We start from the raw sequence: 72089 nt of genomic DNA, 5'->3' as shown, positions 1-72089 counted from the left end.
TAAAAAGCCCCATACCTCCTGTGGCGGAACGGGTGACGGTTACAGGCATTGTACCCAAATACAGGTTAAGCCTGCCGCAAACCGTCGCACTCCCGCCATCCGTGTGCCATAGCTTAGATGGCGCCCGGTGCTAGATGGGGATATGTCCCCTCAAACTGCATTACGTTATGTTTGATAACCAGTTGATTATATTGTATTGTATTCAGTGCTGCTTCACTGTCCTCCCCTCTAGGGTTAATCTTACACTGAAGGAGAATGAGTCACAGGCTGCAAGCGGGAACTTGTCTAAAGGTAAATAAGAAAAAGTAGGGGGCAAGAGCAGAATGCACATGGCCTGATTTCCTGAGGGAGGGGTGAGTGAGGAATATAGAGGTGCTGTGTGAGCTCTCAGTCAGTTCCTGTCCAGGAGAAGATGAGATAGCAGTGTGAGCTGCAGGCAGGGGCTATCTACCTCAGAGATGGTACCTGACCTAGGGACAGTAATGGAGGACAAGTGCTGGAGTCCCATCTAACTAAGGAGGATCTGGAGACACCCCAAAGGATGAAAGGTACAGTGGAGAGACCCCATAGTGAGGTAGCCTGTCCCATCCAGCCCAGAGGGGAGAAGCAGCGATGCATTGGTTCTGTGTGTGTCTGTCCCTGTTAATAAACGCGCCTCTGTGGCTTGTCCCCTGTTAATCTGTGTCGCCTGAATCTATCGCCCACATTCGCTTGGCGTAAACCGACCCCCACTGACCCGGTTTCGCCACACCTCCTCAGAGTGGTGACGATAGGCAGACTGAATTTAACATTATGGCTTTAATACAAAACCCAATATATTAAGGTAAGTTGAAAAAACTGTTGTAGACAGATTTCTGTAGTAAATATTGAATAAAAAATGTTCCAAGCACATTTCCCATATTTATAGAGCATCAAGTCATGCATTATGTTAAAGTATGAAAAAATATAAGCAGAAAAAGATAGTAGTAGTAGTGGTAATAGAGGAAGTTGTAGTAGTATTAGAAAAAGTAGCAGTAGTAGTAGTAGTAGTAGTAGTAGTAGTAGTAGGAGAAGTTGTAGTAGTAGTAGCAGCAGTAGTAGTAGTTGTAGTAGTAGTAGTAGTAGTAGTAGTAGTAGTAGTAATAGGAGAAGTTGTAGTAGTAGCAGCAGTAGTAGTAGTTGTAGTAGTAGTAGCAGTAGTAGTAGTAGTAGTAGTAGTAGTAGTAGTAATAGTAGTAGTAGTAGTAGTTGTAGTAGTAGTAGCAGTAGTAGTAGTAGTAGTAGTAGTAGTAGTAGAAGTTGTAGCAGTAGTAGTAGTAGTATTAGTAGTAGTTGTAGTAATAGGAGAAGTTGTAGTAGTAGTAGGAGTAGTAATAGGAGAAGTTGTAGCAGTAGTAGTAGTAGTAGTAGTAGTAGTAGCAGTAGCAGTAGTTGTAGTAATAATAGGAGAAGATGTAGTAGTAGCAGTAGTAGCAGTAGTAGTAGTAGTAGTAGTAGTAGTAGTAGTAGTAGTAGTAGTAGTAGTTGTAGTAATATGAGAAGTTGTAGTAGTAGAAGTAGTAGTAGTAGTAGTAGTAGTAGTAGTAGGAGTAGTAGTAGTAGTAGTAGTAGTAGTAGTAGTAGTATTAGTAGTAGTAGTTGTAGTAATAGGAGAAGTTGTAGTAGTAGAAGTAGTAGTAGTAGTATCTTCTGTGTCGACGCCCGTGATTAATCAGTCTGCATCTGCTCCTAGGTCTGTTAGAGTGACTCGATCTGCTACCACTCAGGCGGGTAGGCTGAGCAGTGGAAGAACCTATCACAGCCTGGCCAGAGGGTTCTAGCTCCTGCCCTCAGTATATTTATACCTTCATTTTCTGCTTGTCTTTGCCTGTGATTCTCTCTTGTTTCCTGGCTCTGCTGTTCCTGCTATTACTATTGACCTCTGCTTCATATCGACCCTGGCTTTACTGACTACGCTCCTGCTCTGCGTTTGGTACCTCGTACACTCCTGGTTTGGCTCGGCTCGTTCACTACTCTTGTTGCTCACGGTGTTGCTGTGGGCAACTGCCCCATTTCCCTTAGCTTCTGTGTACGCTTGTCTGTTTGTCTGTCGTGCACTTATTGAGTGTAGGGACCGTCGCCCAGTTGTACCCCGTCGCCTAGGACGGGTCGTTGCAAGTAGTCAGGGACTGAGTGGCGGGTAGATTAGGGCTCACATGTCTGTCTCCCTACCCCGACATTACATAATCACAGGCCCATATACCTTTTCTACCCTGGTTCCTACACTACTATGGACCCCCTTGAGACCCTGGCTCAGCAAATGCAGGGTCTCTGCCTACAGGTCCAAGCCCTGGCTCAAAGGTGCGACCAGCATGAAGCTAACCAGGTAGTGCCCTCCACCTCACCTCTTGAACCCCACCTCAAGTTGCCTGACCGCTTCTCAGGGGACCGGAATACTTTTTTCTACTTTCGGGAGAGTTGTAGGCTCTATTTCCGTCTAAGGCCCCACTCCTCAGGTTCTGAGAGCCAGTGAGTGGGTATAATTATGTCCCGGCTCCAGGACGGCCCCCAAGAATTGGCCTTCTCCTTGGCTTCTGACGCCCCTGAACTTTCCTCTGTTGACTTTTTTTTTTCTGCTCTCGGGCTCATCTATGACGAGACTGACAAGACTGCCTTTGCCGAGAGTCAGCTGGTGACCATACGTCAGGGTAAGAGACTCGTTGAGGAGTACTGCTCTGACTTTAGGAAGTGGTGTGTAGCTTCTCAGTGGAATGACCCTGCCTTGAGGTGCCAGTTTAGATTGGGTCTGTCGAACGCCCTGAAAGACCTATTAGTTAGCTATCCCTCTTCTGACTCTCTAGATCAGGTTATGGCTTTAGTGGTACGTCTTGACCGACGTCTCAGTGAACGTTGACTTGAACGTTTTTGTGCCATCTCCTCTGGCTCCCCTTGATGGCTCCCGAGGTTCCGTTGCTTCGTTCTTACACGGAAAACTCGGATGAACCTATGAAACTCGGGGCCTCCGTGTCTCCCCAACAACGTAGAGAGCTCCACAGGAAGAATGGTCTCTGCTTCTACTGTGGGGATGACAAGCATCAAGTGAACAACTGTCCTAGGCGTAAGAATAAGCAGCAAGAAAACTTCCGCGCCTAAATGACCACGGGGGAGGTCGCTTGGGCGTACAGGTATTTCCCGTAAATATGAAACCTAATAAGATCTTGCTTCCCTTTCAGGTCTCATTTGAGGGTAGGTCTGCCACCGTCAGTGCCTTCGTGGATTCAGGGTTTTCTGCTAATATTATGTCTGTGGAATTTGCTATGTCTCTAGCTATGCCATTGATTGATTTGCTTAAACTTGTCCCGGTAGTGGGTATCGACTCCACTCCTCTTGCTAATGGTTATTTTACCTGTTTTTGAACTCATTGTTGGCTCCATTCATTTGGAGCTGTGCTTTGTACTGGTGATGCAGGCATTATCGTCCGATTTGGTATTAGGCCTTCCCTGGTTTCAGATGCATAATCCCACGTTTAACTGAAATACTGGGGATCTTACTAAATGGGGTAATGAATGCATGACGTCCTGTTTTTCTGTTAATTTTATTTCTCACCCTGAGGAGGTGAACACTCTACCTGAGTTTATTCAGGACTTCTCTGATGTTTTTTTCTAAAAAGGCCTCCGAAGTGTTACCTCCTCATAGAGAATACGATTGTGCAATTGATTTGGTACCAGGAGCTAAGCTCCCTAAGGGTAGGATATTTAATCTCTCTTGTCCCGAACGTGAGGCCATGAGAGAATATATCCAGGAAAGCCTGGCCAAGGCTTACATTTGCCCCTCTACTTTTCCAGTAGGTGATGTCTTCTTCTTCGTATGGAAGTAGGATGGTTGTTTTAGGCCGTGCATCGATTACCGAAACTTGAATAAGGTCACTGTAAGGAACCAGTATCCCCTTCCTTTGATTCCTGATCTCTTCAATCAGGTTCAGGGGGCCCAATGGTTCTCTAAGTTTGATCTTCGGGGGGCTTGTAACCTTATCCGAGTCAGAGAAGCGGATGAGTGGAAGACTGCGTTTAACACGCCCGAAGGTCATTTCGAATACCTCGTCATGCCCTTTGGGTTGTGTAATGCTCCTGCGGTCTTCCAGAATTTCATAAATGAGATTTTAAGAGACTACCTGGAGGTATTTCTTGTAGTGTACCTTGATGACATACTTGTGTTTTCCAAGGACTGGTTCTCCCACATTGAGCATGTCAGGAAGGTGCTCCAGGCCCTTAGGGAAAACAAACTCTTTGCTAAATCTGAAAAATGTGTGTTTGGGGTGCAGGAGATACCATTTTTGGGTCAAATCCTCAGTCCTAATGAAATCTGCATGGACCCTGCCAAGGTTCAGGCTGTGGATGAATGGGTCCAACCTGCCTTTCCTGAAGGCGTTACAATGCTTCCTGGGGTTTGCTAATTATTACAGGAGATTTATTGCTAACTTCTCGGTCATCGCTAGGCCTCTTACGGACCTTACTCGCAAAGCTGCTGATCTCCACCACTGGCCTCCGGAGGCGGTCCAAGCTTTTGAGATCCTTAAGAAGTGCTTTATCTCTGCCCCAGTGCTGATTCAGCTTAAGCAAATGGAGCCATTGATCGTGGAGGTTGACGCCTCCGAGGTGGGAGTGGGTGCTGTCTTGTCCCAGGGTACCAGGTCCCTCACCCATCTCCGTCCCTGTGCCTACTTCTCCAGGAAGTTCTCTCCCACTGAGAGTAACTATGACGTGGGCAACCGCAAACTCTTAGCCATTAAATGGGCATTTGAAGAGTGGCGCCTCTCCTTGGAGGGGGCTAGGCACCAGGTAACGGTCCTTACCGACCACAAGTATCTGGTTTTCCTAGAATCTGCCCGGAGGCTAAACCCGAGACAAGCTCGATGGGCGTTGTTTTTTACTAGATTCAACTTTGTGGTCAACTATAGAGCTGGGTCTAAAAATATTAAAGGTGATTCACTGTCGCATAGCTTCATGGCAAGCCCTCCTTCGGAGGAAGATCCTGCTTGTGTTTTGCCCCCAGGTATAATAATATCCTCTGTTGATTCTGACTTAGTCTCCGAAATTGCGGCTGATCATGGTTCAGCTCCCGGGGACCTTCCTAAGAACAAGCAGTTTGTTCCTCTGCAATTCCTGCTGAGGGTACTCAGGGAAAATCATGACTCTGCACTATCTAGCCATCCAGGTATCCTGGGTACCAAGCACCTCATTGCTAGAAACTATTGGTGACCTGGGTTGCCTAAAGACGTTAAGGCTTACGTCGCCGCTTGTGAGGTTTGTGCTAGGTCCAAGACTCCCAGGTCCCGACCAGCGGGCTTACTACGTTCTTTGCCCATTCCCCAGAGACCTTGGACCCATATCTCCATGGATTTTATCACCGATCTGCCTCCATCTCAAGGCAAGTCGGTGGTGTGGGTTGTGGTAGACCGCTTTAGTAAGATGTGCCACTTTGTGCCCCTCAAGAAACTACCCAATGCCAAGACGTTAGCTTCCTTGTTTGTCAAACACATCCCGCGTCTCCATGGGGTTCCTGTCAATATTGTTTCTGACAGAGGGGTACAATTTGTTTCATTGTTTTGGAGAGATTTCTGTAAACAGTTGGAGATTGATCTGTCCTTCTCCTCGGCCTTCCATCCTGAAACTAATGACCAAACTGAGAGGACTAATCAGTCTCTAGAACAATATTTAAGGTGTTTTATCTCTGACTGTCAATATGATTGGGTTTCCTTCATTCCTCTTGCCGAATTACTATTATTACTATGGATGATATTATATTATTACTATGAATGGAATTATATTATCACTATGGATGTATTATATTATCACTATGGATTGACATAGTAAACCTATGTCAATGGTGTACATGTCTTATTAATATTATCATATACAATGACTGTGTTTATATAGCATTTTGCTGCACTTATATTGGGTCATTACATTCTCTTTACGCCCTCTTCTGGGCTGCACTTGCACTTTTTTGAAGGTCTGCTATGAGTGCAAATTTTGTACTCTGTATTCATTCAGTAGTTACACATTCTTTTGTCCCGTTTTTAATTGTGGTTTATGGATTCCTCATTTTAATCTATTGTCTATTGTTCCTTATTATGTATTTCAATAAAGTATTTTTCTATTTTCATTATCCTTTGAGTGTTGCGAGCATCTATTCCTTTTAGGTTATATATAGTCAGTTTTGATGCTTTTGGGTATACACCCTTGAATCAGCCCATATAGATTATAATACTTCTACTTTTCATACCTTACATGTTTGGGCCATATTGATTCATGCTGCTTTTTCAGTTAGGTTATAAGCTCTATGCAAAGTTGGAGAAATGTGTCTTTGAGAAATCCTCCCTTTCCTTTCTAGGTTATATGGTCTCTGATCAGAGGTTGAAGATAGATACCGACAAAGTGTCTGCCGTGTTGAACTGGCCTCGTCCTCAGGGTCTCCATGCAAATCAATGCTTTCTGCAATTTGCTAATTTCAACAGGCAGTTCCCCACTTCTCTGCATTATGGGCTATTATCAGCCCTTATAAAGAATGGAGTAAATGTCAAGAACTGGAACTCGCAGGCTGAATCGGCTTTTCTTCAACTCAAAGAGTCCTTTTCTGCCACCCCTACATTGCAGCATCTGGATGTGTCCAAGCAATTCTTCTTTGAGGTGGATGCCTCTTCTGATGGTGCTGGTGTAGTACTGATGTAAAAAGGTCCAACTGGTAAGACTGTAACCTGTGGCTTGTTCTCCAAGTTTTTTTCTCCTGCTAAGAGAAATTACTCTATAGGAGATCGGGAGCTTCTAGACATTAAATTGGCATTGGAAGAGTAGAGACATCTGCTAAAAGGGCCATGCATCCTGTAATTATCTTCACAGACCACAAACATTTGGTCTATCTGCAGACGGCTCAGAGGTTGAACCCACGCCAGGCCAGGTGGGTGCTTTTCTTTGTCCAATTTGATTTTCTATTGCACTTCCATCCTGCCGAGAAGAATGCTAAGGCTGACGCTCTGTGTTGGTCATTTGTTGTTACTAATCAACTTAAAGTTACGCAAAATATTATCGATCCTTCACGCATTGTTCTGGTTGCTCTGGTAATACTGAAGGATTGCCCTCCTGGTAAAACCTTGGTTCCCTCGGCCAGAAGAAGAGTGCTTTCCTGGGGACATAACTCTAAACTGGCCAGTCACGCCGGAGTGTGTAAAACTCAAGAGATTTTTTCTCATCAGTTCTGGTGGCCATCTATGGTCAAGGATGTTAAGGACTATGTCGCCTCATGTTCCTTCTGTGCCCGGAACAAGACCTCCAATTCCAGACCCCCTGCCATGCAATACCATCTGGGTGGTGGTAGATTGCTTCTCCAAAATGGCACACTTTGTTCCTCTATCTGGTCTGGCTTCTGTTCCTCGTTTTCCGGTCTTTTTATACAGCATATATCTTGTCTGCATGGCTTGCCCCGTCATATTGTCTCAGACCGCGGTGTACAGTTCACCTCAGGATTTTGGAGAGCTTTGTGTTGACTACTAAAGGTCAAGCTAAACTTTTCTGCTGCCTACCATCCACAGTCCAATGGCCAAGTGGAGAGGGTCAACTAGATCCTAGAAAATCTTTCTTTACCATTTTGTTTCTGCCCAATGTGACAATTGGGTTTATATTCTCCCCTGGGCCGAATTCACATACAACAACCACTACGGAGAATCCACAAACTCCTCTCCATTTCTCATCATGTATAGACAGCATCCTCGGATCTGGCAACAAACAAATCTGCCATCATTAATGCTGTTTCTTGCATGAAGAAATGTGCAGATAAGAAGGAGAATACCACCTCCACAGTATACCCCTGGAGATAAGGTATGACTGTCATCTAAAAACATCCGACTGAAGGTACGCTCGTACAAATTTGCTACTCGCTACCTGTGTCCATTTGAAGTCCTAATGAGAATCAACCCGGTGAGTTACAAACTCCATCTGTTTCCTTCCCTTTGGATTCCTAACTATTTTCATGTATCACTGCTCAAACCCATGGTGCTAAATAAGTATTCTAGAACGTTGTCTAACACGTTCTTGCTCCTGTCGTACTGGATCTGAATTTTGAAATTAAGGACATTCTTGACTATAAAATAATTTGGAAGAAGACATTTTATCTTGCAGAATGGAAGGAATTTGGTCCTGAGGAAAGATCTTGGGAGCCTTCAGAGAACATCCAATGCCTCAGTGCACCTCAGGAAGTTCCATTCTGGTGCTGGACCCAAGAAGAGGGGTCTGCTATTATTATCCACTACCAGCCTGTATCCAGTAATAGGCTACCAGCCTGTATCCATTAATCCGCTACCAGCCTCTACCCAGTTAACTTCTGGCCACCAGTGACCAGCCTACCTGCTACCTGCCTGTGTTCAGCAGCTGGTTATCTATCACCTGTGATCTGCAGTCTGTTATCCATCTGTCACATGTTATCCACAGTCAAGCCTCCATCCGTCAAGGTACCATCTACCTGTGCTTGTCTTGCATCTGTCTGACCAACAGCTACTCCACCGGGACCACCGCAAGACCTGGTAGCCTACAAACAAACTGGATCCTGTCTTCTGTTGCTATCCACTACCAGACTTCATCCAGTAATCCGCTACAGCCTGCAACCAGTAGTCTGTTATCAGCCTCTACCCAGTTAACTTCTGGCCACCAGTGACCAGCCTACCTGCTACCTGCCTGTGTCCAGCAGCTGGTTATCTATCACCTGTGATCTGCAGTCTGTTATCCATCTGTCACCTGTTATCCACAGTCAAGCCTCCATCCGTCAAGGTACCATCTACCTGTGCTTGTCTTGCATCTGTCTGACCAACAGCTACTCCACCGGGACCACCGCAAGACCTGGTAGCCTACCCGCAGCAAAGATCAGATCCCTTCATAGTGGTTGAAGGGTGAAGACTGGAGAGTCTGCTTAGACAACTCTCTTAGGGGTGGTCATAAGCCAAACCTGATGGTTGCTACAAAGACTTATGTCCGGAGACACAGAATAATTATTTATTATTTTCCACATTTAATAGCAATATGAGACAAAATATTATCAAAGGAAAGGAGGAGATTAAAGACCTCTGGCAGAAACACAACTTTTCAACACTGCTCCCACCATCCTGATAATTTATCAAGTTTTGGACTTCTCTTATATATACTGTACTCACTTCCCTGCAGTCCGGTCTCCTGCCTACTTCTGTTCGGACGCAATGTTGAATTTTAGATTTCACACTTCTTTTTCTGCCTTTGTGCTATGCTACCAATTCCATTATGCCTCAGCATCACATGAGCAGCTAGAGTCAGTACCATATCTGCGTGCTGGGGAGGAGAGTGGGATTATCCTTCCCTCAGTATTCTCCTATATAAGATAAGATTTTATAAGAATAGATCCAGAGAGATTGTGCTGTGATATTCTCCATTATAACTGTCAGGAACCTTGCTAATCTTCAGAAATGGCTGTGATAGGGGCTCCTGCTCTCCCCTGTTAAGAGCCTGTGTGGAACATTTCATGTAATGACATCATACAGGGACTTCTGGTGCCTGTAGGAGTGACACTTAGATCCCCATAGAGTCAGGTAGAAGAAGCGTGTTAACAAATTGTGATTCAGACTGGTGCTATGCATAGACAACAATGTGATACACAGTGATAAAAGGAGCAAGAAAAGTAAAAGGTCAGAAACTGACACATGGAATTCCTTAATGGAACACATGGCAAAATGTAGTTTTCATCAGGATTTCCTTTTAATGGCGAAATTGCTGGGATCTTTTATTTTTTTGTGTATATTTTATGTTTAGTGTTCCTTTAATAGCTAATGAATGAGTAGTAAATACAGATACCAGGTATGGTATCTGGCAGACACGAGGTAAGGGCGCTCTGCCCGAAATAAATACAAAATCTGGTTCACTTACTTTTCATAAACAAGTAAAGACAATAAGGCTTATATTCTAGATAATGAAAGAAGGAAGGAGATACCTTCTCCACGGTGCGGAGCCTTGGCAGTAGATACAGATGAAGTCTATGCTTGTGTGTAAGATCCTTCCTGGTAATTGTATTACAGAATAACAGCGCCATTCCATCATAAGGGAAGAGTTTTATTATTTCCTCTTTTAAACGGCTTAAGGGGTATAAAATAACCCCGATACTGGAGAAGGTGGGATTTTCCAGCACAACGTACATTGCTTCTACTCTTGACGGTGTTTCCAAAGTCATGTTATCATCCTTGTAGTGGAAACATCTAATCAATGATTTGTCGTCTTTAAAACCTACAGAAATTATATGGAAATAAAATTAATTGAGGCTTTTTTTTTTTTTAGTAAAAATTAGTAAATAAGTTAAAATTAAATATTTTGTATCCTTAATTTTAATTGGTTTATTGGTTTCATCACATATCTGCATTGCCAGCGAGGTCATATAACTTCATATTACACATAATCAATATTATTATACCTCAGGTCTACAGGTAATGGAAAGTGATGTCATTCCTTACCCTCTAGACATAGACAATGAGGGAGGTAGACTGCGGACACCACGTTGGGCTCTGCACTGGACTTTATGCTGAAGACTGGACCAATAATCTCATATCCACCATGAAGATTCTGTAGGATCTCGGTGTAGTTACTCCATGAATCCACCTCATATTCTATGGTCACAGGCTGGGTAACCTGGAACTGAATTCCAGACTCTGAGCAGCGGAACAGTCCGGGAGAGTTCATTGATAGACTGAAAAACAGACGTATGGACTGTCAGTTATGTGTGAATGAACCCTAAAGAGGAGCAAAAATTATCTGAAATGTTTCACATGGAACCCAACCACAAACAACAAATTCTTGTCTTATGGAGTCTCCACCTAAACAGAGAACTTATCAAATACTGTTTGAAGACTATTGTAGGAATGGCTCCAGGTTGAACTTCCATGTACATGTTATATATCACATTTAGATATCTCTCTCTCTCTTTCTCTCTCTTTCTCTCTCTCTTTCTCTCTCTCTCTCTGTAAAATGTCTTAATTTTCTACTTTATATGCATTAGATCAAAGAAAAAAAATGGTTAGCAATTGTAGGTAGAATTTAAGTATTTTAATCTCTGCAGTTATGTTACAGCCTCAGTGTCGGCTTTATTCCACAATAAGAAAAATGGGAGTATAATCCTACTGATAAACTGAATGGTGTCATATATTCTATAAAAACGTGTTAGGGCATGTTCAGACGTGGCAGAATTTTTCCGCTGCAAATGTTGGTGCAGATTCAGGACAATTACGCAATGAATGTGCAGCAACATTTGCATATTTGACAGGTAATTCAGACGTTGCAGATATCACAGCGGACTTGCCACAGATTTTAGATTTTGCATTGCAAAATCTGAAATCCGCAGTGAAATTCCGCTTCTTCTCCGCAATGGAATTAGCATGGTGCGGAGGGGAAATTCTGCACCGCAGCCTAAATTCCGCACAGTTATTTTCTGCAACGTCTGAACTAACTTTCCAAAAAGTGTATATTTTTTACTGTACTTCCTAAAAATGTATAGAAAGACATGTAAAAAACGACTGCTGCAGAATTCCACTGCGGACTGTCCGCAGCGGAATTCAACAGCAATTCCGCCACGTCTGAATGTGCCCTTAGGGTCCTATCACACGGCCTGTCGAGATCCATGTAAACAAGTGGCGATCAATGAGACAGCTTGTTGATCAGCACTTGTTTGCTCCTTTCACAAAGAGCTATGTATCGGCTTGAGCGCTCGTTACTCCGTTTGCCCGTCCCCACATATTTCTATCATGTTGGCAGCACGTCAAGTTGTTTACAGAGCGATGTGGTGCTGATAAGATAATATTTTTTGCTGCATAAATGATACAATCACCCGATGAATGAGTGTTTGCTCGTCCATCAGCTGATTGTTGTCCTGCTTATTCAGGGCAATGATTGGGAACGAGCTTTCTTTAAATGCTCGTTTGCCCGATAATTGGACAGTGTAAAAGGGCTTCTACTTGGGAGGCTGAAAACAGTCCAGCAATGTTCAATCACTTAATTTGTATGATATTGAAATTTGGTCTCTGAGATTAACACCTTCCCGACCGCCCACTGTCTTTTGACGTCAGGCGGTGCGGGTGCTTAGTCTACAGAGACGTCTTTTGGCGTCGCTGCAGATCAGGCTGATGAGCGCTCGTGAGAGCATTCATCCTCTAAGCAGGAGCTGTTACTAACAGCTCCTGATCTTAGAGCAGCCTCCTGAACACAGCTGGGGTTGGCAAACATTCCAACCCCAGCTGTTTAACTCTTTGATTACCGCGGTCCGTGACGGCGGCATGATCAAAGGGAATTCCCCTCTTTGATCGCATCACCGGGATTCCAGTGATGCGATCAAACACCGGGGAATCCCTCTGCAGTCAGCCCTAGGGAACTACAAAAGACCCCAGGGCTGTCTGTTCCATGTGCCTGCTGTTCGGGCACACTATGTGCTGCCCGATCAGCAGCCTGTGTCATAGTGACACAGTGTAATGCATTAGCATACAGGAGTATGCTAATACATTACAAGTTAAAAAAAAAGTTACAAATAAAGTTATCCCTTGATGGGATTAAAAAAAAAAAAGTAACAAAACAAATAAATAAATAAAAAAAGTCCAAAAAAGAGTCTTTATTTTGCATAAAATACATTTTATTGCCCCTACACTAAATAAAAACAAAAAACCTACATATATTAGGTATCTACACGACCGTAATAACCTGAAGAATTAATCTAATGGGTTATTTAGCGTGAAACGTGAACGGGATAAAAAATAAACCAAAAAACTATTCCGAGAATCGCTTTTTCCTATATTCACGGCGTAAATTTTTTTTACCACCAAACTGGGAAAAAAAAAATACCATTTCTCTCGCATAAAACAAGGCCTCATACAGCCACGTCAATGAAAAAATAAAAAAGTTATGGCTGCTGAAGCGCAGAGAGGCAAAAACAGAAAAATTGAGCTGGTCATTAACGTCTTTTCAGGCCCGGTCATTAAGGGGTTAAATCTTGGGGATCACAGACATGTCGTGTTTGTTTCCCCACACTTTTATGGACACCAGCTTAGTCCAACTTTACTCCAGAAACGGGTGAAATGAGAACTAGGTTGTGATCCGTGCAATAATTACTATATTACTTGTGCCTTTTGCAACCGATTATTAACCGCTTAAGGACTGAGGCAGTTTTTACCTTAAAGGGGTTGTCCGAGATACCAACATTTTTTCAAAAACTCTGTCATACATTACCCCTTATACAGACAACCTAAATAAAGCATTATTTTAAAAAAAAATTCTACTTCCCACATTTCTGCTTTGAGTTTAGCACAGCCTGTTTACATGCAGTTCAGCTCTGGTTTGTTGATCTTTCCTTGTGATGAAACTTTTTTCCCGTGCACGCTCATTGCAGGCTGCAATGAGCGTGCACGTACCTTCCAAGAGTTCACGTGAGCTGTCCTTGCTCCTCCCCGCTGACATCCTTCACTGCACTTGTCTCCTTGCTGACATTCTTGAAGGCTGGTGAGCAAATGTTCTCCCCCCATTATGTTTTTCACATTTATGTTTTCTTTCTCTTTTCAGGTCTATAAACCTCTTCGTGTCTCCCCTCACCCTCGTCCACCCTCACCCTCGTCCACCCTCACCCTCGTCCACCCTCTTCTATCTCATGTCTCTCTCCACTAAGGCCATGTTCACACAGAGTTTTTTTGCAAGAGGAATATCTGCCTCAAAATTCCGTCTTGAAGTTTGCGGCAGATTTACCTCTCCCTGCACGTTGATTTTTGCGTAGTTTTTCCCGGTGTTTTTTGTGCGCTGTTTGCGGCTTTGTTTGCCTCTTTGTTCGGGGCGTTTTTCGCTTTGTTTATCTTGGCGTTTTTTGCTTGTTTGTTTGCGTCTTTTTTTGCGATGTTTTTTGCTGTGTTTTCCATTGCGTTTATCGTAGCCTTTTTCACGTCGTTTATCATTTCTTTTTTTGCGTCGTTGTTTGCGCCTATTTTTGCTGCGTTTTTCGTTGCGTCTTTCGTGGCGTTTTCCCAGTTGATTTTCGCTGCGTTCTTTGCCTGTTTGCGGCGTTTCTCGCGTCTTTTTCCGCAATGTTTTTCGCAGCTTTTTCCGTGGCGTTTATCGTAGCCTTTTTTGCGTCCTTTTTTTCCGTTTTTTTTTTCTGCGTTTTTCATTGTGTCTTTCGTGTCGTTTTCCCTGTCGTTTTTCGTGGCGTTCTTTGCCTCTTTGTTTGGGGCTTTTTTCGCGGCTTTATTTGTGATGTTTTTCGCTGCATTTATCGTAGCCTTTTCGGCGTTTTTTTTTGCGTCTGTTTTTTGCGGCATTGTTTGTGCCTTTTTTTGCTGCGGTTTTTGCATCGTTTTCCGTGGCGTTTTTCGCCCGCGGCAATTGAGCGCCGCAGGCATAAAACAACGCGAAATACGCTTTCTCTGCCTTCCATTGAAGTCAATGGGAGGTCAGAGGCGTAAACGCCCGAAGATGGAGCATGTTGCTTCTTTTTCCCGCAAGGCAGTTTTAATGCTCGATTTTAATGCTTGTTACAACAAATTGCAGCATAAATCACGCACCAAACACGCTTGTTTGGTGCATGGTTTTCACGCATGCATCTACTTGAGTGTAGGTGCATGATAACGCACCAATAGAGGACATGCAGTATGTTTCACGCAGCGGACTCTCGCTGAGTGAAAACGGCCCCATTGAAATAAATGGGTCGCGTGTGCTGTGCGTGGTTTCGACGTGGTGTGAATGGGGCCTTAGGCACGATTTACACTAGCGTGAATCAAGTCTGTGTGCTGTGCTTTGAAAAAACGCACAACACACGCAACCCATTTATTTCAATGGGGCCGTTGACACATGTGACTTTTCACGCAGCGAGAGTCCGCTGCGTGAAACATACTGCATGTCCTCTATTGGTGCGTTATCATGCACCTACTCTCACATTGAAGTCAATGCATGCGTGAAAACCACAAACAGCACACACGTGTTTGGTGCGTGATTTACACAGCAATTTGTTGTAAAAAAGAAGAAAAAAATGGGCTGGCTTTGTGAGTGCGTGAATAACACATGACAATCGAAAAGCACACTGATGCATAAGGGCGGATTTAAACGAGCGTGTGCGTTTTGCGCACACAAATACGGTGGCGTTTTGCATGCGCAAAATGCACTTGACAGCTCCGTGTCATGTTCATACGGATGCGTGGCTGCGTGATTTTCGCGCAGCCGCCATCATTATGACACTCTGGATGTTTGTAGCACGTGGTGCTTTTCTGTTTACATTCATTCTTTTACTGCTGTTGCGCGAATCACGCTCGTCCCACGGAAGTGCTTCCATGGGATGCGCCTGATTTTCACGCACCTATTGACTTCAATGGGTGCTTGATGCTCGAAAAACGCAGAAATATAGAACATGTCGCAAGTTTACGCAGCGGACTCACGCTGCGTAAAACTCACGGACTGTCTGCACTGCCCCATAGACTTGCATAGGTCTGTGCGACCCGCGTGAATACCACGCGGGTTGCACGGACGTATAGAACGTTCGTGTTAATCCGCCCTAACGCAAACACACGGATGGGATTGACGCAAGTTTTTCACGCGCGGAAAATACACACGCTAGTGTGCATGAAGCCTTACTAATGGACGCTGTTAGACAGTGGCCATTAATAATGAACTAATAATACATTTTTAAATAAATGAGAAGGACATAGAAAAAATATTGTAATAAAATAACACACACAACACTGGTTAACGATTTTATTAAAAATAAAAAAGGTGTCATTGAAGTAGTCCTTGAACTTGATGTAGTACCAAGGACCCAACCTGTAAAAAACACATAATAACTAAGAAAAAAAAAAGAGGGATGCTTAGATACACTGCTCATGTGTGATACTGTTAGACCATGTATCTAAGCCTACCACAAGGTAGCCTTAGTAACATTACCCAAGCAGACAGTGTCACACATGGGCCATGTATCTAAGAATACCACATGTTAGGCTTAGATACAGGGCCCCTAAACACTAATCTTAGGGTATGTTCACACGGCAGCGTCCGTAACGGCCGAAATTACGGGGCTGTTTTCAGGAGAAAACAGCCCTGTCGTTTCAGCCGTAACGGCATGTGCAGGCGCTTGAACGCCGCGCCCATTACGGACGTAACTGTAGCTGGTTTTCCATGTAGTCCATGGAAAACGGCTCCATTTACGTCTGAAGAAGTGACATGACACTTCTTTGGCGCGGGCGTCTATTTACGCGCCGTCTTTTGACAGCGACGCGTAAATATACGCCTCGTGTGAACAGACAAACGTCTGCCCATTGCTTTCAATGGGCAGATGTTTGCCAACGATTTCAAGCCGTAATTTCGGACGTAATTCGGGGGTTAATACGCCCGAATTACGTCCGTAAATAGGCCGTGTGAACATACCCTTATACAGGAATAAAAAGAATGTCATCAAGCCTACATTGTGTTAGGCTTAGATACAGGCTCCATGTGTGACACTGTTTGTTAGACCCTGTATCTAAGCCTAACAATGTAGGCTTAGATACAGGACCCCAGAAGATCTTATCTAGTTCAGGACGGGGCACCGTTTAGCCATTTTTAGCACGTTAGTTAAATGGCTATAATTTTTTTATTTGTTGGGCTAACGATGTTATTTTTGCGAAGTTTTTTCCGTAGACAATGCAGGTTTATTTTTTTAGCGTTTTTATACACACCTTTTTTGCCATTTTAGAATTTTCATTCATAAAGTTTGAAAATAGTAAAAAAATAAGCTTTTTTACGTTTCAGCTATTTTTTTTGGGTAATAACATAGTTTTACCCTAAAATAGACCTTTTATTTGTGATCGTCATTGTCTACCGTAAATTTCTATATATTATATGTCTATATTAGGGTAATTGGGTCAGCGCCAGCGTTACAACAATGATTGACAGGGGGAACGGTATTTTTTGGGGTGGGTATTTTATGTGTATTTATTATTTAATTTTTTTTTGTACTTTACTATTTTTTTATTATTATTGTCTGTCCCTCAAAGGTCAAAAAAGACCTTTGGGGAACATTATATATTTTTTTTTTTGGTTTTTACACCATCTTTTCCACTGTAACTGGAGCTGCACAGCAGGGAAATCAGCCCTCTCATAGTGACGATTGTCACTAATAGGGCTGTGCTGGGTCTGATTAGACCCAGCAGCAGCCTGCCACTAACGGTACCCGGTGATCATGTGACCAGTCACATGATCACCGGGAGGAATAGAGACAGCGCCGCTGCTGCTGTCTCTATTCCTATACACAGCGTTCATTGAACGCTCTGTAAGAAGACATCGGAGAAGACAGAAGCAGCTAAAGCTGCTTCTATCCTCTCCTCAGGGTCCCCGGCAGTCACTGACAGCCGGAGACCCGACATTCCCGCAGGTGCCGTCCCTCTTCACTTTTTTCACTGTGAACACGCATAGGCGCGCTCACAGTGAAAAAAAGCTGCATAGGCTGGGCGGGCACCCGCGGAAACGACACGTCTCCAGTGACGTGTCGTGTCCCATCCGAGTTCTCGCTGGGGCGAGACCATGTGATCGGGACACGACACGACAGTGGAGGAGGAAGAAAACGTGACGTCAGAAGACAGGTGATCGGAAGAAAAGAGCTGCCAGAACGGAGAACAGAAGCAAGATTGCACAGGTAAGTATATTAGGGAATATTTAATGTGTGTATTGTGTGTTTAACTTTTAAATAAAAATTTATCTCGGACAACCCCTTTAAGGACCAGGTTTTTGCTTCATAGAATTTTATCAGTCATTTATTTTTTATTTTTTTATCTACATTTTTTTTGTGGGACAAATTGTAGATTTTTTATAAATCATAAATACAAGTTGTTTAATTTATATATATTTTTTATAAAGGCATTCCGCCAATGTTTTTTTTATGCCGTTTACTGCTTACCATAATTAATAAAAATAACTTTATTGTACATGTTTGTTTTAACAATGATTATTATTTTAGTGTCTCTTGCGATGTTGTCAGCTGAAAAAACAAACTAAACATCAAAAGGCCAAAAGTGCTATAAAAGGGGATGACACTTCATGTATTGAAGCTGCATTTAATGCCATTACAGGTACAAGAGCAATGCAGACAAGGTGTATAGACTCTGGAGTAATAAGTCATATGGGGAATGACAAAAGCTTCTGCTATAACCTTGTCCAGAGCAAATTAGAAATTGTTATCTTAGTTCAGGGCCGAGCTGGGACTTAAAATCATCCCTGGCATTTTTAAGCACACAGGCCCACCGCAGGCTATATACGCAGTCGCCAGTTTTGGGCTGAAGTTCAGGGGACCACCTTTCAGCTATACAAGACATGGGGAGATTAATTAAAACAGGTGTAAATGAAAGAGGAATAGTACTGATAGCTCCAACTCCAATGAATACACTGTTTTTCCACGAGAATAACGAACATGCTCATTATTCTAGAGGATTTTTTTGGGCAGGGCGGAGACAAATTCAAGCAGACTTCTTTCCGCTGCATGTGAATGGGGTATAAAATAGCCCATTCACTTGTAATGGATGCAGAATGTTAGTGGATTTGAAAGGGATTTAGGTCTGGAATCAGGGACTTAGTCCTAATCAATCCTGATTGCGTGATCATGGCCTAATACAGTCGTATAAAGATTGCAAATTATACCAGTATACAATGCTAAAATATCACCATACTGGAACTAAATAGTAATTTCTTGATCCCGCAGCACTCCGTGTTTCAAGGGTGCGTGAGTAGGCTTCCACGCCAACGTATAAAAAATAGGAACTCCGCACTCCAAGGTATTATGCATAAGTGATATTTTATTTCACATATAGCAAAAAATAGTAATCCAAAAATAGGTTTAACGTTTCTGTCTATGTATCCAACCTTCTTCAGACACTACAAAATTAATATACACAGAAATCAAAAAAAGTAAGATCAAATCCACAAATATATACATTCAATATTAACCATTTCCCGACATTTGATGTATGGGTACGCCATGGAAAGCTAGTGCTTCCCGCATTTTGCCGTATCCATATGCCAAATGCTTGGCACCATCATCGCCGGATCTCAGCGGTATCTTACAGCTGACATTCGGCTGCAATGGCGGGGACCGAAATTAGCTTCGATCCCCACCATTAACCCCTTAAATGCAGCTCACAAACGCGATCACTTCATTTAAGCTGTTTGCAGCTCATCGGAACCCCAGCAATGAAATTGCAATGGCAACCGGAGGCCTAATACTGGCCTCCCGGTGTGCCTAGCATGGAAGCTGGTCAAGACCTGCCCGGCGGTGGAGCCTGTTCGGCTTCCGTAGCCTCCGGCAAGATGGCGCTGGCTCAGGAGCTGACATCCACCTGTAATGGCAGGAACTGGAGCCAGCTCCGATCTCTGCCATTAACCCCTTTAAAGCAGCGATCGAATACGATTGCTGCATCTTAGGAATTGCTAGCAGATCGCCAGCCCTGACAGGCAATCAGGACTGGCGACTGCTGCTATGGCAACAGGAGACACAATGGCCTCCTGCCCTATCATTACGAAAGCCGATTACGCCCCGCTGGGAGGCGAAGCCTAATCGGCTTGCTGTCAGTGACTAATTGACAGATCTAATACATTGCACTACGTAGGTAGTGCAATGTATTAGAAAAAAAATAATCAGACAGTTGGACCTTCAAGTCTCCTAGTGGGACTTGAAAAAAAGTGTAAAAAAAAAGTGAAAGAAATAAAAGTTTGAAAACATAATAAAAGTTTCAAGTAATAAAATAAAACACCATTGCCCTGTTCCATTATCAAGTCCCTTATTATTGAAAAAAAAAAAAAAAAACATATGTATTTGGTATCGCCACAACCGTAACGACCTAAGGTATAAAAATATTATATCATTTATTGCACGCGGTGAACAGAGTAAAAAAAAAACCCGTAAAAAACTATACCAGAGTTTCTGTTTTTGGTCACTTTGCCCTACAAATATTGGAATAAGAAGTGATCAAAAAGTCGCACATATCCAAAAATGGTACCTATATAAACTATAGCTCGTCTCGCAAAAAACAAGCCCTCATACAGCTCCGTCGACAAAAAAGTTAAATAGTTACAGTTCAAAGAACTTGGCGACAGAAAAAATACATTCTTTTTACAAAAGTAATTTTATTGTGCAAAACGTTGTAAAACATAAAAAAGTGCCATAAATTAGGCATCACCGGAATCGGACTAACTCGGAGAATAAAGGTAACATGTAATTTATAAGGCTTGGTGAACGCTGTATAAAAAAAACTAAAGAAACTATGCCAGAATTGCGTTTTTTTGGTTACCTGGCCTCCCAAAAAATAGGATAAAAGGTGAACAAGTCGCATTTACTCCAAAATGGTACCAATAAAAACTACAGCTCGTCCCGCAAAAAAACAGCCCTCATACCACTACGTCTATGAAAAAATAAAATTAGTTAAGGCTCCAATAAGTCAGGAAATAAAAAATATGCAGTTGTGCAGCCCGAGGGGAACATTTCTTCTGTTTCAAGAGGCGATTTATCAAGGAATGGGAGGGCCCAAACATCTGCTGGAAGCGAGGGTGCCAGTATAATACCAGGACAACACTTCCCAGCAAAATTCCCCAAACTGCAAAGGTGCGGAGTGTGGACCAAATGGGGCAAAAGAAAGGACACCATATATCAGTGTGACACTGGCCTGTGCAGAAAGGATTGCTTCACAGCGTAACACACATCTATGGATCATTTTATTGTTTTTTTACCCCATTATTATACCACCGGACTATGCCCGTGATGTACTCTGCCCAGCTTACATGTACCCCCACATTATAAATGGAAACACCAGCTATACTCAAACAAATCTACTACCAAGCAAAATCCGCACTGCAAAAGCCAAATGGCGCTCCCTCCCCTCTGAACCCTACAGTGTGCCCAAACAGCAGTTTCCTTCCACATATATGGCATTGCCATACCCGGGAGAACCCTTTTAACAATTTTTGGGGTGTGTGTCTCCAGTGGGCATGACATATAAGCTGGACATGACATATTGCCACTGAAATGGCATATGTAGGGAAAAATATACATTTTTAATTTGCACCATCCGCAGCACATTCATTTATGGAAAAGACCTGTGGAGTGAAAAGGCTCACTACACCCCTTAATAAATGCCTTGAGGGGTGTAGTTTCCAAATGGGGTCACTTTCTTTTGATTATTTCACATCTGAGCCTCTGCAATTGTGAACCAATACTTTGTAAATCGCCAAATTAGGCCTCAATTTTACATGGTACTCTTTCATTCCTGAGCCTGGTCAAATGTCCAGGCAAAAGATTAGGGCCACATGTAGGGTGTTTCTTAAACCGGGAAGCACTGCATAATAATTAGAGAGCTCTCTTGTTATGGTGGCACAAGATGGGCACCACATATTGGCATATCTATGGAAGAAATCCCATTTTCACTCTGCAACATCGAATGCACACTAATTTCTACAAAACACCTGCAGGGTTAACATGCTTACTACACCCCTAGGTGAATGCATTGAGGGGTGTAGATTCCAAAATGGGGTCACTTCTGGGGGGTTTCCACTGTTTTGGTCCCACAGGCGCCCAAAAACCAATCCAGCAAAATCTGCACTCCAAATGGCGCTCCTTCCCTTCTGAACCCTGCCGTGTGCCCAAACAGCAGTTTATGACCACATATGGGGTATTGCCGTACTTGGGAAATTATTTTTACAAATGTTGGGTTCTTTTTTTCCTTTGTTTGTTGAGAAAATGAAAAATTTTGCGCTAAAGCTACATCTTATTGAAGAGAAAGGATTGATTTTATTTTCACTGCCCAATTCTAATGAATTATATGAAACATGTGTGGGGTAAAAATGCTTACTACACTCCTAGATGAATTTCTCAAGGGGTGTAGTTTCCTAAATCGAGTAATTTTTTTGGCGTTTTCATTGTTTTGTCCCCTCAGGGGCTTTGCAAATGTGACATGGTCTCCGCAAACCATTCCTGCTAAATGTGATCTCCAAAAGCCAAATAGTGGTCTTTCCCTTCTAAGCTCTGCCGTGTGTCCAAACAGCCGTTTATTACCACATGTGGGGTATTGTTTTACTCAGGAGAAATTGCTTTACAAACGTTGTGGTGTGTTTCTCCATCAGTCCTTGTGGAAATGAGAAAAAATTAGCTAAACCTACATTTTCTTTGAAAAAAATGTAGATTTTTATTTTCAGGGCCTACGTCCAATAATTTCTGCAAAAAACCTGTGGGGTCAAAACGCTCACTATACACCTAGATAATTTCCTCAATGGGTGTTGTTTCCAAAATGATGTCATTTGTAGGGGGTTTCCACTGTGTTGTCCCCTCAGGAACTTTGTAAATGTGACATGGCCACCGCAGATTGTCATTTTCAGGGCCTACTTCCAATAATTTCTGCAAAAAACCTGTGGGGTCAAAACGCTCACTATACCCTTAGATAATTTCCTCAGTGGGTGTATTTTCCCAAATGGGGTCACTTTTTGTGGATTTCCACTGTTTTCGCACCACAAGAACTCTTCAAACCTGTCATGGTTAGTAAAATATATTCTACTAAAAATAAGGCCCCAAAATCCTCTAGGTGTACCTTTACTTCTGAGGCCGGTGCTTCAGTCCAGCAGCACGCTAGAGCCACATGTGGGATATTTCCTAAAACTTCAGAACCTGAGCAATAAATATTGAGTAGCATTTATCTGATAAAACTTTGTGTTATAAAAAAATCGGATTAAAAATCAATTTTCCTCAAATAAAATCTGAAATTTGTACATTTCACCTCTACTTTGCTTTAATTCCTGTGAAACGTCTAAAGGGTTAAGACATTTTCTAAATGCTGTTTTGAATACTTTGAGGGGTGGGTGACGTTTTTAAAAAGGGGTGGCTTTTTGGGGTTTCTAATATATAAGGCCCTCAAAGCCACTTCACAACTGAACTGGCCACTGTAAAAATAGCCTTTTGACATTTTCTTGAAAATGTGAGAAATTGCTGCTAAAGTTCAAAGCCTTGTAACGTCCTAGAAAAATAAACGGAAGTTCAAAAAATGATGCCAATCTAAAGTAGACATATGGGGGATGTTAGTTAGCAACAATTTTGTGCGGTATAATTGCCTGTCTTACAAGCAGATACATTTAAATTGAGAAAAATGAAAATGGTAATGGTGTGGGTGCATAAGTAAGGGCCCAACCCTAACACAGCGCCACACACAGCGGTTACCCGCCAATCTTACAGCGCCAGCCACGCAGGACCAGCATTGACTTAAGTGCCTGAGGAAGGTCAAGGTGTTGACCGAAACGTCGCACTGTCACTGGCTACAAATAAATAAATTATTTGTTTGGATAAATAACTCCATATTGGTGTGCATAGTACTTATTTTCTCTACTGGATCGGGTTGGGCCCTTACTTATGCACCCACACCATTACCTAGTCATTACCTAGTGCTATCCGAACCTTGCAACTAATGTCATATCACAGTTACTCTCTCCGTGTCTTCCTCTCCCATAATTGCATTTTGTACTGTGTATTCTTCAAAATGATCCATACATTGTAAAACAGATCTAGATATAGATAAACTTCTGTATACTAGTATGTGAACTTCGATTTATCTCCACTGTGATATGACATTAGTACAGAGCACACATATTTCAAAGCTAGTAACAAAGCCATGAGATCTAATTAAAACAGGGAACTGTATATCCTACAATATGGTGTCAGTATTTACTATGTGACTCTTCAGGATAGCGTGCACCAGTTTAAAAGTTGATATTAAAGATTTTTCTGCATCTGAAAACAACATACAGGGGATTTTTCGAAATATTGCCAAGTCATGTATTACCGCATGGTGGCAGTTTAAGGGGTTAAAATCACCTGACAGGTTCCCGTTAAATATACAATGAATTGAAAACAATTCCATCTCCCCTATAATTTTGTCATTATAAATATATTCTATATAATTACATCAGAACCAAGTTCTGACATTTACGGCTCCAGAACCAAGCTCATACATATATACAGCACATATATGTAACACCAGAACCAAGCTGAGTACATAATACAGCACCAGAACCAAGCTCATTACATAAATACAACACCAGAACAAAGCTCAGTACATATATGCAATACCAGAACAAAGTTCAGTACAAATATACAGCTCCAGAACCAAGCTCAGTACATAAATACAGCATCAGAACCGAACTTAGTACATATATACAACATCAGAACCAAGCTCAGTACATATATACAGCTCCAGAACCAAGCTCAGTACAAATATACACAACACCAGAACCAAGCTCAGTACATATACAGCAGCAGAACCAAGCTCAGTACATATATACAGCTCCATAACCAAGCTCAATATATATATACAACACCAAAACCTAGCTCAGTAGAAATATACAGCTCCAGAACCAAGCTCAGTACATATATACACAACACCAGAACCAAGCTCAGTACATAAATACAGCACCAACACCAAGCTCAGTACATAAATACAGCACCAGCACAAATACAGCTCAATTTAGTGCAACCCCTGCCGTATAGGTTTGTACGGTGTAAAACTACAGCTTGGACCAAACAATGGTAAGGATATGCTGGGAGTTGCTGTTTCCCAAAAAAAAATATCATACAACCCATCATCTCGCTGCAGATCATACAGTGACTACAGTGCTGATTAGAGGCAGAATAAACATTTACATTAAGTCACTCACCAGTGACTATCTCAGATTCTAGTTGTTCTTTTTCTCTTTTCTTCTCCATCTGGTCCAGACCTCTATGACGACTTCTACCGGCCGCAGCCCATTTCTGCAGTTTGCCGCTCAGATATCTTCAGCTTCTCACTATTCAAACATTTCTGCACCTATAAATGAAGATAAAATTCTCATGGTGACACACAATATAAATGTAACACACACCCCTAAATATAGTAGTTCCAAACTCTGCACCTCTAATTATAATAGCACCATACACTGTGTCCCCAATTATAATAGCACCATACACTGTGTCCCACACACACACACACACACACACACACACACACACGCACATTGCTCCCCGTAGAAAGTGCCCCCATAGAGCCTCCTCTATAGATGGTGTCACACATATAGCCTCTCATGTAGATAGTGCCCCACATATAGCCTCCCCTGTAGATAGTGTCCCACATTTTTCCCCCTGGTATATGGTGTCCCACATATAGCCCACCGGTATATGGTGTCCCACATATAGCCCACCGGTATATGGTGTCCCACATATAGCCCCAGTAATATGGTGTCCCACATATAGCCCCCTGTGTAGATAGTGACCCACATATAGCCTCCCCTATATAATTTGTCCCATATATAGCTCCCCCTGTATATAGTGCCCCACATATAGCCCCCGCTTAGTGTCCCACATATAGGCTCCCCTGTAGACTGTGCCCCACATATTGCCTTCCCTGTAGATAGTGTCCCACATATAGCCTCCACTGTAGATAGTGTCCCACATACAGCCTCCCCTTAGTGTCCCACATATAGCCTCCACTGTAGACTGTGCCCCACATATAGCCTCCCCTGTAGACTGTGCCCCACATATAGCCTCCCATATAGAATGTGTCCTACATATAGCTCCCCCTGTATATAATTCCCCACATATAGCCTCCCCTTAGTGTCCCACATATAGCCTCCACTGTAGACTCTGCCTCAGACATAGCCTCCACTGTAGTGTCGCACATATAGAACCCCTTACTGCCACTGCCACTTTTAACTGGGAAAATAACAAAACTTTACATACCCACCTTCATTCCGTTCCCACGCCGCCCTGTGTCAATGCAGGCCTGCTCTCTTCTCAGCAGGTCTGTTGCGGCTGAACAACGGTGCTGATTGGCAGGGCAGAATAACTTTCCCCGCCAATCAGCGCCTTTCAACAATGGAAGCGGTGCTATGACGTCATCACACCGCTACCATCCTTGAAAGGTGCTGATTGGCGAGGCAAGTCACATTGCCAATCAGCGTCATTGAAAGGCAGGTACAATTAGTGCAGGAGGGGGTGGTGTCTGGTTTCAGTGGCACTGCCGCCCCATCAGAGAGGCAGCGGGCCGCCAGGAACTAATTGTTTGTTCGGCCAGCAGGTGGCCCACTTTTCACTGGCCCATCATACATTTGCCAGAACTGCCAGATGGCCAGTCCGGCCCTGTTTTAGCTAATGGTCAGTATATGAAAGAATAGGAGACAGTTACCTCCAATGCCAAGTCTCCAAGTATCCAGACTAAAGGATGTGCTCTATGTAACTAGTCTTAATGCAACTTGTTATAAGTAAAGAAACTCACAAAACAGGGGAATGTAGTTATGTTTTAGGATGACAATTTTATTAATCACAAAAGAGGGTGACACTCTTGCCAAAGGAAAAATCAAAGAGGAACTATACCGGCTGAAATGCAAAGAAACTGTTTTTACGGCTTCAAAGGAACAACACAGGAATTATTTCCATATGTGGCACAGGCGTCTTGGACATAGAGACCCAGAAGCAATAAGGAAGCTCATTCAAGAACAGATTGTTAACACAATTGATCAGAGGCATAGCAAGGTTCTCCAGCACCCGGGGCAAAGATTCAGTCCCCCATCCGATTCTCTTTGCCAACATCTCCTTCCCTCTTGCCATGTTTGTTTTCTTTACCAATCAATGAGGTGTCATTTTTTTCACATTTATTTTTATGTAAATTGAAAATAAAACCATTTGCACATTTTACAAACAATATAGTTCTATATGTAACACCAGAACCAAGCTCAGTACATATATACAGCACCAGAACAAATCTCAGTACATATATACAGCACCATAACAAAGCTCAGTACATATACAAGCACCACAACCAAGTTCAGTGTATATATACAGCATCAGAACCAAAATAAGTGCATAAATACAGTACCAGAACAAAGCTCAGTACATATATACACAACAATAGAACCAACCTGAGTACAGATATATATATATATATATATATATATATATATATATATATATATACAGTTTCAGAACCAGGCTCAGTACATATATACAGTACTAGAACCAAGCTCAGTACATAAATACAAAACAAGAACCAAGCTCAGTACATATATATAGCACCATAACCAAGCTCAGTGCATATATACAGCATCAGAACCCAAATGAATGCATAAATACAGCGCCAGAACCAAGCTCAATCCATATATACAACACCAGAACAAAGCTCAGTACATATATACAGTACCAGAACAAAGCTCAATACAAATATACAGTACTAGAACCTAGCTCAGTACATAAAGACAACACCAGAACCAAGCTCAGTTCATAAATACAATACCAGAACAAAGCTCAGTACATATATACAATGCCACTACCAAGCTCAGTACACATGTACAGTGCCAGAAATGAGGTAAGTACATATACGCAGTGCCAGAACCAAGATCAGTACATATATACAGAACCAGAAAAAAGCTAAATACATATATACAGTACCAGAACCAAACTCAGTACATAAATACAACACCGGCACACTTACACCCCTGCCATATAGGTTTGCACTAAATTGTATACAGCTCCCAGCATGGCGCAAACAATGGTAAGTATATGCTGGGAGATGCTGTTTCACACAAAAAAACATATCAAAATCATACCACCCATCATCTCGCTGCAGATCATACAGTGACTACAGTATTGATTAGGAGCAGAAAAAAACATTTACATTAAGTGACTCACAGATGACGTCTCAGATTCAAGTTGTCCTTTTTCTCATTTCTTCTCCATCCGGTACAGAGCTCAATGATGACTTCTCTCGGCCACAGCCCATTTCTGCAGTTTGCCGCTAAGATTTCTTTAGCTTCTCACTTTCCAAACATTTCTGCACCTATAAACAAATATAAAGTTCTCATGATGCTAGACTCTGTGCCCATAAACTGCACCTCTTATTATAATAGCACCATACACTGTCCCTGATTATAATAGCACCATTCACTGTGTCCCTGATTATAATAGCACCATACAGTGTATCTCTGATTATAATAGCACCATACACTGCACCTCTAATTATAATAGCACCATACACTGTGTCACACACACACACACACACACACACACACACACACACACACACACACCTTGCCCCCTGTAGATAGTGCCCTCATAGAGCCCCCTTTACATAGTGCCCTACATAGATCCCCCTGTAGATAGTGACCCCCCATAGAGCTCCTGTAGATGATGTGCCACATATAGCCAACCCTGTAGATAGTGCCCGCATATAGCCACCCCTGTAGATAGTGCCCCACATAAAGCCCACCTGTATATAGTGCCCCACATATAGCCCCCTCTGAAAACAGTGCCCCACATGTAGATCCCTGTAGATAGTGCTCCACATAAATCCCCCCTGTAGATAGTGCTCCACATGTAGCCCACCCCTGTATGTCGCGCCTCACATATAGTTCCCCCTATAGTGCTCCATATATAGCCCACCCCTATATATAGCTCACCCCTGTATATAATACCTCACATATAGCTGCCCCTACAGTGCTTCCCATATAGCCCACACCTGTATATAGCCTCCCTGCAGATATAGCCCACCCCTGTATATAGTGCCCAACATATAGCCCACCCTTGTAGATAGCACACTGCATATATCTCCCCCTATAAATAGTGCTCCACATATAGCCCACCCCTGTATATAGTGCCTCACATATAGCTTTCCCTATAGTGCTCCACATATGGCCCACCCCTGTATATAGTGCCTCACATATAGCTCCCCTATATTGCTCCACGTATAGACCACCCCTGTATACAGTCCCCCCTGTAGATATTGCCCGACCCTGTAGATAGAGCCCCCTTGTAGATAATGTCACTCCCATTTTTATTAGGATAAAAAAAAATCCTTTACAAACTCACATTAATCCCGTTTTCAATGCAGACTTTTTCTCTTCTGAGTAGTTTTGCAGGGGTTGAACGACGCAAACGGCATGATGACGTCTTCGCGCCGCTTGCCTCGTTGAAAGGCGCTGGTTGACAGGGCAAGTCATTCTGCCCTGCCAATCAGTGCCTTTCAATAATGCAAGTGGTGCGATGATGTCATTGTAACACTTGCATTTCTGAAAGGCGCTGATTGGCAGGGCACTATGACTATCCCTGTCAATCAGCGCCTTTCAATGAGGCAAGTGGCCCAAAGAAGTAATCACGCCGCTTGAGTTTTGAAAGGCGCTGAATGGCCGGGCACGGAACGTACCCGGCCGTTTATCACCTATAGTGCAGGATGGGGTGGCGCCATCATGGTCGGTGCGGCCCTGATGCCCCCCCACCTTCCCTCTCAGTTGCACCCGGGTCACATTCCCCGCCTGCCCCCCCTTGCTACGCCCCTGCAATTGACCAATGTAGTCAGATGATGAAATTTATTAGCTGGCTTCAAGGGAAAATGACAAGGGAATCATCTCCTAAAAACAGCACCACTAGATCAGCACACCTACTGGACTTAAAACCTACAGTTGTATGTGACACAATGAGTACTCACATCCCTGGAAAGAATAAATATTCTCTCACACTTATTGATGATTATTCAAGATGTACAATTGTCTACCTGCTTCACAGCAAAGATGAAGTTCCAAAGAGACTAGAAGAGTGTCTTGACGAAATATTTGAGAAATTTGGAAGAATGCAAAAGATGCTACGTGTAGACAATGGAACTGAATTCACATGTGATATGACACAAGCCATTTTAAAAAGAAACAAAATTGTGTTCCAAAACCTCCAGACCATATAACTATGAACAGAATTGTGTAACCATGAACCGAAATCTGTGAAAGTGGAAGAAGCATACTGCTTGATGCAGATTAATCAACAAAATATTAGGGAGAAGCAATCCTGAAAGCTTGATATCTTCAAAACAAAGTTATGTGTGAGCCTCCAAAATTGCTGCCATAAGAGAAGTTCGAAAAATAATATAAAATATTTTTAAAAATGAACATATCATTTGTCTTACACGGACTTACATAGAATTAATTAAAACTAAAATGACATATGTCATCTACCGTATTTTTCGGACTATAAGACGCACGTGACTATTAGATGCACCCAGGTTTTAGACAAAAGAAAATAGGAAAAAAATATTTAATATTTTACTACTTTTACAAAGAAAAAACTATTTGTTAAAAGAAAATTGTTCTGTTTCAGCACATTCCGAGAGCCATAAGTATTTTATTTTTTTAATCAATTGAGCACTGTTAGGGCTTATCTTTTGCAGGACGAGCTGTAGTTTTTATTGGCACATATGGTACATATGATTTTTTAATCACTTTTTATTTCATTTCTGTTAGCGCTAAGGTGACCAAAAAAGCAACGATTCTGGTGTTTTAAATTCATTTTTTTAACGCTGTTCACCGTGTGAGTTAAATAATGGTATATTGTAATAGTTTGGACTTTTACGGACGCAGCAATACCAATTTGTTTAATTTTTTACATTGTGCTTGGGAAAAATGGGAATTTTTTTTTTTTAAATTGTAATGTTTTTTTTTTTTTACACTCCTGAAAATTATTATTTTTAGTTCCCCTAGGGGACTTGATTCAGCGATCGTTCGATCGCTGGTACAATACACTGCAGTATACGGATGAGTTACGGAAACAGTGTAACTGTGCATAGCATGTGAGCTACACTGTTTCCGTAGCTACTATTCAGTTCTAAGGGAATCTATGGGAATTACGGAAACAGCGCAGCTTAGGGAGTTACACTGTTTACGTAACTCCCATAGAACTGAATAGTAGTTAGGAAACAGCGTAGCTCGCATGCTATGATGCTTCTGTATTCAGGAGAGCACAAAAAACTAGAACAGGGATTAGGGGACCCCGTTCTAGAGATAGGTGCGGGTCCTAGAGGTGGGATCCGCATCTAACTGACATTGATGACAGATCCACATCCTGTGGATCTGTCATAATTGTCCTTCATGGAAAAACCCCTATAAATGCCGTGGTCGCTATTGATCGCTGTTCCTGACATTAAAACAAAACACAGCTGACACCAGCAGGGTATCGAGCGGGCTCAGCACGGGAGACTGCTCTAAACACCCCCCCCCCCCCCGCCATGATGTACTGGCACGTCATGGGTTGGGAAGGGGTTAAGTAAGAAGCGGTCCTATAGTCCGAAAAATACGGTATTCCCTTTTTATCATGATCGTTTGTCTCCTTATTGCTGATTATTTGTGGAGGAGAAAAACTTCCTTTGTGAATACTAATAGGGAAAAATGAAGCAATTTTACTTTTTGCTAATATATCAATATGAAGAATGGCAACAAAACTTTCAGGGAAACAAGAACTAACAATTTATTGATTCTCTTGTGTCAGTTAACAGACAGGAAGTGACAGGAAATCCATCTGTTCAACTGACCACATTATCCCCTTCCCGCACCTCGACGTGCAGTAAAGTCTGTACTTTGACAGTTAACCGCCGCGCGGCGCTACATTGCAGCAGCGGTTAACTTTGCAGGGTGTCTGCCCTGCTTTCCCTGTTGCCGATCAACGGCCCATCGCCGCTGATTTCGGCAGTTAACCCCTTCGATGCGGCGGTCGATTGCAATCGCCGCATTTAAGGAGTTTAGCAAAGATCAGCAGCCCCCACGTGAAATCTCAGGGGCTGGTGATGGTACCCATGACAACCGGACGCCAGACGATGGCTTCCGGGCTGCTATGTACAGAAGCCTAGGAGGACCAGCCTCTGCTGGTCCTCGTAGGCTTCCTGTCAGTGTGACTGTCACGACACAATGACAGAATACATTACACTACGTAGTGTAATGTGTACCAGCAGCGATCAGAGCTGCAAGTCTAAGTGTCCCCTAGTGGGACAAGTAAAATAAGTTAAAAAAAAGATAATAAAAATGTTTTATAAAAGTTTCAAAATAAAAGTGATAAGTTACATCAACAAAAAAATGCTTTTTCCCCCTATAATAAGTCTTTTATTATAGGAAAAAATGAACACATTAAAAAGTACACATATCTGGTATCACCGCGTTCGTAATGACCCCAACTATAAAACTATAATGTTATTTTTCCCGCACGGTGAACACCGAAAAAACAATAAGTAAAAAACAATGCCAGAGTAACTATTTGTTGGTCACCACCCCTCCCAAAATATACAATAAAAAGAAGTTCTGGCTCTCAGAATATGGTGATGCAAAATGTGCAGAGTGTCCAAAAGAGGATAAGATCGGGCACCATTTATCAGTGCGACACCGGCCACAAATCTGTGGATTATTATTTATTTACCCCATTATTATACCCTCTTATTATACCCCTGATGTACTCCACACAGCTTACATTTGCCCCTACATTATAAACTGAAATACCAGCAAAATGCCAAACAGAACTATTACCAAGCAAAATCTGCGCTCCAAAAGCCAAATGCCGCCCCCCCCCCTTCTGAGCCTTGCAGCGCGCCAAAACAGCAGTTTACGCCCACAGATCTGGCATTGCCTTAGCCGGGAGAACCCGGTTAATATTTTATGAGGTATTTGTCTTCAGTGACACAAACTGGGCACAACATATTGTACACTCAAATGGCATATCAGTGGAAAATTTTCATTTTCACCCGGCACCACCCGTTTCGCATTAACCCCTTTGTGCACCACGACTTAATAGCTTGTCGTGGTTTGTGGGGGGATTTATGGAGTCGGCTCACGCGCTGAGCCCGTGCCATACGTTGCGGGTGTCAGCTGTGTATTACAGCTGACACCCGGGACTAACGGACAGGAACAGCAATCGCGCTGTTACAGGAGCCTGTAAAAATGTCAATATACTGCAATAAATTAGTATTGCAGTGTATTGTACCAGTGATCTAATGTTTGCTGGTTCAAGTCCCCAGGGAACTAATAAAATGTGTAAAAAAATAAAAAATAAATAAAGTTATTCGTGAAAAAAATAAATAAATATTTAAAGGGAATGTGTCGCTAGAAAAATATATATTATTTTTTAGTTAAACTGTTAGTCAATAAATGATTACACATTGTTCTAATTTATTTAATTTTTTCACAAGTCAGGAAATATTATAAATTAGATTCTAATTTATAACATTTCCATGTGATGGTCACTAGAGGGGGCAATTCCCAAAATTGCAGCATTGCAATGTGGTAAAGCAACCTCATTGCTTTATGATGCAAATTTGGTGTAGACACACACGCTCTAGTGTCCTCACACAATACCCCCTCCTTTATCCTGGCTAGTGCCAGGAGATAGGAGAGGGTTGAATGTTCAAACCTCCTACACTGTGTGCCGCCATTTTTTGAGCGAATGCACAGTGTAGGAGGATTAGATACAGTGTAATCACACAGTATAACACGAACATACACAAACATAGCTTACTTGCTCCTGCCACCACCGCTGCCTCCGCTCCGTCCGCTCCCTCCGCTACTAGTCCTTGCTTCTGAACATATGGACGGAAGCCGCGACCGGAAGTAGTCATCTTACTGTCTGGCCGCGGCTTCCGGTCCACATGAAAATGGTGCCGGATGTCGCTCGGCCGAAGACCTTCCTTTTGGACTGTGTGGGAGTGGCGCATGCGCCGTTCCCACACAGATGGCGTACGCTATAGTGAATGGAACGGCTCCCGTTCGCATTCACTATGGGGATGTATGTGCCGTATTCCATCTCTGTATGTGTCGTTAATCGACACATACAGAGATGAAAAAAAAAAATGGCAGCCCCCATAGAGAAGTAAAAGAATGAAAAAAAAAAAAGTAAAACACGAAAACACAAATAAATTAAATTTATTTTAATAACATACTAAAAGCAAAAACATATAATTTTTTTTTTTCGTGACACCTTCCCTTTAAAGTCCAAAACAAAAACCTTTTCCCAATTCTTTCACTAAAGCAATGGAAAAAAATAAAAAAAAATACACAAAATTGGTATTGCTGCTTCCGTAAAAGTCCGAACTATTACAATATACCATTATTTAAAGTGTAGCTAAACGTTCGACAAACTTCTGACATGTCATAGTGACATGTCAGAAGTTTGTATTGGTGGGGGTCCAAGCACGGAGACCCCCACCAATCGCTATAACGAAGCAGCTGAAGGTCTCGTGTGAGTGCTCAGCTGCTTCGTGTCTGTTCGGCTATTTCCGGAAATAAATGTATCAGTGTACGGACTCAATAGAAAGTCTATGAGCTCGTACTCCAATACATCGGCTTTTCGGAAAAACCCGAACAAAAACGAAGCAGCTGAGCGCTCACACGAGCACTTCAGCTGCTTCGTTCTAGAGATTGGTGGGGGTCTCAGTGCTCGGACCCCCAGCAATCCAAACTTCTGACATGTCACTATGACATGTCAGAAGTTTGTCGAACGTTTAGCTACACTTTAACTCACACGGTGAACGCTGTAAATAATAAAGAATTTAAAACGCCAAAATTGCTGTTTTTTGGTCACCTCAGCTCTAAAAAAATTTTAATAAAAAGTTCTTAAAAAGTTGTACGTAACAAAAAATGCTACCAATAAAAACTACAGTAGGTCCCGCAAGAAATGAGTCCTCACACCACTTTATTTACGGAAAAATAAAAATGTTATGGCTCTTGGAATGCGGGGAGTGAAAAACGAAAATAAAAAAGCAAAAAATGGATCAGTCCAAAAGGGGTTAATTAATTTCTAATAAAAAAAAAAACATTTATGACCACATGTGAGGTATTGCCGTATTCGGGAGAAATTGCTTTACTAATGTTGGGCGGCTTTTTCCTCCTTTATTCTTTGGGAAAATTCAAAAATTCAACATTTTAGTGGGAATAATGTTAATATTCATTTTCTCGGCCTAATTGTAATAAATTCAGAAAAAGACATGTGCTGTCTAAATGCTAACTATACCCCTAGATAGATTCCTTAAGTGGTGTAGTTTACCAAATGGGGTAACTTTTGGGGTATTTTCACTGTTTTGGTCTCTCAGGGGCTTTGCAAATGCGACATGACACCCAAAAACCATTCCAGCTAAATCTTAGCTCCAAAAGCCAAATAGCGCTCCTTCCCTTCTAAGCCCCGCTGTGGGTTCAAACAGCAGTTTTTTTACCACATATGGGGTATTTCCGTAATCGGGAGAAATTGCTTTACAAATGCTGGGGTGTTTTTTCTCCTTTATTCCTTGTAAAAATAAAAAAATGTCTATGTTTTTTCAGAAGAAAAGTGGATTCTCATCTTCACAGACTAATTAAAATACATTTAGCATAAAAATTGTGGGGTAAAAATGCTAACTGTAGCCCTAGATAAATTCAGTGAGCGGTGTAGTTTTCAAAATGGGGTCACTTTTGGGTGGGTTTTTACAGTTTTGGTCCCTCCAGTTCATTGCAAACGTGACACGGCACTGAAAATTAATCCAGCAAAATCAGTGCTCCGAAATCCAAATGACGCTCCTTCTATTCTGAGCTTTGCTGTGGGCCCAAACAGCAGTTTTTTACCACATTTGGGGTATTGCCGTAATCGGGAGAAATTGCTTTACAAATGCTGGGGTATTATTTCTCCTTTATGCCTTGTGAAAATTAAACATTTCTATATTTTTTTAGAAAAAAAGTAGATTTTCATCTTCACAGACTAATTCAAATACATTTAGCATAAAAACTGTGAGGTCAAAATGCTAACTATACCCCTAGATAAATTAATTAAGGGGTGTAGTTTCCAAAATAGGGTCACTTTTATTTTATTTTTTTACTGTTTTGGCACCACAAGACCTCTTCAAACCTGACATGGTGTCTAAAATATATTTAACCCCTTAATGACCAGCCTATTTTGGACCTTAATGACCAAGCAATTTTTTACGTTTTTCAATCGTCGCATTCCAAGAGCTATAACCTTTTTATTTTTGCGTCGACATAGCTGTATAATATGTACCATTTTTAGGTACATATTATTTATTGATTAACTTTTATTAACTTTTTTTTGAGGGGGAATAGAAAAAAATCAGAAATTTCGCCACTCTTTTTTGCGTCCTAAATCTACGCCGTTTACCGTGTGGTATAAATAACACAATAAATTTATTCAGCGGGTTGTTACGATTGCAATGATACCAAATTTGTATAGTTTTTGTATGTTTTACTACTTTTACACAGTAAAAACGCTTTTTTTTCTAAATTATTAGTTTTTGTCTCCATATTTAAAGAGCCGTAACGTTTTTATTTTTTCGCCGATGCGGTTGTATGAGGGCTTTTTTTTTGCGGGACGACTTCTAGTTTTTATTGGTAACATTTTGGAGTAGATGCGACTTTTTGATCACTTTTTATCACATTTTTTTAAAGTCAGTATTCACAGAAAACAGCAATTTTTTTTATTAATTTTTTTACGGTGTTCACCGTGCGGGTTAAATAATGTAATAGATTTATAGTCTCCAAAACCACTCAGATGCGGTGCTCGCTATTGAGCACCGCATCTTAGGGGTTAAACGTGTGAGATCCATACTAATATCGATCTCACACGGCAGAGCAGGGACGCTCCCAGCCCTCAGCTGCCTCTAGCAGCTGAGAGCAGGGAGATTTGACAGCTTCCTGCTCTGTTTACTTATTCCGATGCCGCGACGTAAAAAGTCTATGGCATCGGAATAAGGCCCGTTAGTGACCGACGTAGAAACACGATGGGCCGGTCACTAACGGGTTAAAAAAAAAAACGGAGGCCCAAAATCCTCTAGCCGCTCCTTTGCTTCTGAGGCCGGTGCTTCAGTCCATAAGCACACTAAGGTCACATGTGGGATATTTCTAAAAACTGCACAATCTGGGCAATATATATTGAGTTGTATTTCTCATGTAAAACCTTCTGTGTTACAAAAAAAACTGTATTACAAATGAATTTTGGCAAAAAATAAATTAAATTTGTAAATTTCACCTCTACTTTGCTTTAATTTCACAAAATTTTGGTGTTTATCACACAAATATTAAATTTATCCAACACATTTTTTTTACTAACATAAAGTACAATATGTCACGAGAAAACAATCTCAGAATCACTTAGATAGGTTAAAGCATTCCCAAGTTATTACATAATGTAACTCATGTCAGATTTGAGAAAATCGGTTTCGTCTTTAACCCCTTCCCGCTCCTGGACATACTATTAGGTCATGGTAGCTGTATCGTTCGCGCTCCATGACCTAATAGTACGTCTCGGGAGTAACGTCCGTTTCGGCCGTCCTCCCGACACATACAGGAGCTGTGACAGCTGCTGTCTCGTACAGCAGCGGTCACAGCTCCTACAGCGGGCACTGATCACTGTGTCCCCGCTGATTAACCCCTTAAAAGCCGCGCTCAATAGAGATTGTGGGTTTTTAGGGGTTAAGCTGCCATCGTCGGCCTGCTACACGATAGCGGCCCGCGATGGTGACTATGGCAACCAGACACCAAACAATGGCGTCCGGCTATGCCATCGACGGAAGCCTAGTGGGTCCTGACAAAGTCAGGACCCACTATGCTTGCTGTCAGTGAGTAGCTGACAGTTCTAATACACTGCGCTACGCATGTAGTGCAGTGTATTAGAATTGCGATCAGGGCCTCCTGCCCTCAAGTCCCCTAGTGGGACAAAGTAATAAAGTTAAAAAAAAGTAAAAAAAAGATGTGTAAAAATAAGAAAATAAAAGTTTTAAAAGTATTAAAAGTAAAAATCCCCCCTTTTCCCTTATCAGTCCTTTATTATTAATAAAAATATATAAACAAACAAATAAACTATACATAATTGGTATCGCCGCGTCCGTAACGGCCTGAACTACAAAATTATTTTGTTATTTATCCCGCACGGTGAACGCCGTAAAAGAAAATAATAATAAACCGTACCACAATCTCAATTGTTTGGTCACTTCACCTCCCAAAAAATGGAATAAAAAGAGATCAAAAATTCGCATGTAAAAATGGTACTGATGGAAACTACAGTTCGTTACGCAAAAAATAAGTCCTCGGACGGCTTTATTGATGGAAAAATAAAAACGTTCTGGCTCTTAGAATAAGGTAACACAAAAAGTGAATGATTGTTTACAAAACGTATTTTATTGTGCAAACGCCATAAGACATAAAAAACTATAAACATCTGGTATCGACGTAATCGTATTGCCCCGCAGAATAAAGTGAATATGTCATTTATAGCGCACGGTGAACGCAGTAAAAAAAAATAGAATAAAAAACAATAGTAGAATTGCTATTTATTAGTCACCACGCCACCTAAAAATAGAATAAAAACTGATCAAAAAGCCGCATGCACCCCAAGAAAACTACAATGGATTCCTCAAGGGGTCTAGTTTCCAAAATGGGTTCACTTTTGGGGGTTTCCACTGTTTTGGCACCACAAGACCTCTTCAAACCGGACATGGTGCCTAATAAAAAAGAGGCCTCAAAATCCACTTGGCGCTCCTTTGCTTCTGAGGCCGCTCCTTCAGTCCATTACCGCACTAGGGCCACATGTGGGATATTTCTCAAAACTGCAGAATCTGGGCAATAAATATTAAGTTTTCAAGTGTAGTCAAGGGACGATTTCAAGTGTAGACGTTCTGGGGAGAAACCCTATATCTACATCGTCCACCAGCTCTTTGATGAGTGGCCCCCTGAATGCTTTTCCTTTTTTAGGGACACACCACACTCCATGGAACCAACCGAAATAACATCTGTTAGTGACACTTTAGATGATTTACAGATTTACAATCTTTCCTCTGTACAGTTAAGTCTCCATCAAGAGTCGCTCTTACGGAGGGGTCTCTCTTATACTCCTACATTTGCTTTTGACGAGTTCTCCTGGGTTAAGGATATTCATCTTTTCGCCAGGAAGCTGGCATTGCATAAATATTTTAAGACCAAAACCAGTGATGAACATCAAATGGACTTTAGTGAACGTAGGACTTTACAGGCCCTTGAGGATTTGTCTGATGAAAATGAACATCGTATCAGTTCAGCCACATATTTTTCGTCTCTAAGACCTCGATCAAAGATGACCCCTCCCTTTGCACAATATGCACATATCGACGTTTTTGTCAAATTGGTGAGCTCCGAATTGGGGAAACTTAAAGCCAACAAACATGGCACCAATCATAATTTGAATAAAATGGAACAGGCTGCACTAGACACACTGTGCAATAATGATGAAATTATTATAAAATCCTCAGACAAGGGTGGCAACATCGTCGTCATGGATCGTGCTTATTACACATCCATGGTCCACAAACTACTTGATGACAGATCCACATATGTCATCCTGGAGAGGAACCCTACTAATCTCTTTACATCAGAGCTTTGCTCTCTATTGGATGATGCTAAATCTAGACAACTTATTACTCCAGATGAATTTAAATTCCTGTACAATTCCACTCCGACTATTTCAACTTTCTATGCACTTCCAAAGATTCACAAGGACACAAGACCTGTTCCTGGGAGACCCATTGTCTCTGGAAACGACAATCTGACACAGGGCATCAGTACATATGTTGATGAAATGTTGGCGCCCTTTGTTAAAGCCCTACCTTCTTTTCTGAGGGACACCAAGGACACCCTCACCAGAATCCAGGGGATCAATGTCACTGACACTACTTTAATCGCCACTGTTGACGTAGAATCACTTTACACGAATATTAAACATGATTTGGGTTTAAAGGCGGTACAGTACTTTCTGAACACTAAGGGAACACAATTTCAGGCACACAACACTTTGATACTTTCACTTCTCAAATTTCTATTAACTCACAATTATTTTTTATTTGATGGTAAATTTTACCACCAGGTAAAAGGCACAGCAATGGGCACAGTTTGTGCACCCACTTATGCAAATTTATTTCTAGGGTGGTGGGAGGACACTTTAATTTTTAATGAAGACCTACTTTTTTTCACGTGTCATATACTATTCTGTGGGAGGTATATTGATGATATACTGATCTTCTGGGATGGTGACACTACACTTTTTCATGATTTCATAGATATACTTAATCACAATGACATTGGCATGAAATTCACTCACCACATACATAAAAACACTATTGATTTTCTTGATCTTCAGATTTCTCTGGATTCTGGTGGCGGTGTCCACACTAATGTCTTCAGAAAAAAGACTGCTACCAACAGTTTCTTACAATATGGTAGCTTTCATCCACCAGCACTCAAGAGGGGGATACCTATCGGTCAGTACCTTAGGGCCAGAAGGAACTGCTCCGATGAACACACTTTCAAATTAGAATGTGATGCCCTCTTCCATAAATTCTCGGCAAGAGGCTACCCCAAAAAAATACTACACCGAGCTTATGCCAGAGCTAAGGCCACTCCCAGAGAGGAACTGCTCTTTGGCAGAAATACTAATGTTGAGGAAAGATCTGGAGGTTCCAATATTAGGTGTATTGGCAATTTTGACACTTGTTCCACTCAGATCTCTAAGATTCTAAAGAAGCATTGGGCTATTTTGCGGTCTGACCCTGATTTAGTGGACGCCATTTCGGACATTCCTAGTGTGACCTTTCGACGCGGTAAGAACCTCCGTGAATTTCTTACGCGGAGTCATTATTCTAGACCACTCATCCCTCGCGATACATGGCTCTCAGCTCCTGCGGTGGGCTCCTTCCCTTGTGGAAGGTGCTCCTTCTGCACATATATGCCCAAGACCAAGTGTTTTACCAACCCCCTAAATGGTTGTCAATTTACCATCAGACACTTTATTAACTGTCAAACTACTGGTGTTGTATATGTTGCCAGATGCCCTTGCCCCAAACTGTATGTTGGCAAGACCACTCAGCAACTCAGGAGACGAATCTCCAGACATGTCAGTAGTATCAATATGAAAGAGGATACTTCCATTTCTAGACATGTGAGATCTTTTCATGGGAGCGACTCCAAGGTCCTTCAATTTTGGGGCATTACGCAATTAAAACTCGGACCTAGGGCCGGCAACTTGGACAGAAGATTACTGCAGGAGGAGGCACGATGGATACATAGGCTCAGTTCTCTGAGTCCTTATGGCCTAAATGAGGGGTTCACCTTCATGGCTTTTTTGTAGGTGGCACTGTACCCTCTTCTCTTATTATCATTAACCTTTATTGCTGAATTAATTTTCTCTGCTGAATATACTTTCCCTTATCATACCTCTGTCGTTCTGACAGTTATGTGACACACTGATCACCATTGCTGTCTTGATGTGTACTTAGCTAACCTTATTAATGCTTGGTGAGCATGTATATTATTATTGATGTAGTTATCGTATTGCCCCGCAGAATAAAGTGAATATGTCATTTATAGCGCACGGTGAACGCAGTGAACGCAGTAAAAAAAAATAGAATAAAAAACAATAGTAGAATTGCTATTTATTAGTCACCACGCCACCTAAAAATAGAATAAAAACTGATCAAAAAGCCGCATGCACCCCAAGAAAACTACAATGGATTCCTCAAGGGGTCTAGTTTCCAAAATGGGTTCACTTTTGGGGGTTTCCACTGTTTTGGCACCACAAGACCTCTTCAAACCGGACATGGTGCCTAATAAAAAAGAGGCCTCAAAATCCACTTGGCGCTCCTTTGCTTCTGAGGCCGCTCCTTCAGTCCATTACCGCACTAGGGCCACATGTGGGATATTTCTCAAAACTGCAGAATCTGGGCAATAAATATTAAGTTGCGTTTCTCTGGTAAAACCTTTTGTGTTATAAAAAAAAATGGTATAAAAAGGATTTTCTGACAAAAAAAATATGTAAATTTCACCTCTACTTCGCTCTAAATTTCTGTGAAACGCCTAAAGGGTTCATAAACTTTCTAAATGCTGTTGTGAATACTTTGAGGGGTCTAGTTTCTAAAATGGGGTGTTTGATAGGGGTTTCTAATATATGGGCCCTTCAAAGCAACTTCAGAACTGAACTGGAACCTAAAAAAATAAATAAATTAGGCAATACTTTGCTTCTTACATTATACTGATAATGAGCCGTGCCCACCCCGAGATGACCCCAGTTTTGAACGTTTGTATAAACTGAGACCCCTATTAGACCGTTTCAGTGCCCGGTTTTCCCGAGCATACACCCCCGAGAAGTGTATTTCTATTGATGAGTCTTTGGTACATTTTAAAGGGAGGCTTCAATTCCGCCAGTACCTGCCGAGTAAGAGGGCAAGGTATGGCGTGAAGATTTATAAGCTGTGCGAGAGTGCATCAGGGTATACCTACAGATTTAGGATATATGAAGGGAAGGACAGCAGTATTTAGCCCCCAGAATGCCCACCCTTACTGGGAGTTAATGCAAAAATTGTGTGGGATTTGGTGCACCCACTGCTGGACCAGGGTTACCACCTCTACATGGATCATTTTTACACCAGCGTCCCACTCTTCAACTGCCTTGCTTCCAGTCCTGCGGCATGCGGCACTGCTAGAAGAAATCTGAGACGCCTCCCTAAGACTCTGCTTGGGAAAACACTCTGAAGGGGTGAGAGCAGGGCACAATCTAGCAGCAACATATTGTGTGTCAAGTACAAGACAAGAGAGATGACCTTGTATTGACAACAATACATGGCCACACTAGTACCCATGTACCAGTACAAGGTACCAGTACAGAGATGCCCAAATCAGACTGCTTCCTGGTCTACAATAGGTACATGGGAGGGGTGGACTTGTCAGATCAAGTCCTGAAACCCTACAGCGCCATACTGTGTGGTATAAGAAGCTGTCCGTGCACATCATACCAATGGCTTTGTACAATGTGTACGTGCTACGTCGATGTACAGGCCAGACGGGAACTTTCCTGGAATTTCAAGAGGTGATTATCAAGAACCTAATCTTTAGGGACCAAGAATGGGGGGGCACCCAGTACTTCTGGAAGCGGGGCCACATGCATCGTACCAGGGCAACACTTTCCAGGAAAAGTTCTTGCAAACTGGCAAGAAGGGAAAAAGTCAAATGAGGTGCAAAGTCTGCTATAAGAGGGGGATAAGGGAGGACACAATATATCAATGTGACACGTGTCCCGAAAAACCAGAGCTCCGTATGAAAATGTGTTTTAAAATTTATCATACATCCCTTGGTTTATAATTGACCCCAATTTTACTTACCCTGATGCACTCCACACAGCTTATCCCCGCTCATCTTTCCCCTCTGGGCCCTGCTGTGTGCCCAGGCAGCTGATAACAGCCACATGTATGGTATTGCCATACCCAGGAGAACCCACATTACAGTTTATGGGGTGTATGTCTCCGGTCAAAATGCTCACTACACCTCTAGATGAATGCCTTAAGGGTGTAGTTTTTAAAACGGGGTCACTTCTTGGGGGTTTCAACTGTATTGGTACCTCAGGGGCTTCTGCATACAGGACTTCGCACCAGAAAATCCCCAGTAGGCCAAATGGTGGTCCTTTCTTCTGAGCCCTCCCATGGGCCCAAACGGTAGTTTATCACCACAAATGGGGTATTGCTGCACTCAGGACAAATTGCGCAACAGAATGGGGTATTTTGTTTCTTGTGAAAATAAGAAATTTTCAGCCAAAACTACATATTATTGGAAAAAATTAATTTTGTTTTAATTCCCAGCCCAATTCAAATAAATTCTGTGAAGAAACTATGGGGTCTAAATGGTCACATTACCCATAAATGAATTCCTTGAGGGGTGTAGTTTCCAAAATGGGGTCACTTCTGGTGGGTTTCCATTGATTTGATACTGGGGCTTTGCTGGGGCTCTGCAAATGCGACATGGCACCCGAAAACCAAACCAGCAAAATCTGCACTCCAAAGAACACACAGCGCTCCTTCACTTCTGAGGCCTCCCATGGGCCCAAACGGCAGTTTATCGCCACAAATGGGGTATTGCTGCACTCTGGAGAAGTTGGGCAACAAAATGGGGTATTTTGTTCCCTGTGAAAATAAGAAATTTTGATAAAAAATGGCATCTTATTGGAAAAAATGACATTTTTTTCATTTCACAGCCCAGTTCAAATACGTGCTGTGAAAAAACTGTGCAGTCAAAATTGTAATAACAACCATATTTGAATTCCTTGAGGGGTGTAGTTTCCAAAATGGGGTCACTTCTGGTGGGTTTCCATTGCTTTGATACCTCTGGGGCTCTGCAAATGCGACATGGCACCCGAAAACCAATCCAGCAAAATCTGGACTCCAACAAACAGATAGCGCTCCTTTCCTTCTGAGCCCTCCCATGGGCCCAAACGGCAGTTTATCACCACAAATGGGGTATTGCCGAACTACGGACAAATTGGGCAACAAAATGGGGTATTTTGTTTCCTGTGAAAATAAGAAATTTTGATCACAAATGACATTTTATTGGAAAAAATTACATTTTGTTTATTTCACAGCCCAATTCAAATAGGTGCTGTGAAAAAACTGTGCTGTCAAAATGGTAACAACAACCATAAATTAATTCCTTGAGTGGTGTAGTTTCCAAAATGGGGTCACTATTGTGGGATTCCTACTGTTTTGGCACCTCAACACCTCTTCAAACCTGGCATGCTGCCTAAAATATATTCTAATAAAAAAGAGGCCTCAAAATGCACTAGGTGCTTCTTTGCTTCTGGAGCTTGCGTTTTAGTCCATTAGCACACTAAAGACACATGTGGGACATTTCTAAAAACTGCAGAATCTGGACAATACATATTTAGTAGTGTTTCTCTGGTAAAACCTTCTGTGTTACCGAAAAAAAATTGAATAAAATTGAAATTCAGCAAGAAAAATGAAATTTGCAAATTTCACCTCCACTTTGCTTTTATTCCTGTAAATTTCCTGAAGGGTTAAAACACTTTCTAAATGCTGTTTTGAATACTTTGAGGGGTCTATTTTTTAAAATGGGGTGTTTTATCAGGGTTTCTAATACATAGGTCCCTCAAAGCCACTTCAGAACTGAACAGTTACCTTAAAAAAAAGGCTTTTGAAATTTTCTTAAAAATATGAGAAATTGCTGTTTATGTTCTAAGCCTTGTAACGTCCAAGAAAAATAAAAGAATGTTCAAAAAACGATGCAGATCTAAAGTAGACATATGGGAAATGTGAACTAGTAACTATTTTGGGTGTTATAACCGTCTGTTTTATAAGCAATTTTCTCAAAATTTTGCAATTTTTCACCAATAAACACTGAATATATCGACCAAATTTTACCACAAACATGAAGCCCAATGTGTCACGAGAAAACTTTCTCAGAATCGCTTGGATAGGTTTAAGCATTCCGACGTTATTACCACAGGCTGCGTCCTTAAAGGAACAGTGTCACCACAATTTTTTTTTTTATATGTTAAATATGTTAGTGCTTTATTAAAAACGTTTGGATTAATTTGTGTGTTTGTGTGTTACTTTTTTTTATTTTTACACTTTTTCTTCCCTATGGGGGCTGCCATTTTTTTTTCCATTTCTGTATGTGTCGATTAACGACACATACAGAGATGGAATACGGCAGCTCCAGTCCCATAGGGACTGCGAACGGGGCCCGTTCCATCCACTTTCGTGTACGCCGCTGTGTGGGAACGGCGCATGTGCCGCTCCCACACAGTTCAATTTGAAATGCGCGCCGTTCGGCGCCATTTTCCTGTGGACCGGAAGTCGCGGCCGGACAGTAAGATTACTACTTCCGGTCGCGGCTTCCGGACTTGTGCACATGGAGCAGCGGCAGCAGATGGAGCGGATGGACCGGAGGGAGCGGCGGCGACTGGAGCAGGTAAGTTATTTCTATGTATGTTCGTGTTTCAGTGTGTTTACTAGTGTATGTTAACCTTCTACACTGTGTGTTAGCTCAAAAAATGGTGACACACAGTGTAGGAGGTTAGACCATTCAAACCCCTCGTTTATCCCGGCACTAGCCAGGATAAAGGAGGGGGGGATTCTGAGAGCTCACTAGAGCGATGGATTTTTACCCAATTTTGCAGCATAAAGCAATGTGGTTGCTTTACCACATGCAATACTGCAATTTTGGGAATGGCTCCATCTAGTGACCAGTGCTGGGAAATATTATAAATTGAATCCAATTTATAATATTTCCTGACCCGTAAAAAAAAAAAAAAAAAATTAGAACAATGTTTAATCACCTATACACTGTTTAATTTTAAAAAAAAAACATGTTTTGCTGGCAACACATTCCCTTTAAGGGGTTAAGGCCAAAACAGGCTCAGTCCTGAAGGGGTTATATATTATAAACTAACCTTATCTTTACCACATTATGTTATGTAGACATGTGCTATTGTATATTATAATTAACCTTATCTTGACCACATTGTGTTATATAGACTTGTACTATTGTACACTAATTCTTTTGATTTCCTGGTACACGTCACACATACGTCATATTGGCTATATAAAATTCTGTAATTAATAATTATGTCAATTCTGAATAGAAATTCAGATCTCTATGTACACACAATAAACCTTCTTCAACCTAAAAAGCCAAAATCCACGTGAGTTCCTATTGGAGATTGAGAAGTTACTACATTGCCATAACAAACACTCTGGAATAAACCTGGACCACAAACCACCTGTAGAACAATCACAGAGGATGACTTACCTGTATGAGCTGCCAGTCATGCTGGGGGTAAGTACTTCCACTGAATCCTGTGACTAACAGAAGAAAAAGCAACATCATAAAATTCCAGAAAATAAATTAAGCATAAAAACACAATAGTAAACATAGACTTTTCAGTCTCAAATAAAAAAGTAATTAAAGGGATTTTCCAGGCTAGTAATTTACTTATCCTTCTTTTAAATGATAATTTAACATGGGACAGAATAATAGTAAATATTTCTGAGACTGTCCCCTTCATCTGAGAACCATGTGCTTTCTGCCAAACAACCCCTTATTCACATGTAGGAGGTAGATTTTCAATTGCACACATTTCTGTCTTCAAAAAGAGGGCTTTCAATTTACCTGCATTTAAAAAACCTCCTTCCCTGTGTTACCTAAAGAACGGAGCACCGCTGCATGTAAACCAGAGGTGTTCATATCATATGGGCCGCTAGGTGACCCTTGGAGAGAGGGGGCGCAGTCCTGGTTCATCTCATCCTATAAATGACATGTTGACTTATTATGTGGATCGATACGATTCTGGCGATACCAAAGTCATATAGTTTTTTTTTACAGCTTTTAAACAAAATAATCACTTTAAAAAAATAATAATAATTTGTTTCTGTGCCGCCATATTCTAAGAGCCTGACAAAGCTTGTTTTTTTTGTGAAATGGGTTGTAGTTTTTATTGGCACTATTTTGGGGTAAAAGTGACTGATGCTTTTTATTATATTTTTGGGGGGAGGAAAGTGATACTAGCATTGTTTTTCATATTATTTTTTTTTTTTTTTACCGTTTTTAAAGGATAAATAACTTGTTTCTATACATTTTGTAAAGTTTTCTTTTTGTTTAATTTTGTTCCAATAATAAAAAAAATATTATGGGGAAAAAAAGTTAATTATTTTTTTTAAACCTGAAATTTAAATTTTTTAATTGTACAACTTTTTGTTTACTTTTTTAAGTCCCACTAGGAAACTTGAACGTCTGGACCCATGATAGCTAGTCTGCTATATTGTACTACTTATTTAGTGCAATGTATTATAACTGTTAGTATTACACTGACAGGAAAACTATTAGTTCCTGCCTCTGTGGTGCTGACCGGCTACAAACCACTTAGATGCTGTGGTTGCTATTTACTGTGGCATCTAAGTGGTTAAATAGCCAGCTCGTAAATCACTACGACGTAACTGTACTGCGGTTTGTGGGAACCCATTCCTGACAGTGACGTGTATATATATATATATATATTATATATATATATTATCTCAATAGATAATAATAATATTACCTTAGAGCTCATGTCATCTTCTTTCATCAGGGACATCACAGAGATTTTACTTGCTTCTGAAAATAGTAATAACTTCAGTCAAACATTTGAAATAGTCACTGTTATATTACAATATACAGTATTTCCACAGGAGAAATGATGTTCCCTACTTTTTAGTGTCCCATGGAGTTATTTTACAAGAAATCTTTCTTTGCATCAAATGAGTCTAAGAGGTTTTGTTGTTTCTGAATGAGTCTGATGGCTGGAATTGTAGTGAGAACTTTGACCAATTACATTCACTGTTGTTCTTTAGTCTATCTAATGTCACTTGATTAGCCAATCAGATGTCAGCATGTAGAGAAAGCTGCTAAATTATGTCTTCAATTCAGCAAAAAAATAATTATAATAATAAGTTACAATCCTATAAACCCCCTAACAATCAAAGACGTTTTTAGTGACTATATGTGCACATGGTGGATTAAAGGACCTAACATTTTTTGGGGGGGGTTACCCAAATACACCGCATTCCAAATTATTATGCAAATGTTATTTTTCGCTGATTTTCCTAAATAGTCGATGCAAATGACAGTCAGTATAATCTTCAAGCCATCAACCGTTGGAGTATAATGAAAATTTTATTGAACAAATCTCCTAATGATAACAGATTTTTTTTTAGAAGTAAAAAACTCAAAATGCACTGTTTCACATTATTATGCACAACAGAGATCAAAACATTTTAAAGGTTGTAAAGAGAACTAAAATGGTAATTTGTTGAATTTGCAGCATCAGGAGGTCATATTTACAGAAATCAAAAGCTCTTTCAATAAAAAAAAACTTACCAGGCCAAGTTACATGTTAACACAGGACCCCTTCTCTGATATCACCTTCACAATTCTTGCATCCATTGAATTTGTGAGTATTTGGACAGTTTCTGCTTGAATATCTTTGCAGGATGTCAGAATAGCCTCCCAGAGCTTCTGTTTTGATGTGAACTGCCTCCCACCCTCATAGATATTTTGCTTGAGGATGCTCCAAACGTTCTCAATAGGGTTAAGGTCAAGGGAACATGGGGGCCACACCATGAGTTTCCCTCCTTTTATGCACATAGCAGCCAATGACACAGAGGTATTCTTTGCAGCATGAGATGGTGCATTGTCATGCATGAAGATAATTTTGCTACGGAAGGCACGGTTCTTCTTTTTGTACCACGGAAGAAAGTGGTCAGTCATAAACTCTACATAGTTTGCAGAGGTCATTTTCACACCGTCAGGGACCCTAAAGGGGCCTACCAGCTCTCTCCCCATGATTCCAGCCCAAAACATGACTCTGCCAGCTCCTTGCTGACGTTGCAGCCTTGTTGGGACATGGTGGCCATTCACCAACCATCCATTACTCCATCCATCTGGACCATCCAGGGTTGCACGGCACTCATCAGTAAACAACACGGTTTGAAAATTAGTCTTCATGCATTTCTGAGCCCACTGCAACTGTTTCTGCTTGTGAGCATTGTTTAGGGGTGGCCGAATAATAGCTTTATGCACACTTGCAAACCTTTGGAGGATCCTACACCTTGAGGTTCGCGGGACTCCAGAGGCACCAGCGGCTTCAAATACCTGTTTGCTGCTTTGCAATGGCATTTAACAGCTGCTCTCCTAATCCTATTAATTTGTCTGGCAGAAACCTTCCTCATTATGCCTTTATCTGAACGAACCCGTCTGTGCTCTGAATCAGCCACAAATCTTTTCAAAGTACGATGATCACGCTTACGTTTTCTTGAAATATCCAATGTTTTCATACCTTGTCCAAGGTATTTGTCACGGGCACAGGGTATGTGGACCCACTAGGCCGCTCCACCGTAGCGGGGAGGCAGCTGACCAGTTCACAGTCTATGCGGAAGTAAATGGCAGACAGTAATGCTTGGGTACCTGAAAATAGTCCGGACGGTGGCTGTGGCTTCAGCACGGATGGAGGCAGGTGCGGCAAGTGGCGCAAGACGTGGCGGGCAGTATCCGATGAAGCGGTAGATACCTGACGTGGCAGATGACACTTGACATGGCAGATGGCACTTGACGTGGCAGATGGCACTTGACATGGCAGATGGCACTTGACGTGGCAGATGACACTTGACGTGGGTAGGCACAGGAACAATACGGAATACAGGAACGGTAACAGGGCACGGGTAACAGCTGGAACGGGAGACACTAAGGGACCATTTGCGAGACAGACTGGGAAAGACTAACAACGCTCAGGCAAGGATTAGAAGGCCAGGGGCCTTCTTATAGACCAGGAAATTGTGGCAGTTGATTGTGATGACCATTTCCTAATTGCGCGCTGGCCCTTTAAGGCCGGGCGCGACCTTGCGCGCGCACCTACGGGACCCAGCCGAATAGAGCGGAAGTGAGCGCTGGCATCTACTAGGAGGGAGATGGAGGCCAGCGCTCACAGATCCATGGCTGCGGGCGTCGGGAGGTGAGTAAACCCGACGGCCCGCGGCCATGGGTGCTACAGTATCCCCCCTCTTACGCCCCCTCTTCTTGGGGCCAGAGTGAGAGAAGAACTTTTTAATAAGAGTAGGGGCGCTGAGGTTTTCTTCTGGCTCCCAGGACCTCTCCTCAGGACCAAACCTTCTCCAGTCCACCAAATAGAAAGTCCTTCCTTCTACTCTCTTGCGGTCCAGGATCTCCTTTACCTCGAATACATCAGAAGGACCACTGGAAGCAACTGTGGAACTAGGAGTCTTGCTGTAGCGGTTCAGGACCACTGGTTTCAGGAGGGACACATGGAAGGAGTTAGGGATTCTAAGGGTAGGAGGCAGCCGCAGTTTATATGAGACAGGGTTAATTTGTTGCAGGATCTCGAAAGGGCCAAGTAACCTGGGAGCGAACTTGTATGAGGGTACCTTCAAGCGAATGTTCCGAGAGGACAGCCAGACCTTAGTCCCAGGAAGATACTGAGGCGGCACTCTTCTCTTGGTATCTGCCTTTCGCTTCATGCGATCTACCGCCAGCAAAATAGAGGACCGGGTCTGTTGCCAGATTTGCAGGAAGTCCCCATATGCAGAGTCAGCAGCGGGTACCTGAGATGAAGTTGATACAGGAAGAGGAACTCTGGGATGTTGACTGTACACGATGTGAAACGGAGTGGAAGTAGTGGACTCACTTGTGTGGTTATTGTAAGAAAACTTGGCCCATGGAAGAAGCTGTACCCAGTTATCGTGCTGTGAAGAGATGAAGTGGCGGAGATAATTTTCCATGATCTGGTTGATCCTCTCAACTTGCCCATTGGACTGGGGGTGATAGGCAGAGGAAAAGTCCAAACTCACATCCAGGAGTTTACAGAGGGCACTCCAGAACTTAGAGGTAAACTGAACCCCCCGGTCGGACACAATGTGAAGAGGCAAGCCATGCAAGCGAAAGATGTGCTGAATGAAGAGACTCGCCAGACGAGGAGCAGAGGGTAGGCCGGTCAGCGGGATAAAATGTGCCATCTTAGAGAACCGGTCCACCACCACCCAGATGGTGTTGCATCCTGCTGAGAGAGGAAGGTCTGTGACGAAGTCCATTGCGATGTGCTGCCAGGGGGCACTGGGTACAGGCAGGGGTTGAAGCAGGCCGGCAGGCTTGGAGTGAGTCGCATTATTAGAGGCACACACCGTGCAAGCAGAGACAAACTCCAGAACATCCTTAGGTAGCGTGGGCCACCAGAAGTGACGAGCGATCAGGTCTTGGGTTTTACGGACACCGGCGTGACCAGCTAGTTTAGAACTGTGTCCCCAGCGGAGAATTCTTTTTCTGTCTGCCAACCGAACAAAAGTTCTCCCCGGAGGGATATTTCTAAGCTGCAGAGGATTGGCGGTGACAACGCAGGATGGGTCTATGATCGTCTGAAGGGACTCCACCGTGTCTTCCGTCTCAAATGATTTGGACAGGGCATCGGCCCTCACATTCTTGTCAGCGGGACGGTAGTGGAGCAGAAATTGGAAACGGGTGAAGAAAAGTGACCACCTGGCTTGACGAGGATTCAGTCTTTGAGCGGACTGAAGGTAAGTACGATTTTTGTGGTCGGTGAAGATAAGGATGGGGTGAGCAGCGCCCTCCAGAAGATGTCTCCACTCCTCCAGGGCCAATTTGATAGCCAGTAGCTCCCGATCTCCAATGGAGTAATTGCGCTCAGCAGAGGAAAACAGTCTTGAATAGTAACCACATACAACTGCCTTTCCTTTGGAGCTCCTCTGGAACAGAAGTGTGCCTGCACCAACAGAGGAAGCGTCCACTTCTAGTGAGAACTGCCGAGATACGTCAGGGTGTTGGAGGATCGAAGCTGAAGTGAAGGCTTTCTTGAGGCTAATGAATGCGGACTCTGCCTCTGGAGTCCATACCTTGGCGTTCACACCCTTCTTGGTAAGGGTAGAGATGGGGGCCGTCAGAGAAGAAAAGTTCGGTATAAACTGCCGGTAGAAATTGGCGAAACCCAGGAACCGCTGTATGGCTCTTAGGCCTTGAGGACGTGGACATTCCAGGACAGACTTTAACTTCTCAGGGTCCATCTTAAGGCCTTGATCCGAGATGACGTAGCCCAGGAAGGGCAAAGACCTCTTTTCAAAGGTGCGTTTCTCTAACTTGGCATACAAGCGATTCTCTCTTAGTCGCAGAAGAACTTGACGAACATGCCTCCGATGGGTCATCAGATCTGGGGAGAAAATTAAAATATCATCGAGATAAACTACAACACAGACATAGAGGAGATCTCGGAAGATATCATTAACGAACTCCTGAAATACTGCGGGAGCGTTACACAGTCCGAAGTGCATCACTAGGTATTCGTAGTGCCCATCGCGGGTGTTAAATGCCGTCTTCCATTCGTCACCCCGGCGAATCCGGATTAGATTATAGGCCCCCACAGATCTAGCTTGGAAAAAATGTTGGCTCCTCGTATGCGATCAAACAGCTCGGAATTAAGTGGCAATGGGTATTTGTTCTTGACCGTGATCTGATTGAGACCACGGTAGTCAATGCAGGGTCGGAGAGATCCATCTTTCTTTTTAACGAAGAAGAAGCCTGCCCCGGCCGGGGAGGAAGATTTTTGAATAAAACCCCTCTGCAAGTTCTCCTTGATATAGGCTGACATCGATAAAGTCTCTGGCAAGGATAGAGGATATACTCGTCCACGGGGAAGAGAAGCATTGGGAACCAGTTCAATGGGACAGTCATAATTCCGATGTGGAGGCAACGTCTCAGCCTCTCGTTTGCAAAAGACATCCGCAAAACTGGCATACTGAGAAGGTAGATCGTAGAGTGACTGAGGCAGAGTGGGCACAACAGGACGAACTTGTGACAGGCAATGGCTATGGCATCTGGGACCCCATTGAAGAACTTCTCCAGAACTCCAGTCGAGTGTCGGGGCGTGTAGACGGAGCCATGGCAGACCTAGCAGGATAGGATTGATAGCCTTGGGTAGTACCAGGAAGGAGATCTGTTCCGAGTGAAGATCTCCGACCCGTAGTGTCAAGGGCTCAGTGATTAGCATGATCGGATCAGGCAACGGTAGACCATTCACAGAGGCTACTGCCAGGGGTCTCTCCAGACGGACTGTGGGTAGTTGAAATCGATCCACTAGATCCTGGTGGATAAAATTAGCAGCCGCTCCAGAGTCAAGATAGGCGGAGGAAGGATGTGATGTCTGTCCGGTGACGATGGCCACAGGTATCGATAATTTGGAAGAGGTTTTAACGTTTGGAGACGTTCCACCTAGAGTTGCCTCTCCGACCAACCCTTGGTACTGGCATTTCCCGCTTTCTGTGGGCATTGGCACACAAAATTACCCTTGAGGCCACAATACATACAAAGTCCAGAGGAGCGTCTGCGCTGCTTCTCCTGTTCAGATAACTGGACTCTGTCTACCTGCATGGGTTCCTCAGGTAGCGCACTAGCAGTGGACAATAGTGGTCTCTGGGCAGAGGGTGTTGGTCTGTGGGCCCGGCTCTCCTGACGAACCTCTTGAGAGCGCTCCCGGATTCTCATATCAACCCGGGTGGCTAACAGGATGAGGGCATCCAAGGTAGAAGGAAGGTCGCGGGCTGCCAGTTCGTCCTTGATGTGAGAGGACAGTCCCTGCCAGAAGGTCGCCACCCGTGCCTCATTGTTCCATGCCAGCTCGGCTGCTAGGGTACGGAAGGAGATCACATACTCCTCTACTGTGGAGCCTTCTTGCTTGAGGGTCAACAGAGTGGCTGCGGCAGAGGATGTTCGACCCGGCTCCTCAAACACGGAACGAAAGGACTGCAGGAACAAGGCAAGGTCCGAGGATACAGGTCCTTGTTGCTCCAAGATTGGGTTCGCCCATGCGAGGGCCTTGCCAGCGAGGAGGGAGATAATAAATGCCGCTTTGGCCTCCTCGGAGGGGAAGAGATGAGGCCGTAGCCTAAAATGCACCGTGCATTGATTGAGAAATCCTCTACATGCTCTGGGGTCACCGTTGTAGCGAGGAGGAAGAGGCAGAGGAACTGAGGATCCGGAACAAACAGGGGGAGCAACAGGCAGTGGCACGGCAACAGCTTCAGGGGGAAGAACTGGGGGTAGAATTCTCCGCCTCAAGAAGTTGATCCTGACGTGTGCGTAGGTCATGCATCTCTGTCTGAATCTTCTGTGCTGGGGTCTTGGGCTGGCCAGCGGGTTCCATGGCCTGAGCGTACTGTCACGGGCACAGGGTATGTGGACCCACTAGGCCGCTCCGCCATAGCGGGGATGCAGCTGACCAGGTCACAGTCTATGTGGATGTAAATGGCAGACAGTAATGCTTGGGTACCTGAAAATAGTCCGGACGGTGGCTGTGGCTTCAGCACGGATGGAGGCAGGTGCGGCAAGTGGCGCCAGACGTGGCGGGCAGTATCCAATGAAGCGGTAGATACTTGACGTGGCAGATGACACTTGACGTGGCATATGGCACTTGACGTGGCAGATGGCACTTGACGTGGCAGATGGCACTTGACGTGGGTAGGCACAGGAACAATACGGAATACAGGAACGGTAACAGGGCACGGGTAACAGCTGGAACGGGAGACACTAAGGGACCATTTGCGAGACAGACTGGGAAAGACTAACAACGCTCAGGCAAGGATTAGAAGGCCAGGGGCCTTCTTATAGACCAGAAAATCGTGGCAGTTGATTGTGATGACGATTTCCTAATTGCGCGCGCTGGCCCTTTAAGGCCGGGCACGAGCGTGCGCGCGCACCCTACGGGACCCAGCCGAACGGAGCGGAAGTGAGCTCTGGCATCTCCTAGGAGGGAGACGGAGGCCAGCGCTCACAGATCCATGGCTGCGGGCGTCGGGAGGTGAGTAAACCCGACGGCCCGCGGCCATGGGCGCTACAGTATTGCACTATTTCACACTTTTCGGCAGCAGAGAGATCCTTTTTCTTTCCCATATTGCTTGAAACCTGTGGCCTGCTTAATAATGTGCAACGTCCTTCTTAAGTAGTTTTCCTTTGATTGGGCACACCTGGCAAACTAATTATCACAGGTGTCTGAGATTGATTATAATGATCCAAAGAGCCCTAAGACACAATACCATCCATGAGTTTCATTGAAAAACTAATAATTAAATGTTTATGACACTTAAATCCAATGTGCATAATAATTTGGAACACGGTGTACATTGAGCAGTTTGTAATTCTGCTATAGACTTTGACTATTCATGAGGTCCAGGCATCCCCACGTTCTTGCTGTTGACGCCTTAGTAGAAAAATCTTGTGGATTCCTGGTCTATAGGGTCATGAGAGGGTAAGTTGTTCTTCTCTTCACTTTTATCAATAACTTCTAGGTTTTAGTTTTCTTTTACAAAGTGATATATTTTTTATTTAAAATAAATTTCTTAATGAAAATATTATTTGTGTTTCTACACAGAGGAGGAGAGCAATATATGCGGATAAATACAAACAGGTCACATTATCACTTACTCTGTTGTACTAATTTCGATGAATCTTCCAGCATTTTCAGGTCATCAATGATGCTGGGATTGTACTGATACAAAGTGACATAAACCTTCTCTTTGTCATCGTCATCCCAGTCCCTGATAATATCATACAGACGTCTCATCAGCAGGTCTTCAGACGTTAACATTCCTAAATGATCCCGCTCTTCTCCTGTCACCAGACCTTTACGGCACAGATCATTTATAACTGGACGCACAATTTTTATTCTTTTAATCAGATCCTGTTCGTGTCTGTCTAGAAAGTGATCTCCAGCTGTAGAGACAAGAAATACAAGATTCACACAGAAGGCTGAGGATAAACAATCTAATGTTTTACTTGATGCCATTTTATTGTAGATAATGTAAGTGATGTGAACGGAGAAGAACGAGCAGTCTACATATTATAAGGGTAACAGTTTGGGCTTTATTCACACCATTCTTCTCCATACAGTTGTCAGTATACATCTAAATATCAAAAAATATCCAGACATATACCGTACAGTACCTATAGATTTACATGAGGCAGACATGTGCCGAAGTGTGTTCTTTTATTGTACTGAAAATTGAAGGCTGATTTGTTTATCAACAGAAGCTCCTTTAACGACTTTGTCGGGGCTCAGGGGCTGGAAACGTCTAGGCCCGAGGAAGTGCGTCTGGACGTCGCTGCCCATAATGAGGTTTATGTTTGTTCTGAAGGTCCTTAATGGGCTCATTTAAAAATGAAAATGAAGGACAAGATTTGGAAGGATGAGTACATGGAAATCTTCTCTTTGCTTCCTTTGGAAAAATTTAACTTAGATAAAGTTAGATTGGACGACTCTAAAAAGGAGGATGAAGAAAAGCGGCGGTATCGGATGACACTGCGGACCATTTCTAATTGTCTCCAAACATTTGAGATTCTGGCTAGTGTTGTAGGTGAATGAGACCCCCCAACACTGTTTTTCACTGTTCTGCTACATGGATGCTATATTTGTAGCCTATAGGGTCTATGGTGGCATAGCATGGTTGAGATATGATGAGTAGTTCCTCCAATGTAAGGTGGTTCGCTCGTCATGTGGATGCGCATTATGGTAGCAGCTCGCGTAAGGCATCCCTTTCGTGGGGGGCCAGACGACTTGGTTCCGGCCAAATCCCCTCCAGTTCTGGTTCCTCGGTTCCCTCTCGACCAGGATGTTGTTGGCAATTCAATGAGGGTTAATGCCGTTTCGGAATTTCATGCTGGATCAAGCATGAATGTTCCTTGTGTGGGGGATCCCATAATCACTCCAGATGTTTTAAATGCGGAAGTCTTGTACCACTGACCCCGCGAAGAAAGGGGAAATCTCCAGTGAGAGTAGACAGGATTATCCCGTACCTAAATAGGTAACCTGATACGGTGGCAGCAAATCTTTTCCATGAGGGTTTCACCAGTGGCTCTAAAATCTCCTTTTCCTCTCATGTTTCGTTGCAGTGTCCCCATAGTTTAAGTTCAGCTAGGGAGCATCCAGAAATTGTTGCTGAAAGTTAGTCAAAGAAGTTGCCTTGGGTCGCATAGCAGGACCCTCTGATGACCCCCCTTGGTCGTATCTTCGGGTTTCTGCTCTGGGCGTGGTGCCGAAGAAAGAGCTGAATAAGTTGTGCCTCATACAGCACTTATCCTTCACAGTGGCTCAGTCGGTAAATGACGATATAGGGGATTAATTATTTGCAGTAACGTACGGTACTTTTGACAAGGCAATTGACTTGGTGTGTCAGAGTGGGTCTGGGGACCTCATGGTAAAAACGGATATTGAATCCGTATTCCGACTCCTACCGGTGCACCCAGATTCATTCCATCTGGTAGGTTGTAAATGGGAAGAGAAATACTTTGTGCATTGCTGTCGTCCTATGGGTTGTTCCCTATCCAGTTCCTACTTTGAAGCCTTTAGCACTTTTCTAGAATGGGTAGTCACTGTGGAGTCAGGTTTGAACTCCATTGTGCACTACCTGGATGATTTTTTGAGTATTGGCCCAGCTGATTCCCATGTTTGTTCAGTTTTACTGCATAAAGTAGAGCAGGTTACCGTTTTTTTTTGGGTAAAACCCCTGAAAACGGAGTGACCGACCACGGTCATTAGTTTTTGGGGAATTGATTTAGACTCTGTAGCAATGGAATGCAGATTACCAGAGGATAAATTAATAGATGTTAGATCTACCATAGACTCAGTAAGGTCGGCTAAGAAGGTTCGCTTACGCCCGCTGTAATCGTTGCTGGGTAAGCTAGTCTTCGCATGTAGAATTATCCCCATAGGCAGTGTTTTTTTGTCGACGGGAATAAAGAGCCGCTGCATTTTATTCACTTGTAGGCCGCTCATCGGGCCTATTTGTCTGTTTGGAAAGACTTCTTACAGCAGTATAATGGTAAATCTCTGTGGTTGGATGACTGGGTCGAGAATGTGGATTTAGAGTTTTTTACGGATGAGTCAGATTCGGTTGCTTTTGGTGCGTTTTTTCAAGGCCACTGAATGGCGGATGAATGGCCAGACCACTGCAAAGAAGCAGGGTTTACCCGTAATTTGGTCTTGTTAAAGTTTTTCCCTATATTGGTAGCAGTGGATGTTTGGTGTTTGCTAATAGGAGATTGGGTGTTCATTGTGACAATATGGAGGTGGTGCATTAACACCCTGACTGCATCTTTTCCCCCTGTCGTGAATGTTCTTCGGGCGCTTGTGTTGAAGTGTTTAATTTCCAATGTTTGGTTATGCACTCGTCATGTCCCAGGGATACAGAACAATATTGCTGACTCACTCTCTCGTTTTCAGTTGGACCAGTACCGAGGTTTGGCACCAGAGGCGGATCGGCTTCCAGCAGTATGTCTGGAATATCTGTGGGATCTCCCCTTCACTCAGCGTTGCGTTTTGTGAAGTTTCTGTTGCTGTGTTTCGGAAGGGATTGGCCCTTCTAGATTTTCAACCTCGTGACTTTGCTTCACATTCCTTCGGGATAGGTGCGGCAATGGAAGCGGCTAGATGAGGTATGCCTGAGCATGTGTTGAAACAGATAGGGCAGTGGGAATCCAGCAGGTATCTGTCGTATGTGGGACCTCCCTTGATCGTTTAACCATTACTTTGCTTTCTTTTATTCCTTTTCTTTTACGTTGTTTTTATTCTCTAATTAGCTCTTGGACCCTGTCTCGTGTGGATAATGGGTTACTCGTCTGTGCATTGGGGAGCGTTCAGAGCTAACGTGCAACAGAACGGACGACAACTCGGGTTCGTCCTCTCAGAGACCAATATCAGATCGCTAGAAATTAGAGGGATGCTGTGGAGCGGTTTGTTACCAGAACTCAATTTTTACGCCAGAATGGAACTCCCCCCCCCCCCCCCCCGACATCTTAGTTCTTAATTTGGGATGGAATGACTTAGGCATTTGGACATCCAGGGATTTAATCAGGGACATGAAATTTATCCCGTCTCCAATGGAGACAAGCTAGATCCGTGGGTTGATTAAACAGGGCCAGGGCTATGTTCAATAAAAAGTGGTCTCCAAATTTATTTCCAGAAATGGTGGTATTGTTCTCCGACACCCAGATTTGGAGTCTCCTAATCCGGTCTTACGGCATTTAGATGGGGTGCATCTGAACGATGTTGGTTGTGACTTATGGGCGTTAGGTGTCCAAGGTGGCATTGAATTGGCAGTGAAGGTGTGGCAGGACTCACATGAGTGAGAAGTCACACATGTTCATTGTGGCAGGTACAAGGTCTTTGAGGGCAGTTAGAATGCAGGTCCTTGGGGGACCATCATGGGAGTATGGGGGAGATTTAAGTGAAGGAGTGGGATTGATGGTTCCTGGCTTGGTTACAGTATCACTAGCATATTTGTCAACCCCCGAGCCGGCGTGGTGTGGCGGGAAAAAAACTATCTATATACTGTATAAAAGTTATGCCCCTCAAAGACCTTGGATCCTGTAAATTGATTTGCACTGTTTGGTATTTTTGTATATTGTATTTATTACGGAAATTAGTTATTTATTTATTTAAATTGTGGTATTTTCAATAATAGAGGCTGCCGTAGCCCACATATTCCACCCCACGCAATGTCTCGTGTAATTTGTTAGGGAAGGAGGGGTTAACGGAAAGAGTCAGTCTTGAGATGGTAAGTCTAGTTTTAGGGGTAAGTATTAGACTCTGTCTTTAATACACAGGTCAGGCAAACTGCACTTTGGTAGTCCGGGACACTCTCTTCGCTACTATGTGATTGTCTACTTCTGTTCATATAAGCAGCACTAGATATCACGTGAGCAGCGCTAGTCTATCGGATAGCAGGGGAGAGTGTCTCAGACTACTAGACACAGTGTGCATTGGGTAGTCTGTAAACTGCGGCAGCCATCTTGAAAGAAAGAAGAGGGGTCCAGGAATCGGCAGCTCAAAGATACAAAAAGCAAAACAGAAGACACCAGGTAAATAAACTCGACATTCCTCAGCCAATGTTTCATTTTCAGCTAGAAATGAATAGTTGCTTTAAGGGTCAGTTCACACAATGTTTTTTGGCACTGGTTTTGATGGGGAAATTGTTTCGGAATAAGCGCCAAGAAGCACCCCAACTCAACCCCCATAATTTTTTTCTTATTCCCGGGCAACTTTTTGCCGCTTGCCGAAAAAAACCAAAGCTCCATGCACTATCTTCGAGCGGTTTCTGCCTGTTATCTGCCATTGAAGTAAATGGAAGGCAGAAAAAACATGCCGCGCTCGTTTGGGGCATTTTTTGCTGCAGTTTTTGCATTAGCTTCAACGACTTATAAAAATGGGGGAAAAAGACACTTTGGAAAACGTGAAAAAAAAACGTCAGACAACGCTGGCAATTCAAAACCTGCCTCAATATTCCTGAATTTACCATAAAGGATGTAGAACCGCCGTTCAGCTGTGGTCCCATCTAAAAATAACTCCCTAAATGCCACTCTGCTTCTGCCACTAGTTAAAGTAGCACTGTGCCCGGGGAGTCCTTGGCGAGCGGAGGAGCTCCCTCTGAACTAATGCTGAAGCAGGGAGCTGACGGTTCCTTGCTTCAGCATTGGTTTCAACTGTATTTGCGACCTACAGTTGACAGTGGGACATACCCCCGGCCGCCTGGGACAGCGGGACAACACCCAGAATCCAGGACTGTCCCGCTGAATCTGGGACGGTTGGGAGGTATGACCTAAGGGGCTCAATGTCCTATTGTTCTAACCCAAGGGGCCTCAATGAAATTTTCCCCTCAAGGTGCTCTGACAGCCATAACAATATTTTATTTTTACGTACATATGAGGTCTTATTTTTTTTCTTTTGCAGGACAAGTTATATTATTTAATAGCACTATTTTGGGGTACATGTATCTTAGCATTATTTATTTAATTTATTTTGGTGGGTACTAACCCCTTGGAGAAGAAGCAATTTTAGGATCTTCATTTTTAGTTTTCCCTCCGCGCCTTCCAAAAGTCATAACTTTTTTATTCTTCCATCGATATTACCACATAGGGGGTTGTTTATTGCAGGACGAGTTGTCATTTTTACGACATCATTTATTATATCATATAATGTATAGTAAAAACTGCAAAATAATTATTTGTGGGGTTCAATAGGCAAAACACAGTGTGACCGCTTGGGTTTTATGGGTTTCGTATTTACTGCGGTCATCGTGCGGTAAAAACTACATGTTAACTTTGTTCTACGGGTTGATACAATTACAATTATAACAAATTTATATTTTTTTATGTTTTACCACTTTTACAAAGAAAAAATATTTGTTAACAAAATGTTTTGTGTCGCCATATTCTGTGAGCCATAACTTTTTATAGTTTATTTTTTGGCAGGGCAAGCTTTAGTTTTTATTGGTACCATTATGGGGTACATGCGACTTTTTGATCAATTGTTTGGTGGAGCTAAGTGGACCAAAAAACAACAATTCTGGCGGTTTTAATTATTTTTTCATTGCGTTTACCGTGCCCCTTCTTCTATCATCCAAGATGGTCACAGCGCTTCTCAGACTACTTAATGCACACTCCACTTTGGTTGTCTGACACACTCTCCCCTGTTATCTGATTGGCTAGTTCTGGTCATGTAAGCAGCGCTAGAAAACACTTACATGACAAGAACTAGCATAGGAGAGTGTCTCAGGCTATTAGAGCGCAGTGTGCATTCGGTAGTCTGTAAACCGCGGAAGCCATCTTGAATGACAGAAGAGGGGGCCTGGGAATCTGTGGCTCAAAGGCACCAAAAGCAAAACGGAGGACACTAGATAAATAAACTCAACATTTCCCAGCAAACGTTACATTATCAGCTAAAAGTGGAGTGTCACTTTAACCCCTTCAGGACTGAGCCTGTTTTGGCTTTGAGGACGAAGCCGATTTTCTCAAATCTGACATGTGTCACTTTATGTAGTAATAACCTGGGAATGCTTTTACCTAGCCAAGTGATTCTGAGATTGTTTTCTCGTGACATATTGTACTTTAAGATCGTAAAAAAAAATTGTCGATAAATTTAATATTTATGTGTGAAAAACACAGAAACTTCGAGAAAATCTGCAAAAATTTGCATTTTTCTAAAATTAAATGTATCTGCTTGTAAAACAGACACTAATACCACACAAAACTTACTATTTCATATGTCTACTTTATATTTGCATCATTTTTTGAACATTCTTTTCTTTTTCTAGGACGTTACAAGGCTTAGAACTTTAGCAACAATTTCTCATATTTTCAAGAAAATTTCAAAAGCCCATTTTTTCAGGGACCAGTTCAGTTCTGAAGCAGCTTTGAGGGCCTTATATATTAAAAAGAACCCATAACTCACTCCATTTTGAAAACTCCACCCCTCAAAGTATTCAAAACAGCATTCAGAAAGTGTTTTAACCCTTTAGGCGTTTCTCAGGAATTAAAGCAAAGTAGAGGTGAAATTTACAAATTTCATTTATTTTTGCTAAAATTCATTTGTAATACAGTTTTTCTGTAACACAGAAGGTTTTACACGAGAAATCCAACTCAATAAATATTGCCCAGATTCTGCAGTTTTTATAAATATCCCACATGTGGCCCTAGTGTGCTACTTTACTGAAGCACCGGCCTCAGAAGCAAAGGAACACCTAGAGGATTTTGGGGCCTCCTTTTTCTTTAATATATTTTAGACACCATGTCAAGTTTGAAGAGGTCTTGTGGTGCCAAAACAGTAAAAAAATAATAAGTGTCCCCATTTTGGAAACTACACCCCTCAATGAATTTATCTAGGGGTATAGTTAGCATTTTGACCCCACAGTTTTTATGCTAAATGTATTTTAATTAGTCTGTGAAGATGAAAATCTACTTTTTTTCTGAAAAAACATATACATTTTTAATTTTTACAAGGCATAAAGGAGAAATAACACCCCAGAATTTTTAAAGCAATTTATCCCGATTATTACCATATGTGGTAATAAACTGCTATTTGAACCCACAGCGGGGCTTAGAAGGGAAGGAGCGCTATTTGACTTTTGGAGCAAAGATTTTGCTGGAATGTTTTTTGGGTGTCATGTCGCATTTGCAAAGCCCCTGAGAGACCAAAACAGTGAAAATACCACAAAAGTGACCGCATTTAGGAAACTACACCACTTAAGGAATCTATCTAGGGGTATAGTGAGCATTTAGACCCCACAGGTCTTTTAAAGAATTTTTTAAAATTATGCCGTGAAAATGAATATCAACATTACTCCCACTAAAATGTTGATTTTTTGAATTTTCACAAATAATAAAGGAGGAAAAAGCACCCCAACATTTGTAAAGCAATTTCTCCTGAGTACGGCAGAATACCCCAAAAATGCTTTTTTATTAGAAATTAATTAACCCTTTCTGTACTGATCCATTTTTTGCATTTTTATTTTTGTTTTTCACTCCCTGCATTCCAAGAGCCATAACGTTTTTAATTTTCCGTCAATAAAGTTTTGTGAGGACTCATTTTTTGCGGGACCTATGGTAGTTTTTATTGGTACCATTTTTTGGTACATACAACTTTTTGAACACTTTTTATTAACATTTCTTTTAGAGCTGAGGTGATCAAAAAACAGCAATTTTGGCGCTTTAAATTCTGTATTATTTACAGCGTTCACCGTGTGAGTTAAATAATGGTATAGTGTAATAGTTCGGACTTTTACGGATGCAGCGATACCAATTTTGTGTATTTTTTTTTATTTTTCACATTGCTTTAGTGAAACAATTGTGAAAAAATATTTATTTCATTTTATTAGTCCCCCCTAGGGGACTTGAACCAGCGATCATTAGATCACTGGTACAATACACAGCAATACTAATGTATTGCAGTATATTGTCATTATTACAAGCTCCTGTAACAGCGCAATCGCTGTTCCTATCCGTTAGTCCCGGTTGTCAGCTGTAATACACAGCTGACACCCGCAATGTGTGGCACAGGCTCAGTGCGTAAGCCCGCTCCATACAACCCCACCCCCTCCCCCCCCCCGCACACAACAACATGCTATTAAGTCGTAGTGCATGAAGGGGTTAATGTGCAAGGGTGTTGCGGAGTGAAAATTAACATTTTCCACTGATATGCCATTTGAGTGCACAATATGTTGTGCACAGTTTGTGTCACTGAAGACACATACCTCATCAAATATTAATCGGGTTCTCCCGGGTATAGAGATGCCAGATCTGTGGGCGTAAACTGCTGTTTGGGCACGCTGTAGGGCTCAGAAAGGAGGGAGCGCCATTTGGCTTTTGGAGCGCAGATTTTGCTTGGTAGTAGTTCTGTTTGGCGTTTTGCTGGTATTTCAGTTTATAATGTGGGGGCAAATGTAAGCTGTGTGGAGAACATCAGTGGTATAATAAGAGGGTATAATAATGTGGTAAATAAATAATAATCCGCAGATATGTGGCCGGTGTCGCACTGATAAATGTGCCCGATCTTATCCTCTTTTGGACACTCTGCACATTTTGCATCGCCATATTCTGAGAGCCAGAGCTTCTTTATTTCTTCTTCACCGGAGCCGTGGGAGGGCTTATTTGTTGCAGGAAAATCTGTACTTTTCATTGGTACCATATTAGGGTACATGTAATTTTTTTTTTCATCTGTTTTTATTACATTTTTTGCAAGCAAGCTGACCAAAAACCAGCAATTCTAACAATGGTTTTTATTCTTTTTTTTTTTATGGTGTTCATCCTGCGCTATAAATGACAATTTTACTTTATTCTGCGGGTCGATACGATAACGGCGATACCATGTATATAGTTTTTTTTTACGTTTTGTAGCGTTTGGGCAATAAAATCACTTTTTTTATAAAATAATTTATTTTTTGTGTCACCATATTCTAAGAGCCATAACTTTTTAATTTTCAGTCAAAAAAGCTGTGTAAAGGCTAGTATTTTGCCGGACGGGTTGCAGTTGTTATTATTATTTTGGCGTGAATGCGACTTTTTGATCACTTTTTATTGTATATTTTGGGAGCGGTGGTGACCAAAAAATAGTGATTCTTGCATTCTTTTTTACTTATTTTTTTGGGGTGTTCACCGTGCAGGAAAAATAACATTATAGTTTTATAGTTGGGGTCAGTACAAACGCGGTGATACCAAATATATGTACTTTTTAACGTGTTCATTTTTTCCTATAATAAAACATTTACTATAGGAGAAAAAGCATTTTTTTGTTGATGTAACTTATCACTTTTATTTTTAAACTTTTATAAAACATTTTTATTATTTTTTTTTAACTTTTTTTACTTGTCCCACTAGGGGACACTTAGACTTGCAGCTCTGATCGTTGCTGGAACACATTACACTACGTAGTGTAATGTATTCTGTCATTGTGACGTGACAGTCACTCTGACAGGAAGCCTCGGAGAACCAGCAGTGGCTGGTCCTCATAGGATTCTGTACATGACAGCCCGGGAGCCATTGTCTGTCTGGCGTCCGGTTACCATGGGTACCATCGACAGCCCCCGTGATTTCACGTGGGGGCTGCTGATCTCCGCTAAACTCCTTATATGCGTTGATCGCAATCGACCGCCTTATCGAAGGGGTTAACTGCCGAAATCAGCGGCGATGGGCTGCTGATCGGCGACAGGGAAATCAAGGCAGACACCCTGCAAAGTTAACCGCCGCTGCAGTGTAGCACCGCGTGGCGGTTAACTGTCAAATTACAGGCGTAACTGCATGTCGAGATGCGCGAAGTTACTGTTCATCTTGATGTGCAGTTACTTCAAGGTGCGAGAAGGGGTTAAAGGATAGAAGATCGTGGTCCCCCCCAGATCATGTCACACTTGATAAATCCGCTGTTGGACACTTTACAATGAATAGTTATGTGGATGTGATAAATGTTTTCGGTAACAATGTCTGATCTTTATGTATATACAGGGGAGCGATATATGGAGAATGTACACGGGTCACATTTATACTTACAGAAACTGTATCCCAAAGAAGAAATTACAGCTGTAGAGGCAAGAAATACAAGAATCACACAGAGGGAAGAGGAACAACAATCTAACGTTTCACGTGACGCCATTATAGAGCGGATGATGTCAGTGATGTCGGGGGAGAAGGACGATCAGTCTACATATGATGAGGGGAACAGATCATTGTGTCTGACAATGACAGATCAGCCATATTGAATGACAGAAGTGGGGGCCCGGGAATTGGTGGCTCAAAGGCATAAAAAGCAAAACGGAGGACACCCGACAAATAAACTAGACATTTCCCAGCAAACGTTAAATTTTCAGCTGGAATTAAGTAGTCGCTTTATGCGTCGGTTCACACTGCATTTTTTTGGAACTGATTTTGATGTGGAAACTGTGTCGTAATCAGCACCAAGAAGCACCCCAAATCGACCCCCATTCATTTCAATTTGAGGCAGAGATTTTTTTTCAGGGCAACTTTTGGACGCTTGCGGAAAAAAAAAGCGCCATGCACTATCTTCAAACGGTTTCAGCCACTTACCTGCCATTGAAATCATTGGCAGGCAGAAAAAACCTGCGGCGCTCGTTTGGAGCATTTTTTGCCGGTGTTTTTTACATTTTCTTCAATTGCTTATAAAAATGTGTGCAAAAGACATCGCAGAAAATGTGAAGAAAAAGACCATCAAACAACGCTGGAAATTCAAAATCTGTCTCAAAATTCCTGAACCTACCATACAGTATAGGAGACTGAGTTCAGCTGTGGTCCCACCTAAAAATAAATCCCTAAATGACACTCGGCTTCTGCCACCAGTTTGGTCACGTTCCACTACTCTCATCATTGATTGCCGTGTATGCAAGTTACTGAATGTTCTCTTAAAGTCACATAACAAGTATAAATTATCATAAATATTTTTCCTAGGGAGAACAAGTGTCCGGATCCCGGGAGTGATCTCTGCCGGCCAAACATCCTCTGCACATGCGCAGGGTCTAAGGGCCTTTTACACGGGCCAATTATCGGGCAAACAAGCGTTAATAGAAAGCTCGTTCCCGACCATCTCCCTGTGTAAACGCTCGTTCATCTGCTGATCGTATCATTTATGTAGCAGAAAATATTATCTTATCGGCAGCAAATCTCCCTGTGTAATCAAGAAGACGCACCCCCCATCATGATAATAATGTATGGGGACCAGTGATCGGAGTAACCAGTGCTCGTCTTCATACATAGATCCTTGTGTAAGGAACAAACGAGCGACGATCCATGAACTGTCTGGTTGATCAGTGCTCGTTTTCAGGGTCCACGTCGGGCCGTATAAGACCACCCTAAGGGGCTCATTGTCCTATTGTTCTAACCGAAGGGGCCGCAATGAAATGTTTCCCTCAGGGTGCTCTGACAGCCATAATAATATTTTCTTTTTACGTACATATGAGGTTTTGTTTTTTTATTTTGCAGGACAAGTTATATTATTTAATAGCACCATTTTGGGGTACATGTGTCTTAGCATTATTTTTTAATTTATATCGGTGGGTTTTAACCCCTTGGAGAAGCAGTAATTTTAGGATCTTCATTCTTGTTTTTCCCTCCGCGCCTTCCAAAAGTCAGACCTTTTTTATTTTTCCATCAATATTGCCACATAGGGGGTTGTTTATTGCAGGACGAGTTGTCCTTTTTGCGACATCATTTATTATATCATATAATGTATAGTAAAAACTGCAAAAAAAAATATTTGTGGGGTTCAATAGGCAAAGCACAGTGGGACCGCTTGGGTTTTATGGCTTTCGTATTTACGGCGGTCATCATGCGGTAAAAACTACAAGTTAACTTTGTTGTACGGTTTGATACAATTACAATTCTACCAAATGTATGTTTTACCACTTTTACAAAGAAAAAACTATTTGTTAACAAAATGTTTTGTGTCACCGTATTCTGTGAGCCATAACTTTTTAACTGGTTCCCGACCGCTGGCTGTGTTTTTACGGCCAGCGGTCAGGGTCCTTAAAACCCGAGCCATAGACTTTTTACGGCTCGGGTTTTAACTTGCTGCCCACGCGATCGGGCAGCTGAATGTCGGGTCTCCGGCTGACAGTGACTGCCAGGGACCCTGAGGAGAGGATAGAAGCAGCTTTCATTGCTTCTGTCTTCTCTGATGTCTTTTTAGACAGCGCTCAATGAATGCTGTGTATAGGAATAGAGACAGCAGCAGCAGCGCTATCTCTATTCCTCCAGGTGATCATGTGACTGGTCACATGATCGCCGGGTGCCGTTACTGACAGACTGCTGTTGGGTCTAACTAGACAAAGCACAGCCCTATTAGTGACAATAGTCACTATGAGAGGGCTGATTTCCCCTGTAACGTTCCCCCCTGCCAATCATCTTTGTAACGCAAGCGCTGACCCAATTACCCTAATATAGACATGTAATATATTAACATTTATGGTAGACAATGTCGATCACAAATTGGGTCTATTTTAGGGTAAAACTATGTTATTACCAAAAACAAATAGCTGAAACTTAAAACAGCTTATTTTTTTACTATTATTTTCAAACTTTACGAATAAAAATTCTAAAATAGCAAAAAAGGTGTGTATAAAAATGATAAAAAAAGAAACCTGCATTATCTACGGAAAAAAAACGTCACAAAAATCACGTAGTTAGCCCAACAAATAAAAAAGTTATAGCCATTAATTAACATGTGCTAAAAGGGGCTAAACAGTGTCTGGTCCTGAATGATCAAAATAGCCCGGTCCTGAACTTTTTATAGCATATTTTTTGGCAGGGCAAGCTTTAGTTTTTATTGGTACCATTATGGGGTACATGCAACTTTTTGATCAATTGTTTGGGGAGCTAAGTTGAACAAAAAACAGCAATTCTGGTGGTTTTAATTATTTTTTCATTGCGTTTACTGTGCCCCCTCTTCTATAATCCAGCGCTTCTCAGACTACTTAATGCACACTGCGCTTTGGTTGTCTGACACACTCTCCCCTGTTATCTGATTGGCTAGTTCTGGTCATGTAAGCAGCGCTAGAAACCACGTGAGCAGCGCTTACATGACCATAACTAGCAGGGGAGAGTGTCTCAGACTATTAGAGCGCAGTGTGCATTGGGTAGTCTGTAAACCACGGCAGCCAGCTTGAATGACAAAAGAGGGGGCCTGGGAAACTGTGGCTCAAAGGCACCAAAAGCAAAACCGAGGGCACCAGATTAATAAACTCAACATTTCCCAGCAAACGTTACATTATCAGCTAAAAGCGGAGTGTCACTTTAACCCCTTCAGCACTGAGCCTGTTTTGGCCTTCAGGACGAAGCCGATTTTCTCAAATCTGACATGTTTTACCTTATGTGTAAAGGATCTGCCAGACACAACTTCTGTGGATACGCCCATAGGTAATCAGTCTGCACCTGCTTCTATGTCTGTGAGACTGACTCCATCTTCCACCACCCAGGATGGCAGGCTTAGGAGTGGGAGAGCCTATCACAGCCTGGCCAGACGGAGCTAGCTCCCGCCCTCTGTCTATTTATACCTGCCTTTCCTGTTCCTCCTTTGCTTGTGATTCTTCTCTGTTGGTTTCCTGGCCCTGCTGCAGCTTCTTGAACTACTGATCCTCTGCTTGTGATTGACCTTGGCTTTTCTGACCACTCTTCTGCTCTGCGTTTTTGTACCTCGCTCATCTCCTGGTTTGACTCGGCTCGTTCACCTCGCTTGTTGCTCACGGTGTTCCCGTGGGCAACTTCCCCATTTCCCTGACTTCTTTGTACCCTTGTCTGTTTGTCTGTCGTGCACCTATTGAGTGTAGGGACCGTCGCCCAGTTGTAACCCGTCGCCTAGGGCGGGTCGTTGCAAGTAGGCAGGGACTGAGTGGCGGGTAGATTAGGGCTCACTTGTCTGTTTCCCTACCCCGACATTACATTATGTAGTAATAACCTGGGAATGCTTTTACCTATCCAAGAGATTCTGAGATTGTTTTCTTGTGACATATTGTACTTTATGTTCGTAAAAAAATGTTGTCGATAAATTTAATATTTATGTGTGAAATACACCGAAATTTTGAGAACATTTGCAAAAATTAGCATTGCCTGGTGTCGCACTGATAAATGGTGCTTTTGGACACTCTACAAATTTTGCATCGCCATATTCTGAGGGCCAGAACTTCTTTATTTCTTCTTCACCGGAGCAGTGTGAGGGCTTATTTGTTGCGGGGCAATCTGTAGTTATCATTGGTACCATTTTGGGGTACATGCGTGTTTTTTTTATCAAGCAAGCTGACCAAAAACCAGCAATTCTGACAATGTTTTTTATTCTTTTTTTAGGGCGTTTACCCTCCACTATAAATGACAATATTACTTTATTATGCGGGTCGATACGATTATGGCGATACCATGTATATAGATTTTTGTTTTAAGTTTTGCAGCGTTTGCGCAATAAAATCACTTTTTTTTTAAAATAATTAATTTTTTTTGTCACCATATTCTGAGAGCCTTAACTTTTTTATCTTTATGTCAAAAACACTGTGTAAGGGCTTGTTATTTGCGGGATGGGTTGTAGTTTTTATTGGTACTAATTTGGCATGTATGCGACTTTTTGATCACTTTTCATTGTATATTTTGTGTACTTTTAAACGTATTCATTTTTTCCCTATAATAAAAGACTTATTATAGGGAAAAAAATGTTGTTGATGTAACTAATCACTTTTATTTTTAAACTTTTATAAAACATTTTTATTATTTTTTTTTAACTTTTTTTACTTGTCCCACTAGGGGACACTTAGACTTGCAGCTCTGATCGTTGCTGGAACACATTACACTACCTACGTAGTGTAATGTATTCTGTCATTGTGACGTGACAGACACTCTGAGAGGAAGCCTCGGAGAACCAGCAGTGGCTGGTCCTCATAGGCTTCTGTATATGGCAGCCCGGAAGCCATTGTCTGTCTGGCGTCTGGTTGCCATGGGTACCATCGCCAGCCCCCATGATTTCACGTGGGGGCTGCTGATCTCCGCTAAACTCCGTAAATGCATCGATCGCAATCGACTGCCACATCAAAGGGGTTAACTGCCGAAATCAGCGGCGATGAACGGTTAACTGTCAAATTACAGACATAACCGCAAAGTTACTGTTCATCTTGATGTGCAGTTACGTCAAGGTGCGGGAAGGGTTTAAAGGATAGAAAACCGTGGTCACCCCAGATCATCTCGCACTTGACAAATCCACTGTTGGCCACTTTACAATGAATAGTTATCTGGATGTGATAAATGTTTTCTGTAACAATGTCTGATCTTTATGTATATACAGGGGAGCGATATATGGAACATGTACACGGGTCACATTTATACTTACGGCATGATAAATATTCATCATCAAGAACTCCAGCTGTAGAGACAAGACATACAAGAATCACACAGAGGGAAGAGGAACAACAATCTAACGTTTCACGTGACGCCATTGTAGAGTGGATGATGTCAGTGATGTCGGGGGAGAAGGACGATCAGTCTACATATGATGAGGGGAACAGATCATTGTGTCTGACAATGACAGATCAGCCATATTGAATGACAGAAGAGGGGCCCGGGAATCGGTGGCTCAAAGGCACAAAAAGAAAAACGGAGGACACCAGACAAATAAACTCGACATTTCCCAGCAAACGTTATATTTTCAGTTGGAATTGAATAGTCGCTTTAAGCGTCAGTTCACACAGCATTTTTTTGGAACTGATTTTGGTGTGGAAACTGTGTCGGAATCAGCACCAAGAACCGCCGCTAATTTACCCCCATTCATTTCAATGTGAGGCAGAGTTTTTTTTTCAGGGCAACTTTTGGAAGCTTGCGGAAAAAAAAAGTGCCATGCACTATCTTCAAACGGTTTCAGCCTCTTACCTGCCATTGAAATCATTGGAAGGCAGAAAAAACCTGCGGAGCTTGTTTGGAGCATTTTTTTGCCGGCGTTTTTTACATTTTCTTTAATGGCTTAGAAAAACGTGGGCAAAAGACACTGCAGGAAATGTGAAGAAAAAAGTGGCAAACAACGCTGGGAATTCAAAATCTGCCTCAAAATTCCTGAACTTACCATACAGGATAGGAGACTGAGTTCAGCTGTGGTCCCAC

Source organism: Rhinoderma darwinii, chromosome 3 (genome assembly GCF_050947455.1).
Source record: "Rhinoderma darwinii isolate aRhiDar2 chromosome 3, aRhiDar2.hap1, whole genome shotgun sequence".
Classification (NCBI taxonomy): domain Eukaryota; kingdom Metazoa; phylum Chordata; class Amphibia; order Anura; family Rhinodermatidae; genus Rhinoderma; species Rhinoderma darwinii.
The sequence above is the reverse complement of the archived record's forward strand: the minus strand, read 5'-3'. Positions refer to the sequence as shown.